The sequence below is a fragment of the Furipterus horrens genome, unplaced genomic scaffold (genome assembly GCF_987537825.1).
Source record: "Furipterus horrens unplaced genomic scaffold, mFurHor1.1.pri manual_scaffold_2, whole genome shotgun sequence".
Classification (NCBI taxonomy): Eukaryota; Metazoa; Chordata; class Mammalia; order Chiroptera; family Furipteridae; genus Furipterus; species Furipterus horrens.
The window spans coordinates 210,350,950-210,419,724 of record NW_028327172.1 but is presented as its reverse complement, the minus strand read 5'-3'; the positions used below and the strand labels follow the sequence as shown (position 1 = coordinate 210,419,724).

Sequence of the window (68,775 nt, the reverse complement as noted above, 5' to 3'; positions counted from 1 at the left end):
GAGCAGTGCCAGGCACGTAGTCAGTGAGCCCTGCGTAGGTGTTAGTCTTCGTATTGTTTTTACTACTAGAGCTGTTTGATAATTATCAAACACCATTTACAAATACAGAACTTTCTAATACAGGTCACGAGATCACTATGCCGTAGGCTCTGGGTGGAGGGCTTTACACAGGCCCTCTTTAGTCCTCAGCCATCTCCATGAGATCAGTTCTACTGTTATCCTGTTTTACAGGGGAGGAAACATTGCTGTACAGAGCTTTTGTTACTGGGCCAAGATCACGCAACGTGGGCATCCCCGAGAGTGTTCTGGTCTGGTCAGAGAGAGTGGCACCAGCCTTAGCAGAAGCAGTGACACACCAGCTGTTTCTTCATCAATTTATACATTCAGCGCCAGCATCAGGTCTGGCACACCGTGGGTACCAACTGCATATCTGCTGAGTGAGTGAATAAATGGCAGGCATTTGACCACCAGAGAGATGCTCACGGCAAGCCCAGAGCACAAGAGAGAGAACTGGGTGGGCCCGTTGGAGAACTGCGCTCCAGCCTTTGCCATTCTGGGTCTCTGCAGCAGCCAGCCAAGCAGTTGGTTATTTTCCCTCTAGCACGACAGGGGCTTTCAGACCCGAAGAGGAGGAGGACACCATGATGGTGCAGATGCCGACAGCACAGCAAGTCTGAAGACGCAAGTGCCTCTCACGCCCACGGAGAGGAGGCCGAGGTCTCCAGGGCTCTGACTCAACCACGGGCCCTCGTGGCTCCATTTCACCCTGTCGATGTCCCCACCAGCTTTGGTGGGAACAGGATAAAATAGAAGCCCAGTTTGAAAACGAATGGGAGACCCTTGAGAAACAGTGTAACGATGTCTATGAGCCCTTCATGGTGGAGATACCTATGTGTCTGGTGACTATACTGAGGAGCCAAGACAGGCACAAAGATCTGAGATTGAGGACATGTTCAAGGGGGAACTTAGATTCTGAGGCATCTGATGATGCTGGTGAATAAAAAAGAAAAAGAATGAGAAAAAAATCTTAAAAACATTCCTGAATATTGATCTAAAACACATGTTGATTTAAAATACATATTGATTTAAAATATATATTGGAAAGCCCAAGACTTTGATAAAAACATGGTGACTCTTCTGCTGGCCTTCGAAGACATGAATGGGAGATGATATTTGCAAACACCAGCTCTGACAAGGGTTTAATATCCAGAGTGTATAACGAGTTAATACAACTCCAAACAAACACAATCTAATTAAAAGTGGGCAGAGGACCTGAACAGACACCTCTCCCAAGAAGACATACAAATGGCCAACAGATAAATGAAAAGATGCTCAACCTCACTAGCTATTAGGGAGATGCAAATCAAAACTACAACAGGCTACCACCTCACACCTATTAGAATCCCTGTTATCAACAAGACAGGTAATACCAAGTGTTGGAGAGGTTGTAGAAGAAAGGGACCCCTCAGTCACTGCTGATGGGAATGCAGACTGGTGCAGCCACTATGGAAAACAGTATGGCGGTTCCTTAAAAAATTAAGAATAGAGGTACCATATGACCCAGTAATCTCTTTTCTGGAGATCTACCTGAAAAACTTGAAAATATTTACTGGCAAAGATATATGCACCCCTACGTTCATTGCAGTATTATTCATAGTGGCCAAGACATGGAAACAACCTAAATTACCTTTGATAGAGGACTGGATAAAGAAGGTATGGTACATCCCTGGCTGGGCGGCTCAGTTGGTTGGAACATCGTCCCATACACCAAAGGTTGTGGGTTTGATTCCCAGTCGGGGCTCATGTGAGAGGCAACCAATTGATGTTTGTCTCTCAGATCAATGTTTCTCTCTTTCTCTCTCTCCCTCTTCCCTCTTTCTCTAAAATCAATAAAAAACATTATATATATGAAGCTATGGTACATATATATTATAAATGCTACTCAGCCATAAGAAAAGATGAAACACTACCATTTGTGACAACCTGGATGGACCTTGAGAATATCATGCTGAACAAAATAAGTAAGTTAGAAAAAGTAAAGTACTCTATGATTTCATTCAGTGGGATATAAAACTGAAACTCATAGATACAGACAACAGTATGGTGGTTACCAGGCAAAAGTATGGGGCAGGGCAGTAAAGGGTAAAAAGAACCAAATATTTGGTGATGAAAGATGATTGGATTTTGAGTGGGGGGCACACCATGCAATATACAGATCGTGTATCATAGAAGTATACACTTGAAACCTATATGACCCTATTAACCAATGTCCCCCCAATAAACTTAATAAAATAAAAAATAGTAATGAATGAAACAGGTTGTAGAATCAGAACTATGCTAGTATCAATTCAGTTATTCCTTACTTACAGCCTTATGTTTTTGTATTATCTTGGTAGAGTCTATTTAAGACTTGGTCTCGAAAATAAGAAATGTGTAAGTATTAAGTCACTTTACTTAGCATTTTAGGAATTAGTTGCTTTTCCTCCCCAAACTGTGAATTGCAGTAGGTTCTCTGAAGCACAGTTATTCATTGTTATGCTGTTTTGGTCCTTTGCAAGTCCTATTGTTATGTGGTTATTAAGAATAGCTGACGAAATTACCCAAACTCTTTACTAAAGTGTCTTATTGGAGAAAAATGCATGTTGACAAGCCAGTGTAAGTGCGTGTGTTTCCATTCTGTGCAGAATTTGAAGGGGTTAATTTGGCTTGTACCAGCTGCACCTGCATGATTTTGTTATAGAATGTGGTGTAACTCTAAGGGGCAGCTTGTGAGATTTTACCATTTGGGAATAGCAAGCACATGGTTAAAAGCTCTCAGAAGAACACAAGGAACTTGTTTGGATTCTGTGCGACACAGAGATCTGTACAGAATTATAATTAGATTGAAGTTTTTTGTTTCCAATGGCGGCGGTTAATAGAATGTGGGGAAGTGGCAGGGAGCGAGGGAGAGAGAGACTCACTTCTGACCCTCACTGACTTGTAATTAGACCAGTAATTGTTCTCTGTTGGCATGTGTGTGATGGAGACACAGGGTGCTTGGGGACACTGAGGGGAGAGTCTAATCCAGTCTAGCCTCAGGGAACAAAAAAGTGGAGCCCCAAAATATAAGGACTATTTAGCCAGAAAGTGTGGAAATGTGTTGGAAGTATCCCCAGTCAGGGAGACTAGCGTGTACAAAAGTTTGAAGTTTATGTTCTCAGCTACTGGGCTTGTTGCAAATGTTTGCACTTGGTTTATTTAACCAATGTACATAGCCACGGGTTATCTTGCTCGGTCACTAGTCATTGATTATCTCGCCTAGTCGTCCTAGGAGATGCAGTGACTGTTGGACGTGTACAACTGTAAGGACAGAGAGTGATGGGTGGGCCCTGCGGCTGCCTCCTCCTCCTTCAAGCAAGCTGCCAAACGAGGCTGTGATAGGTAAGCCCCAGCACAGATTGGAAATCAGCTCTCGTTATTTAGCGATTAGGTTGGCAGGCTTCCCCCTAGAGGCCCACCCTGTCCAAGCTGAGGTGGATGGGCCCAAGAGGACATCTCATCCGAGTGTGGTAACCTTGCCCAGAAACAAAAGTGACCCAAGAAGTCCTTGCTCTTCACAATCATATCGGGAGCTCTTCCTTCCTGGAAGGGGTTGATGGCGCACTGGGAGATGGACAGACGCAAGTCAAGGCAGGTGGATAGGGGGTCCAAATTTCAGTGTTTCTAAACAAAGCTTTATTGAAACTCAGCCACGCTCATCCATTTATCCGAGGCTGCCTTCGAGCCACCATGGCACAGTTGAATAGTTGTGACACAGATTGTATGGCCAGCAAAACTGGAAGTATTTACTATCTGGCCCTTTACAGAAAACGTTTGCTGACCTATGAGTCCAAAGTCCACAGAAGTGAGTGGCTGCACTGGGAGAATAATGGACCATCTGCCTGGCGCATGCTGGTGCGATGTGCTTCACTGATGCACAATCCGAGCAAATAACACTGCATTTTCTTCTAACCTCCTCAGCTCTGTGGGCACCGCTGGGAAGAGCCAGTGGGAAGCAGTTTCTTAGAGAAAAGGAGGAGGAAGTCTTTTTTTTCCCCAGGTTTTTGCAGAGCTGTTTTTCCTTGAGAAGTTGAGAGTCAAGGAATCACATTTATTACTCACAAATTATTGATTGACGTAACAACTTAGACATTGTTCTATTTCCCAAGGCAGAGAATAGTGCAGGCAGTTGATTTAAGAGGTGATCCCAGGAAACTTTGGTGAGGAAGTGGGAAGCTGGAGCCAGAGAACAGGAAGGCAACCTGGGGTGATCAAATCAAGGCAACTGCAGCTTAATCCTGCAGAGTACAGAACATCCCTCAGAATTGTTGCACTTGAGGTGGGAGGAGGCTGACATATTTACCCACCCACCAGTCATGGGCTGAGAACTGATCCCGTGAGGACATCAGCCGTAGAGACGGGATGATGATGACAGTGATGGGACATCACTTGCCCTTTTGTCCCCAAGCCTGTGATTGTGGCATCTGCACAAATAGAAGCTCTGGCCTGAGACCTGTGCCCGAAACTGCCAGCACTCGGGCAATCAGTTTTATCAGTACATTTTTATGAAACAAACACACACGCACACATTGCAACAAAGCATGTCAGGGAGTTCTTGAAAATTTTCAAAGACTTTAGAATCTCTAGTTTTGAAAACTGCTGTAACATTGCAAAGCAAACATCCCCAGGCTTAGAACTGAAACTGAATTTAAAGATTGCCACAATGGACCGAAAAGAAATGACATTTTCTTTTAAAAAACTTTTTTATTTTTATTTTTCATTAACATTTAGTCTCCTTATAGCCCCTTCCCCTCAGCAGTCACCACACTGTTGCCTGTGTCCATGAGTCCTTTTTCCTTTTTTGCTCAGTCCCTCCACCCCCCTAACCCCCCGCCCAAAACTAGCTGTCCTCCTGCTCTCCATCGACGAGTCTGTTCCCTTTTCCTTGTTAGCCCAGTTTATTCATTAGATTCCACATATGAGTAAAATCATGGCGTTTGTCTTTCTCTGGCTTGTTTCACTGACCATGACATTCCCCAGACCATGCAAAGGGTAAACTTTTCTTCTTTTTATGGCCGAGTAGTATTCCATTGTGTAAATGTCCCAGGGTTGTTTTATCCGCTCATCTACTGAAGGGCACTTGGGCCGCTTCCATATCCTGGCGATTGTAAATAATGCTGCCATGAACATAGGGGTGCTTATGTTTTTTTGAATTAGTGTTTTGGGTTCCTTTGGGTATAGTCCCAGAAGTAGGATTACTGGGTCAAAAGGCAGGTTCTTTTCTAATTTTTTGAGGTATCTCCATACTGCTTCCAAGAGTGGTTATACTGGTCTGCATTCTCACCAACAGTGCACAAGGGTTTCCCCTTCTCCACATCCTTGCAGGCACTTGTTTGTTGATTTATTGATGATGGCCATTCTGGCAAGTGTGAGGTGAAAATCTTTTTAGAAAAATTGTTCTGCAGGTCATCAGCTCTAGATGTATTTTTAAGTTTATATTAAGAAATAATTTATTATTCATTTCATTGCTATCAAAGTCTAAAAGATGTATTTCACAGTTCTAGTAACAGCTATGTCAGTAGAAAATCTTTCTCACAACATAAATTACCAAAAATTACTTGGAATCTTGAATTTGCCAACTGTGACTGAAAATGAAGTTGCCATAAATATGAATTTTGATGACCTAACAAATGAATTTGCAGAAAAGTGAGAAATATTATAGTCAATCTAGCTATCACATTAATAAAGTATTATTTATTGTATTATATAAAATTATGTATTACATATTGTATCACATAAAATTATATACAATTGTTATACAAAACATATTCTTGCAGTCTGTAAGTTTTATGTTACTAGTCATTTTTTTAGTTATGATGTATTTTAAAGAAAAAAAGCTTTATATCTTAGTAACTTTAACTGCACTTTTTCCCCCACCGTTTGAACACTTGGCATTTGCGCAAATTACGCGACTGGTCCTTCTGCTAGAACCGTGGTTTCTTCTGGGTCACATGGCTGAAACGTCAGTGAGATCCGGAGCCTCTCTGCAGGCACCACTCCGGAGTACACCTCTTCGGTACTTGAGTTCTGGAGAAAGAATTCAGAGCCAAGACTCAAACCATAAGAGAAAGCGTCCTTAGAAAGTCACACAGCTATCGATAAAAGAAGTGAACTGTAGAAGAAATGCTGTCAGGAAACAAGCTACAGCAGGAAAAAAAAAGGCCCTTGGAGCTTAGGAGAGAGAGAGGGGCAAGGAAAATGCACCTGGGGAAGGGGTCAGCGAAAGTCTCAGGCATGCTCCGTGTTCCAGCTTTCGACAAAGCTGTGTCTGTCTCTGGGGTTCAGATAAGTCTGGGCTGATGCCACGGAGCTTGCAGAAGCCCATGTGTAGGAGAAATTGATAGGTAACAAAAAGAATTCTAGAAAGTGGGGAAGAATTTGATGGTCATTTGTATATCTGTAGTGGAGATTGGCCGTGTGAACATACCCGTGCATGTGTAGAGACCAAACATTTTTGGTTGGCCCATGACAGTGCCCTTATCAAAGCCACCTCAACCATAGAGCTCCCTGTCCCTCTAGCATGTCAGCCCACAGAAAGCCAGTGCTGGCTACAAACTAGGTCCAAACAGAAACATGACCACGCCGGTGCCTTGGTCTGGGACTTCTCAGCCCCCAGAACTATGAGAAAGACATTTCTGTTGTGTATAAGCCATCTAGTCTGTGGTATTTTGATATAGCAGCCCCAATGGTTATAACAGGAAATAAATAACCAGATGGAGCTCTCCTTCCTCCCTCTGGGAGAGCCTGCTGGGACAAGACTGGGGCAGGAAGCCAAATGGAGAAGAGTGGGACATCTGGACGGTCATCTAGAAGACGTATCACCTACAGCCTCTTCAGTGACATCAGCAGTGGGGGTTGAGCAAGAAAGGAGAATCCTGATGGAAGCCACAGGACCACGGGCAGCCTTTTCAGCCAGAGATGAAATACTCATTGTGATGACCCACAGAAACAAGGAAACATTTCAAAAGCCACTAAAAATGAGGTTGTTGGGGTTACTGTGACCCCATTGTGAGCTCCGGCCTAAAGGGACCCAGGGAAGTGGGTGTGTTTAGCTTGGAAAAATTTCTGCATTTCCAAATATCTTCTTTTAGTCACACACATGTCTACTGGTGCTCCTCTCTAGGGGTCGGAGGATAAATATTTGTGTTTCCTGTCTCTGGCTCCGTTCTCGGGAACCCTGGGGTAGCTGCAGAAAGACCAATGCGGAGAGGAAGGATGTTTTCATTACTCTCTGTGGTTTTAAATAATGTGAGAAACAATGTAGGATGCAGCTGAACACGTACTTAATTTTGCTATTTCTCAGCTGGAGGGTGATTTAGTAAGTGTCCCTGATTCGATGTGAAACATGTGTTGTCCTCAATGGTCCCTTTGTGTAATTAAGTACTTATTTTGGGTTTAGGTTATATTTGATGATTTTAATGTCATTTCTGAAAAGGCAATATACACATGGGCCAAAAATAAAAGCAATATGAAAAGCTGCCCTTCCATCCCTGTCCACCTTCCTGTCCCGTACCCTCCACTCTCTTCTTTGTGACAATACAAGCATTTATGAATAAATAGTATTACTCCCTGCTTTTTCTTACACAATAGGAAGCATTCAATATACAATACTGTGTATCTTGTCTTTTCCTGCTTACTAATATATCCTAGAGAGATTCCTCACTTTTTTTTTTTATAATTTCATAATATTCCATGGCAGAGATGTTTCACAAATTACTTAACCCATCCCTTGTTGGAAACATCATTTGGTTGGTCTGCAGTCATTTGCTCTTATCAATAATGTTACAATGAGTAATCTGATATACCCCTCATTTCTACATGGGCAGAGATAGGTAGGATCAATTCCTAGCGATGGGGCAAGTGGGTCAAAGAGTCAGTGCATTTGTAAGATTGATATATTGATAGATTGATTCTTTACTGGATCTCTACAGTCTAGCCGTGAGTTGAACAACCACATATCATTAACAAATAAAGAACTCCAAAGAGGGAAACAAAGACCGAGTCCAGATAGAATGTTCTGTCGATGAAGGGTGCTGGTTCGCACCAATGATCAATGTCCCTGAGTGTGTAGGGGCGCCTTGCACTGTACTCTGGGAAGCCATCTTGTTAACACTGCAGATACATACCCCACCCCGCTCCCAAAGAAACACGTTTCTTAGTTATTTCAAAGATTACAGCTTTTGATCCCGGTGGTTCAAAAGTTTGAGGGAACAAAGGTAAAGCAATCTGAGAGCTCTGAATTGCTCCGCCAGGGCAAGGACTGGGCTGTTGACAGATGAGTAAGGTTCCAAAAAAGTGGACAGTGTCTAAAAAAATCCTCTCACTCCTTGCAAAAGAAGCATAGGCTTCAAAATCACACCTAAAATATGTCTATTGTGAAAATTACCATGGACTTTGAAAACAAGCAAAACCAAACCAAACACACCATTTTCCACAACAACCAAACAGACATGAAAAAAACCACTTTCCAGTGTTTTTGCTCACACACATCAACGCGGGTTGGGGGAAGATTTGCTCATAAACTGCAACAACAACAACACGAGAGGACCTGGCCTTGTAAAGGGTTGTGAAAACAGACTGTGCAGTAAAACGTAGCTGTTAGAGACCCTCAGAAGCATGGGTCTTGCCCTCTGAATTCGCTGAAAGCGTTTCTTTCTTATCTCCAACATTTTGATTTTAGCCATTGTGGTTTGTGGCTCGCATTTTGCATCACAAGGTAGGGCTGGGGTCGGGAGACATTTGAAAAAACACATTGAACTTGTATTTTGCAGTACAAGCCACACCCAGGAAGTGGCACTTAACTATTGTTTTTAAGCTGAATGGAGACATGGTGGGAATGAGTCGGATGGGTTAAGGCAGACTGAGAAACATTTGGACTTAGGATGTATTCCATACACCTGACCTTGTGAAGATGGGGCCCTAAACAGAATGTGAACTCTTTCTGGATGGGTCGGGACATCACCGTGAACTTGAGCCATTGTAGCATTCCACTGGTGTGCGGGGCTGTGGAGAGCTTCTATGCTGTGATGCCTGCTGGTGGCCTTGGAGGGATTTTCCCAGTTTTCCTGTGTTCTGTATGATTGTGCAGTGGCTGGCCAGGGCTCTTTCCATGATGTTTAGTCTTCAGTGTCTCTTTCTGCGCCCAAGGTCAAGCACCTGTTCCACTATGCTTTTGTCTTGTGACCTTGGCTGAACAAAATGGCACTCCTTCTGTCTGTGAGAGGAGAAACAAATACCTCAGGACCGTTGTAAATAGCGCTCCTCCTGTTAGAGAACACGCCTCCTCCCCAATCTCACCTTCTTTTCACCACTCCTTCCCATTAATATTATAGAGAATCTCTGACTGGGAATTTATTAGTGAGTGGGTGTTAAAAGAGCTAATACCATCAGCATTTTGATTAACAAGAATTTAATATCATATAATGAAGTTATGTATAAACTATTTGGTGTCAATAGCTCTCTGTTCTCAAAATGAAACAGAAAAAAACATTTTCCACCTGAGCCATGTGCTCATCCCAACTTAAATGCTGGTGCCCTTTTCACCATGGGCGGCCTCATAGTTGAATGCCTTTTGTAGGGTGCTGTGGCTAAGAGTCTACTCCACCCTCCAGTTCAAGGAGCAGGAGACTGAGACCTAATCTAATTAGAGCAAGCCAGCCCCAGGCCACAGTGATCGGCTCCAAGCTAACGGAAGTGATTTCATAAGTAACTGAAATTCAGCAGAGTTATGTGTGTCTGCATTTACCCAGCTAAGAGGCAGCTTGGTTTGGAAGAGAATCTATTCTGCACCCCATTGCTTGGGTTTGAATCTTGGGTCCTCAGTTTCACCGCCTACTAACGAGGTGACATTGGGTGAGTCACATGTCCTTTCAGGCTCTCAATCTCCCCCTGTAAACTGGGACCAAGAATACGCTCTACCTCATGGGGCTGTCATGGAGATTGAAGGAGCCCATATTTGTAAACCCTGGCACAACGTCTGCCTTCTTGATGTTTTCTTGGATATGGAAAGTATCCCAGAGTTACTGCGCTTCAGATGAATTCTTTCCTGGTCTTCAACAGCTCTGTTAATGACATCTTCACTTTTCCGGTTGCTCAAGTCGAAATCCTTGGGTTTGTCTTGGACCTTTCTATTTGTCTCTCTACCCCGTGGACAAATTATATCAGTTCTGCCTTCAAACTATATCCAGAGTTCAACATCATCTGCTGAGCCTGACCTGGTTCAAGCCGCCTTGCTTGCTTGTGTGGATTACGGCCCCATGGTCTCTTAAATGGTTTCCTTGTTCTTGTCCTCAACCCACTTGAGGTTATTCTCATCTGGCGGCCAGAGTGAGCCTGGTAAAATGGAGCCAGAAAATGTCACTTTTCTGCAGTAAGAGTGCTCACCTAGCCCCCTGCCCCTAATAGATGCCATTATAGCTCCAGCCTCTCCTCCGATTTCCTTCTTCCTTGCTCCTTGGGCGCCAGGGACCTCTGATTCGGCCTCCGCTCGTCTTTCAACACATCAGATATTCAACACTCGCTCTTTTCTTCCCTCTCTGGAAGCTCTGTCTCCCCAGATGTTATGTGGTCACCTTGAGTTTCTCTCATTCCTCACATTCTTCACATTCTTCCTCAAATGTCACCTTCTTAGACCTTCCTTGACCTAGTTTCAACCTCAGCACAACCCTCTCCCCAGCCTTTATCCCATTTCCTGCTTGTTTTGTTTCTAAAACTTCAGCATCACCTCATATATGCTATGGTTCACTTATTTACTTTGTCTATGATAAATATGTCTACCTACCCCCTCCATCAGAATATAAGCTCCATAAGTACTGAATATTTTTTAGCTGCTGTCTATCCAGTACCTAAACAGATCATAGAGCAGAGTAGGTGCTCAGTCAATATTTAATGCGTGAGTGGATGAATAAATGAATGAAAGAAAAAGATTTGCATAAAAGTAGGGTATTTACCAACAAACAGTTTTTGGTGTCCATTTACAATCTAGTGTGGAGCACAGGGGAATAAAGAAACTGCCCCAGCCCTGAATCAGGAAGTAGAGTGCACATATGGGAACCTACGATAGGAGCTTGCAACCCAGACTTGCAGGCTCGTAAAAACGATACCAGTCTTAGGGTGGCTAGGATGTCATCTAAAAGTTGAGGAAGAGCTAGTAACTAGATGAAGGGGCCGAAGGGTGGGCATAACTGAGAAGTCATACATGTGTCTGGCTGAGGTTAGCCTGCGCCGAGGATGTGGTTGAGAAGCGGGGCACATGCAAACGCTCTCAGGACTCTCCCCAGACTGAATAAACAAGCCAGCAGCACACTAGGAGGACGAGCAGGCAGCCCAAGGGGATTAGAACACTTCAAGGCACTCTACCGGTCCTCTTAATCTTTATTTCATTGAAAAGAAAGAATAAAGAGTGAATACAAGGTTCAGCCCCGCCCAGTGTCAGGCTGTGGGAGGAGAAATCCTGCAGCTGTGATAAGCTGGACAGCAATGTGTACGCTTCCCTGTGGTTTTTTATATTCGACATCTGTTCACCCTTCTTCTGGGGATGGCACGCTGATGTGAGGACGCACAAAGCGTGCTGCGGAGACAAACATGTTCTTAAGAAAATAGGTCCACCTCCTACTTCCCAGTGATGCTCAGTGCCTCAAAGCTACCATGGCCTTGTGCCCAAGAACATGTTTCCAGAAGTTTCCACTTTGAACCATAAACCCTCTGCAAGAACAGTTTGAGCCTGTCAACTCTTGGCCAGCACATAGCGGGTGCTCACTCACTATCTGCTGCCTGCTGGCATGGAGGCAGGGTTAGTCGGACATGTTTGAAATAAGATTGTCCAGGTTGCAAACTCTCTTGATTAACTAACTTTGGCCAGTGTAAACCTCTGATTTCTCACCTGTAATACGAGAATAAGAAAGTGTTTAGATGATGGCAATGTGGTAGGGTGTTGTACATAAAGTATTTGACACTCAACAATGCTAGCAACAATTGTGAAAGGAGGGGAAAAAAAGAGTTACAGAATTAATTGTAACCTCTGTCCTCTTCTCTCTTCAACACTGCGGTTCACTGTGCAGCAAATGAATCACAGATGCTCGTTAATGGTTGGGTTTTAGCCGCTGAATCCGATGAAGACCCTGGACTTATTTGTTTCTCCATCCCTGGTGGACAGTCTGTCTGTAGTTGCTGGCTTTGAACTGTGGGAGAGGGAGTTGTTCCGTCTGCAGCCAGTGCCTGAGAGCTCGTTGCACACCGAGCACTGTCCCAGCGCTAGGGGCTCAGTGGCCAAAGATAGGCAGTGGCCCTATTCTTGTGGAGATCACCTTCTAATGGGAGGGGTGATGACAGGAGGAGCCCCCATTTCTAGGGCTTTACCAGGGAAGTTGGCAGCTCTTTGTTTTATACATACACTCACAGGTGCTCACAGCAAGCCTGAGACACAGGATAAGACGAGGTTGCAGGATAAGACGCTCAGGCTCAAAGGGCTACCAAGGGGCAGAGAGTTGGGATGTGGGCCTGGGTTCAGTGTTTCCGGAGAGGAGACATGGTCTGGCAGGGATCATGTATGCACAGAGAAGCGGAAAGAGCATAATTTATATGTTTACACACATATATGTAATAGGTATATATTATCAAATAGTATATGTTGCAACTACTGGTAAAGCTGTCAAAGATTAGCAAACAAAGACTACATATAAGCACCAAAATGTTAACGGTAGTTGGGTTTGGGTTTTGGAACCTGGAGGGGCATTTTTTCTTCTTTTCTCTGTTTCCCATTTTAAAAATGTGATTGTATTACTTGAATGACTTGAAAATGACTAATAACATTGACCAAAGAAAGGTCATTCTAGAACCAGCACTTCCAGTAACCAGCTGTGTGACTGGGAGGAAGTCTTCTCTGGGCCGCAGATGTCCCAGTATCCACCCTGCACTTCTCCCTACTGTTGTGTTTAAACGCCTTTTCCTACTTTTTGCAATCCTTGCTTGCTCGCTCGTCAAACCCCTGACCTGGTGTCAGCGTCTTCCACCGACAGCCACATTGACCTATTGGCCCTCTCCTGCCTGCACACAGCCGCCCCAATATCGGTGCTTATTTGCTGGATCCTCGTTAGCAGTCAGACACTCAGCTAAGTTCTCTGTGTACGTTACCTGAGTTAATCCTCAAAGTAATTCAGCGACTCCCGCAGAAAATCTTAAACCCACTCTACAGAAGAGAAGCTTGTTCATTAGAGAAGGTTCGTTCCTTGCCCAACGGGCAAAGCCCACTCAGGGCTACCTGACCAGAAAGCCTGTGTTCTAACTGCTCTACACAGGCTTCCTTGAGGCCAGTGTCTTTTGCTGTCCTCAGCAAGCTACCAGGGTGCCTGGCATGGATAGGTCTTAATATGTGTTGAATGCACATGAGAATGTGCCATTTTTCTGAGCCTCACTGTATGGTAGCTGTGTGCAAATAAATCCAGAATCACAATATTACCATGTGTCGCGTGCCTAGCCTGTCCTCGCTGTGCATACGATCCCAGTTAATCCCCAGTTGAACCTGTTGAGAAAGCATTGTACTGTATTCATCTGACAGATGAGAAAATTTAAAAAATGGATCTTTCCCCAAATCATGCCACAACCAGAAGGAGTATAGGGATGTGGTTACTTGTACATTTGCAATCTTCCTCACAAGGCGGACCAGGACTCTGGGCCTTTGTAGCTGATCTTATAGAGACACAGCACAGTGAGAGGGCTCACCAACCAAGTGACTCCAGCAGGGAAGAGTCACCGGTCCTTGGAGACTTTATCTTCTCGTGTCTTTGTTACACTGAATGGAAGGAGAGAGTGAAAGCTGAACCGCTTCCAAGTCACTGCTTAGTCATCACCAGAAATTAAGACAAAACATATTCAAAAATGTAGCTGTGTGGGTGTGCGTTGGTGCAACCTTTTTGGTTGGCCATATCTTACTAGATTTTAAATGTTTGTGCCCCTTGACCCAGCAAGTCTACTTTGAGGAGTATATGTACCTGGGCATGTGGAAAACTATGTGGACACAAGCATATTTATTCCAATATTTAATGTAGTAACAAAGGAGTGAAAAATCTAGATGCCCATAGATATGTGTCTAGTTAAATAAACCATGGTACAGACAATGGAGTACCAGGGGTCATTTAGAGGAATTAGGTAGAGCAATACGTACTGATAGGTAATGTCTTCTACATCTGTCACTCTGTGAAGAAAGCCAGGTGCCCAACTGGGTCTGCAATGTGCCATAATTTTTATGAAACAATGAAAGTTTATCTCTCCATTTATTTGTACACATATGTAGGCTGCCTGTATATTAATAAGGTAAGAGGGGAGTCCAGGTAGGAGAAAGAATAACATTGCACATATTCATTTTTGTTCTATTTGACTTTATATATATTTATTATATTTATTATCAAAAACAAATACCCTTTCTAAAGGGGATGTTTTTGCGGCAGGTCTTAAATGTTCCATTCTATAAGCCAGAAAACTATTCATATCAGGTATCTTAATTCATTAAGAAGTGGGTGACAAGTTTTGTTACACAGTAATTGATTTTGGCCCTTGCATATTATTTAATATAAAAGAAAGTCCAGGCCCAGGTGAGCTCTTCCTAGGTGAGAAAGACAGTGACTTTCTCTTGAAACAGCTGGTGGCAGTGGAGATGAGTCAAGTGGACAGTTAATGAATGTTCAATATCATTAATTATCGTTAATATTAAATATCATGAATAGCAGACAGAAGAACCAAATTCTGCGTGGATGTGTGGGATGACGGAGAAGAAAGGGTTCAAAGACTTGGAAGTTCATAGCTTGAGCAGCTGTGGGGATGGGGGTTCTTTTTACTGCAATTTGAAAGACCCAGAAAAGATCAGGTTTGGAGGAGGAAGATCAGCAGTTTGGGTTTGGATGGAGTGATTTGCAAGTGGGGATCTTCCCTCCTCTATCAATTCTTTGGCCCCCTCAGCACCTCCTCATCTCTCACGGTCTGTCACCTTTCTTTTGTCCTCACTTCAGTCTCTGTGGGACTTTGGTGCTGTGTTCCATTATTAAAATTCCATCTTTGTTTACATGTTCAAGCCCCTTGCCTTTCTCTTACTGTGTTGTTCTTACCCCGTGTTAGGGGCTAAATGCTGTCCCCACCCCCAAATTCCTGTGTTGAAGTTCTAACTCCCAGGACCTCAGAATGTGAGAGGATTTGGAGACAGAACCTTGGAAGAGGCAATTAAGTTCAAACGAGGTCTATCGGGTGGGCCCTGTGCAGTATAATTGGTGTCATTGTAAGAAAAGGACACTGGAACCCAGATGTGTGGACAAAGAAAAGACCACGTGAGGACACAGGGAGAAGGCAGCCACCTGTGAGCCAAGGAGAGAGCCTCAGAGGGAAGGAAACCAACCCTGATGACATCTTGACCTTGGGTTCCTAGCCTCCAAGACCGTTGGACAGTACGTTTCTGTTATTTAAGCCACAACGGACTTTGTGGCTTTGTTACGGCCGCCACGGTGAACTGATAAGCAGGCAAACCCCAACGCGGGAAAATCAACTCTCTGCCTACTTTGACCTTTTCTTCTTCTAAGCAGAGGTACGTGGCTGGGCAAAAACGGGCCCTCACTGTCCCGCCTCTGTTACACTTCCTGACCACTTCCCCACACCCGGAGAAGCTCTCTCGGTGCCCCCTCCGTCCCCTGCCCCAGTCTCCTGCAGTTTCCCCAGCACCCCCACACCCTCAGCAGGGCACCTTCTCATTTCACTGAGAAACAATCAAAAGAGAATGTCCACATGCCACTGTCAGCAAATCCATTAGCCTTCCAACCCCTAAAGCCATGTTCTCTGCCTTCCCTCTGTGTGGTGGCAGAGTTTTAACGCCCCCCCTCCCCGCCCCCACCGCCCCATGTCTGGGGTTGCCTGCACTAAGGAACCTTGAGAGTGGAGAGGCAGGGGATGTCTGGGAAAGCCACGGGTTATTTATGGAATCACTATTTAGAGTGCTCCCTGCTGTAAATATGAACCCCATCCCAACCCCATGAAGTAGGTAATGCTATTGGCCCCACTTTACATCTGAAGCACAGAGAGGTCAAGGAATATCCTACCTTGCCCAGCAACTGGGTAATGGAGCTAAGTTTGAACTCAGACCTTTACGAAGATGCCCCTTGAGGGAAGGGGTCAGGCTTAGGTGGAGCCTTTAAAGGGGCAGAGCAGGCGTTGTCCATGCTAAGAAGTAGAGGTAGAGCATGGCTTTGCAGGTGAAAGGTTCTGTTTGTGCACAGGTACATAGGCAGGCAGCCAGCCTTCACCTTTTCCCGGAAGCAATGCTGAAGTCCAAGTGTGACAAAGGGAGCTGGTCGCAGGGTGCAAGAATATATAGTGTGCCCTGCAGGCATCTGCAGGTAAGTTTAAGGAGGCTACCTCTCCCCTTTTGTGAGTCTTTGAAAGCCCTTGAAATGCTAATTGGTCCGGTCAGCTAGGGAAGTCTGAAGGAGGGGTGGGTGGGAAAGGAAGCCCAGAAAAGGCAAGTGAAAGATAAAAGGGGAGGTGCAGTTTCCCAAAGGGGCAGCTCCCTCCACCCTTCCCTCCCAGCCTCCGGTGGGCCTCTCCTCCGACTTAGCCCGGCCGACCCCGCAGTGGGCCCCATGTCCGACCACAGATTCAGCCCCGTGCCTGGGGAGGAACCCTCCTGCAACCTCTCCAAGAAAGCCAAGATCTGGCTCGGCATCATCCTGTGTGTGCTCGTTGTGGCGATCGTCGCGGTGCCGGTTGGAGTCCTGAAGTGGCGCAAGGCACCCAAGCACAAGGAGTGGAACGGGACGGGCACCACTGCGCATTTCCGCGAGATCGTTCTGGGGCGATGCTACATCTACACTCAGATCAGGCGGCCCCAGCTGAGGTGAGTCGGAGTCAGTGCGCACGGCCGGGCGCTGCGCTTGGCGAGGGGCTCGGCGGGGCGCGCGCGCCGGGCAGCGTCTCGGTCCCCGAACCAAAGCATCTCCAGTGTCGGGTCAGCTGAGAGACCGCTGCCTGTGCTGCTCGCCCAGAGCCTGGTTGCAATTCCGCGCCCCTTGCTGGGGTGGGCGGGTGGCCCCGAGCGCGCAGAGAAGAGCTGTGAACACCGGCAGAGATGACTGCCCTCGGGCAAGGCGCCCGGGCGCTCAGGGTCCCGCTGCGGGGATGGAAAACCACCGCAGACGCGCGGGGGGCTGTCGGGAGGGGTTTGGTGGCATTTTCTACTTTGCTGGGGTTTCCGTTCACTCTCTGACCAGAAAATGCCCGGATCAGACGCGTAAGGACGACACCTGCTTAAGTGGCTTCCGGAGCTTGCGGGGGCAGGATGTCCTCCGCAGGGCCAGACTCTGAAAAGAGTTTCCCTTGTGAAATAGAAAACAGCACCCGGATTCCTCTCGCGCCTCGTGCGATGAATGTCACTAGAGAACTCATTAACAAGACAAAACAAAGCAGTAACAACTCGAAAAACTGAGCTAAAACTTACATGATGAATCTGTCCAAACCCGGGGGACACCCCCCACATCAGGCTGTGCGGACCACCCCGCCTCCAGGCTCCTCGCGCCCCCTGCCCGCTAGCTACTAATCTCGCTCCAAAGTGAACCGCTTTCCTGACTGCCATTCCCACGCGCAGCGCACATTTTGGAAGTAAAGTAGGACACGCTGGGAAGAAAAAGCTACTTCTCAGCCGCGATTGAAGCTGTGAGTTCCGGGCTCCACCCTTCCGTCGCCAGGACCCCTGCCCTGCAGTCAGGGCCGCGCGCGGTGAGACCCACCCGGACCCTCCCCTCCAACCGCCCCCCCTCCCCGCTGGCGCTCAAGGGTTGGGTTCTAATGTGGATACCCGAGGTCTTCACCGCGAAATGTTCAAGTCCAAAGATGGCCAGGGTCCCTTAGGTTTTGTTTACAAATAATTAACTAGTTAATTGACAGAGAAACTAGAAGTTGAGGGGTTCCTTCAGCTTCTGACACTGTACCAATTAACTCAAGTGATAGATCCAATCTGAATCGCTAATGATGAAAGCCATCTTTTGAATTTTCGCCTTCATTTAACATTTTAAAATGTTTATTGTTGTTCAATCCTCTTTGGTTAGCACATCCACACGGCAGGCAGGATGCACCATGGAAACCACATGACTTTTTACTCTTCGTCAGGATGCTTGCTCACTATTAAACACACACGTGTGTATACATATGTGTACACACATATTTAGCATATACATATGTGCGCATGTACATATATTTAAAATATTAACGGGATATCTTCTGTTAGTATTTTTGAACGTCATGATATCTCACAATACATGTACATACGTTGTAAATGGGTTAGTGATTACATATGGTACTGTGTGCCAGGCACTTAGAAAAATCAAGTCATTTATCCTTAACAGCTAGTATACGAGGCAGTGGCTATTGCTATCCTTTTTTCCGTAGGAGCAGACTGAAGGAGGGAATTTGAGTACATTGCTAATAATTGGAACCAAAGAGTGAACTCAGTCACTGCCCTGGAAGAGTTACCATAAAATTCATTGTCCGTGTCTGGAGCCATTTTGAAAGGAAAGAGGATGCTATGCGTAATCATGCTGAGTCCGCATGCTTCACTCTGAGCATACGGCCACTTTCTCCTTGTGTGGCCAAGGGAACGAACTCTGGGGTCACATGGCTTGGCTCTGTCACATGCAACCTTGGGCAATGAGCTTACTCTCTCTGCGTTGCAGTGTTGTTAATTATAAAATGGAATGATGGTACTCACTGCACGGACAGACTGTGAGAATAAGGAGGAATAATCCTGATATGTACTAAGTGCTGAAGATGCTAAAATTTTTTGGAAAGGCAATATCACAGACATCTTTCAACAATAAGTGTAGATCAAGGCCAACATCAAAACGGTTGCCTTGTAATTAGATGTGTTTAAGTCACAATGCAGTAAATCAGTTCTCTGATGATGGAATTTATGTTATTTTTAACTTTTTACTATTATTCTTTTTTTAACTTAACACTTGTTCTTGGAGACATTCCAAAGCCGGTGCATATAGATTTAACAGCTCATAGTATTCCATAGGGTAGGTGTAAACATTTGCTAGTGACAGAAAATTAATTTCCAATTTTCAGTCCCATTCATTCATTCAACAAATATTTGCTGAGCATCTACTATGTTCCAGGAAGGATGTAGCTACTAACAATACAGGATCAAATGACCAAGTTCCCACTCTCATGAAGCTGCTATTCTAGTTGGGAGAGACAAGCCTCAATGAATGCCTTTGTACAGATATTTTTGTGTAGGATAGATGTCTAGAGGTGGAATTGTTGGATCAAAGGGAGCATTGTGCATATTTAAAATTTTGATAAGTATTTCTAAATTCCCTCCAGAATAACGATACTATTTTACACTCCCATTACCATCTATCAGAAGACATGTGTTTCCAAAGTCTCGTCATTGCTGAATAGTATCAACTGGTTTTTTGTTATGAAAAAAGCAACATCTAATTGTTTCCTGATTGTCAATGAGTCTTAGCAAGTTGTACACAGTTATTGATCACATATATATTTATATATATATATATATTTGTGTGTATGTGTGTGTGAATTTGTTGTTCAGATTCTTGCTAATTTCTGCTAAACTGCTTGTTTATTTCTTTTTATGCGGGTTCTTTAGATATTGTACATTATATAGATGGCGTTTTCTTCCTCTCTGTCTGTTGTCCTTGAATCGAATTTAATTTCTTTGTCTCACCAGAGACTTTAACCTCAGTCATGACTGATTAATAATTTCTTCCTTCTTTCCATGTTGTTGAAACTTTGGCACACTGACTGTTTCCCTTGTAGTCATACCCTCTTAATATCAGCAGTCTTTTCTCTGATAAATTATGAAGTCTGTACCTTGCCAGATTACTCTCTCCTGCCTAGTTTCTTTATATTGAGCTAAAGCAGCAATTTATGTCAAGTATTTAACCGGGTATTTCTACTTTGACCCAGTTCTTACAACCTCCGCAGGTCTTTATTTAAACTATGTACTAACATATAAAATGTAATACGTTATTTTATCACCAAGCAAAACAAAACTAGCATAAAAATTACACATACAATAATTATAACAGTGTGTAGTAAAACTGAATGTAAAGAAAAAAGAGAGCAAACTATGGCACTGCTGGGTTAATAATGGTATTATTGTAGGTTTCCTTCTTTATCATTCTTCAGTTTCCAATGGTCCATACTTGGTATTTTTCTTATCTATTACCACATAAAAATCCCCCCAAAAGTAAGTGGCTTCAAACATAAACCACGTTATGATGTTACATGAGTCTGTACATTGGTTGGGCTTAACCAGGTGGCTCTGCTGCTTTTTGTGACAGTGACCGGGCCTGAAGGCATCTGAGTAGTCAACTGAGCTGTAATATGTAGAAAGATTGGATGTCACTCATATGAATGGCACCTCGGAGGGACAGCTGAAAGGCTGCTGCCACCTGAGGTGCTCGACAGGCTGGGTCTCTCTCTCTCTCTCTCTGTGATGTCATAGTGTGAGCGTGTTTTACCCTCGGTGCCCTGGATGTGATCATTGCCTTGAGGCCATTTCTTATTTTGATGTTCTTTTACCCCGAACTGTGGGGGATGACAAGCAGTTTTATTTTCAAACTCCGCTGTACCAGACTTGGAAATATTATCTCTTGATTCTGCTAAAAAATGAATAGCTCTTTTTTTAGTTCATTTTTCTCTTTTTCTCTGTAACTTACCACACACAGCTGAAAAAAAAGAAATGAGTTGGCACTTTCAACATTCTGCTTGGAAATCTCCTTAGCCAAATTTGTAAATTCTTAGCTCCATTAGTGCAGGTGACAGCGTTACTAAACTTCCCACCACTACATAACACAAGTCTTTTTCCCAGCCTCCAGTAACATTTTCCTCTGGGTCTGTCCAGCCTCCGTAAACAGTGTCCTTGAGGCCTTGCTTATGCCTGCTACTCAGTCCCCAATGTTAATGCCACATTGTAGTAGTCAGTGTTCTCCAGAGTGACAGAGAGAGAGATAGAGAAATATTGATTGACTTTAAGGAATTGGCTCATGTGACGGGGGAGGCTGACAAGTCCAAAGTCTGCAGGGTAGGGGAGCAGGCTGGAGACCCAGGGAAGAGTTGACATTGCAGCTCAAGTCTGAAGGCCACTTGCTGGCAGAATTCCCTTGGTGTGTGTGTGTGTGTGTGTGTGTGTGTGTGGTGTCAGTCTTCTTTTAACGCCTTCAGCTGATCCATGAGGTCCATTCATATTGTGAAGAATAATCTGCTTTACTCAAAGTCTATTTATTTAAATGTTAATCTCATGCAAAAATACCCTCACAGGGACATCCAGATGTGTTTGACCAAATACCTAGATACGCTGGCCTAGCCAAGTTGACACGTAAAATGAGCCATCGTACGCATGTTTTAGGGTTTTGCTATGTAGCACTTCACCAGGGTACCGCTGCCTGTTTGGGTTGTCTGTTGCTGCATCATTAACTAACCCTAAAATGTAGGGACTTAAAACAACGAGCATTTATTTTCTTTCATGAGTCTGTGGGTTGATTGGGATCAGCAGGGCGGCCTGCCTCACACGATGTCAGCTGGGGCGGTGGTCGTCTGGGGGACTGACTTGGCTGGAACATTCAAAATATCACATTTACAGGACGGAGCCATGGCACTTGGGCCCAGCGGGATGGCTGCACCTCTCTTTCCCTTTGTGTCCTCTCAGGGCGGCTCCTCGGCTGTAACCTCGCCACACGGTCTCCCCATGGTGCATGCAGCTAGGTGCCCTCAGGGTTCCTAAACTCTTAAAAGTGGGGGCTGGCAGGTCTTCCTAAAGCTTTAGACCCATAACTGGTACTTATTTCCACCACGTTCTATTGGTTGAAACAGTCCCAAGTTCAGCCCAGATTCAAAGGGCGTGGAAGCGCCACCCCCGGATGGGGGAGGTAGCACAGATTTTGTGGGCAGCCTTAACCCGTCATATATCTTCATGTTTATTTTTCTCAATTGCATTGCCTTCTTGTCGTTTTTGTTTTCTCTGTTACATCTCTTGCTCTTTCTACTTGATTACCTTTCATTAACTGTATTTAAAAATGACAAATATCTACTACATGCCACCTGGAATGTAAGATCCTTAAGTCTAAGGACTTTTTGTTGAGTGATATGTTGGAAGACCTAAAATAGTGCCTGGAATATAATAAGCAGAAATATTGAATTCAATTAAGTGAACCGTATACAGGCTAGTATATTATAAATAATAGAAATAAAGAAAGCCATAATTAACATAGCTCCTCAATAAACCTTTCAATACCATCACTTCTGAAATCCATCCATTTCTGTTTGGGGCACTTGGATTTTTGCTTCTGCATTAATAGCATCTTGGTTTTATTTCTTGTTTGTTTGTTTGGTTGGTTTGGTGTGGTTTTCTTTGGTTGGTTGTAGGACTTGAACTCCTGTACTTATTTCTTTTCTTTGGTTTTCCTTTCCCAGTCTCTCTTACTCCCACAGAACTTTCTGCCAGCTTTTTTTAAAAAATAATTTACTTATTTATTTGTTTGTTGTTTTGTTTATTTATTTATCTTTTAGAGAGAGGAAAGGAGAAAGAGGGGGAGAGAAACATCACTGTGTGGTTGCCTCTCACTTGCGCCCCCAACTGGGGACCTGACCTGCCACCTAGTCATGTGCCCTGACTGGGAATCGAACCAGCGACACTTGGCTCCCAGACTGACGCTCAATCCACTGAGCCACAGCAGCCAGGGCTCTGCCAGCTTTTTAGTGTTGAAACTTTAGTGTTGTTATGAAGCTGAGCCTTTTTTGAATTAAACCAGGAGCATTAAACACAGAAAACTCCTGAGCAGATCACACCTGGCCATCCTGTCTGACGTGTCACACTCAGGAGCTACCTTCTGACCAAGATGGCCCTGGGCATACGCAGCCTGAGAGACTTGTGGCCCGAGGCTCACGGAAGTGTTGGAAAATTGATATGGTGGGGAGTGTCAGGTCTCCAAGCAATATCAGAACTCAGGGGATGTGGGGGAGCAGGGCAGAGCCTGCAGGAAGGAGCAGACAGCCAGCACCCAGAGTAACATGGGCTTCAAGGGAGGCGCCTAGATGATGCGGCTTCGTTTTCATGAATCTTCTCACCTGTGGGAAAGCCAGGCCTCCCCATGAACTGCAGTCATCCATCCTGATAGCGGCTGTCTGTTTGGGGATGGGGACAGGCCCTTCTGTGACAGCTCTCCTCATCCCTGCCCCGAGAGGTGCCAGGGTCCCGGAAGCAGGGACTGTTGCATTCACTCCTGTGTCCTTCATTGTCTGGCACTTTGCTCAGCACATTATATAGTCTCTTAATAGGTGCTGGCTCAATTGAACTCAAGTCCATTGAACTCAAGTCCACATCATTCTGGTTGGAACAAACGTATGAGACACTTAATCAGAGTAAATTCTTCACCCATCTTACCCTGTCTTGTAATGATCACTTCTGTGCCCACGTTGACTGTCTTTCTGACCCCTTTATCTTCATTTCACAATTTCTTCTTGTTTCTCTTTCTTCTTTAAAGTTTCTAGTCAGCTTTCTTGGGGCCAGTTCTTCCTTTTTACTTCCCCGTGCCTCTCGTTTTAATGAGCTTAGCATTTTATTAACTTCTACTCAGTGAAATGTAATAGTGTACAATGTATAAAAAGCAAACACTTAGTAAACAGTAAAGACTTACTGGGTGCCTGGGGCTGGGGCTGGGCATGAGGGTTTCAGAGAGAACGGAAGCATGGGTCCCACTCTCCAGGGTCCTGCAGGGGTGGTAGCGGGGGAGAGCTGTCCTGGAAACTGAATACCGCAGGGCAGCGTGATCTAGAACAGCGAATAGGCTTGTGCATGGACGAGAGGGGTCCCGGGGGGTGGAGTTGCTCTGTGCTCTTAGCTTTTTGCTAGGGGCGTCTCAGATATGCTCAAGTACCTATCAAACGAGAAAATATGCGAGCTTCTGTGAGCCAAGGGTCAGCACGATGCCACAGAGATTCAAAAACGAGCATCCCCAGTGGTGGGGCAGAGGCGATGAGGGCTTTGTGAGAGCAGCAGCATCTGCCATCTTCCTGTTACAACAGAGGTTCAGCTGTGGTGCGTTCTGAATAGTGTGTGTTGCCCCGTTGAACAGAGCCTGGGAGACGGGTAAGATGCTACTCCTGGGGGGGAAGATTGGGCCACCTGATGGACCAAAACTCTTCAGAAGTTGTGGGACCTTGGAAAGATTCCCCTGGTGGGAGAGTCTGGACCTCTTGCTGGGCCATGCACGACCTGGACTTTCTCAGCACCAAGGGACTAGGAGGGTTCTTGCACAGGATGGAATTCCAGCATGTTTTCTTTTGGGGGGTGATGGAACGGCTGCCTGCTCAATGTTTACTCCCGGTTAGACCCTGAACTTCATCAGAGCATCGCACGGCCTCACGTTCCCCTGTGTATCCTCGATGCTCAGTTCTGTGCTCGTCAGTGTTCCTTCAATCTCACCTTGCATTCTGGGGTTCGTAGACAGAGCCCCGTGGCCAGAGAGTCTTAGATGCACCTGACTGAGTGCGGAAGGTAAATAAAGAAAGCGAAGCAGGGCTCCAAGCAATGGGGCCCGGGTGTTGCTATGGTTACAAGAGGGAAGCCAACCCCAGAGCTGAGTTATCTGTGGAAGGAGAGTTGGAGTACAGACCATATGCCAATCAACTGGGTTTGGGGCCTATGGGGCTTGGGGTGCTACCCAGACATCTGGACAAATGTAGCCCGGGGGATAGAGTCTTCTAGAAAGAGGGGTTAGCGGGAAGCCCCAGGAGCGAGCACGTGCAATGGCTGAGTGAGCGACAGCAGAGATGAGAGGAGAGGCGGAAGGAGAAACGCCCTTTCTGTGCTCTTCGATCCCGCATGCTGCTTCCTACGTTCCTGCAAAGGTCCGGGGTGCTCCCTGCTGGAGTCCGGCCGCCAGCCTCGCTCCGGCATCACTGTTAACAGCTGGAGAGAGCGGCGGGGTTTTCCCCGGAGGAAACCGTTGTTCTTTGTCACGGTGAGCACTCATGCCTCCCCTGCTGCCTCCTTTCCTTTTTGGAGGCAATACCCTTGGAAAACAGCTGCCGACGTTCACTGAGAAAGTTTGAAGGAAGACAGGCTGGGACCAGTGTTTGTGGGTTGTGCACGATGTCTTTATATAGTTGGTTATTTTAAAATTTGATCTGAATCCTGTCAGGAAAGTCTGGACACAAATCACACGAATGGAGACCTGGAGCCTGAGAGAGGGTAGGAGATTTGACAATCTCCTACAGTGAGTCCGGGCTGGCGAGGGGCGTTGTGGGCCCTGGGTGCATGACATTCAGTGGGCAAGAACTACAAGCTGTCCCCTTAAGCTCGGGAACAAGACAGGGTGTCCGCTTTCACCTCTCATATTCAACATAGTGCCGGAAGTCCTAGCCACAGCAATCAGACATGAAGAAGAAATAAAAGGCATTCATATTGAAAAGGAAGACGTAAAACTGTCATTACTTGCAGATGACAGGATACTGTATATAAAGAATCCTACATATTCCAATTTTTTTTTTCTGAGAAACCTCCTTGGGCAAGGGAAACAAAAGAAAAAATCAACAAATGAGGGAATATATGCATAACCCACAGATAGAAACACCAATGTGGTGATGGCCAAAAGGAGGCGGGAGTGGAGGTTGAGTGGAGAGGGGCAGAGGGAGGAAAGATAGGATGAATGTAATAGTGTCAATTACAAAAATAGAGTTGATCGATTCCCAGTCAGGGCACATGACTAGGTTGCACACCAGGCCCCCAGTTGGGGGTGCATGAGAGGCAACCACACATTGATATTTTTCTCCCTCTCTTTCTCTGTTCCCCTCTCCCTAAAAATAGATAAATAAAATAAAATAAAATAAAGAAGCCTTTGTTTATTTTAAAAAAAGAATAATATAGGAAAGGGAAAAAAAGTTGAAAAGAAAAGCAAGAAAAATATGTTTACTATTAAAAATAAATAAAAACATATCTGCCTTATGATCCAGTGATTCCATTTTTGGAAATATCTCCAAAGAAAATTGAAGCACTGATTCAAAAGACTGTATGCACTCCTATGTTCATCGCAGCATTATTTACAATAGCCAACATTTGGAAGCAGCCCATTGCCCCCCAGTGCATGAGTGGGTAAAAAAGCTGTGTTACATTTAAGCAATGGAACACTAGTCAGCCATAAAAAGAAGGAAATCATACCTTTTGCAACAGCATGGATGCACCAGGAGAGCATTATGTTAAGTGAAAAATAAGTCAGTCAGAGAAAGACAAGGACCATATCATTTCTTTCATATGTGGAATCTGATGAACAGACTAAACTAACAAAATAGAAGCAGATTCATAGATACAGGGAACAAACTGACAGCTGTCAAAGGGGAGAAAGTAGGCGGGGGTGAGTGAAAAAGGTGAAGAGATTAAGCAAAAAAAAAACACCCCAAAACCCATAGACACAGACAACAGCACGGTGATTGCCAGAGGAAAAGCGGGTGAGGGCAGTAGATGAGGGTAAAGGGGGGATAAGTGCTGACAAAAGGAGACCTCACTTTGGGCGATGAACCCACAATACAATGTACAGATGATCTAATACAGAATGGTACACCTGAAACCTGTATAAACGTATTAACCTAATGTGTCTGAAAATATTAAAGGCATAAAAGAAGAACAAGAAAAAAAGAACGAAAAAGAAAGAATTTTGTGATAGCAAATGCAGAACATTAAACTCCAATCATGGCGCCTTTCTAGGCCCAGGGCCCTGTGTGACTGCATTGGTCATACGTCCATGAGGACAGTCTTGTAGCTGGGCACAGTGGGGACTGAAACTCAACTCTTTCTATCCTTGGGCTCAGCAGACCTATTGGGCTGATGAGAAAACTGAGGCATGGAGTGACTTTCCCAAGGTCCAGAGCTGGTAAGTGGTAGGGCAGGTTTTTGCACTGACAACATACGGCTTTCAAAAGGGTGTCCTCTAAGCAGCTCTTAGGGTCTGGGGACAAGCCATTTCAGCTCAGCCTTTCTGTGATCTCCGAAGTGAGGCAGTTGGTACTCTTTCCATCCGTCTCAAAAATGCTGTATTGTGGGATCACTTGGCTCTTCCTTTTAGGGAGGCAAGGGCCCCAGTTCGGTGCTTTGTCTTAGTACTTTCAGGACAATATTACAAGTCCCTGCAGGTAAAGCAGTAGAATGTCATGTCCTGCCCTGGTCACAGCAAGGACATGTTCTTTGTTGTTTCCCTCACCTCTTGAACGATCACATCTTAGAGCTGAGTCAGGAAGAATGGGGTGCACATGCTGTGAGGGAGGCTTGGTTGGTTAATCATAGCACGGTGGGTGAGCCAGGGTTCAGCCTCAAAATCCTCAACAGCACAGCACGTAGACGCTACTGATTGGTTGGAGCTGTTCCAAGGGATGACAGCTATTTGCGGTGCTGCTTCAGACCGCTAGTCGGGGTGGGTCAGGAAGTAGGGGGCCTCAGGATGAGAAGCTCCATGAAGAAGTTCCAGGGCCTGAGGTTGCTCGGCTTGGAGAAATCTGATGGCAGATAGTATAGGTGTTCAGGTGTCCCTCACTGATTCAAGAAGCGTCTTGTTGCAAGGGGATGAGATGCGTGTTTTGTAGCTGTACAGACAGAACCAGAGTCCCAAATAGAAGAGTCAAGAGGAATGGCCAAATTCACACAGCGCGTCGCAGTTCGAATTCATCTGCTGCTGAACTAGAAGTTTCAAAAAGTCAAGTGCACGACTTCATAACATACAGAATCAACACGTGTCAAAGATTTATGAATCAATAAGCGAGAATGTCGGTCCAAAGGACATTTTGAGGTACTGAGTATTTATCAGGGAATATTATAATTATATTTATCAGTTTGCTATAAAACTGGTTAATGTTTTACAAGGCTGTAAAAACCTTTGGGAATATTTTTCTGCTAGACAGAAATTATTTGCATCTCTAACATACATCTCCAAGTTACCAACTAACTTTGTAGGTTTGAGAGTAAATAGAAGACAAACAAAGATACTTTCTGCTAGATAATGAATTCCTGGATAAGCCAGTCAAATAATGCTCTAATATGTCATTGAAGAGACATGCTGCCCATCTTTTTGCCTTGTTTCCAAGTTTTAAATATTTTTGCAACATGTTTATTCAGTAAGTAGTGAGTTCATTATGTCCCACAAACTCTTCTGGCTCCTGGAGCCAGAGTACAAAACAAAGAATTCTTGCTCACATGGAGCTCCCATTCTAAGGGGAGGCAGTAAAGGAAGCCAGACAATATACAGTATGGCAGGTGGTGGGAAGTGCCGGGAGAGACTGGAGGCGGGGGAGCATTTAAAGTTTTAAATTTGGTAATAAAATAAAGAGGGCTTCACTGAAAGCTGACATTTTAGTACAAACCTGTAGACAGAGGGAGGGCAAAACCTAGAAATGTCTGAGGCAGAGCATTCTGGGCAAAAGGGGGAACTTGTGCACAGGTGATGAAGAACAGTGAAAATGCCAGCAGGGTCGGAGCTTTCTGTTATGGAAATTTGCAAACAGAAATACAACCAGAGAAAATAAGTCAAGCCCGGTTTTCCCGTTACCCAGCCTTAACCATGATCAACATTGTGCTCTCCTTACTTCATCTGTCTCCTCACTTTTTCCCCCCTGAAGGGCTTTAAAGTAAATTTCAGACTTCATATCATTTTGTCTTTAAATGTTTTGGTCTGTATCTCTAACAAAAAATAAAATTAAAAACATAACTAGAATGCCATTATCATACTTCACAGAATTAAGAGTAATTAATTCTTGAATATTATCCAATATCCATCCTGTGCTCAATTTTCCATGATTTTCTTTAAAATGGGGCAAGGAAAGAAGTATGAAAGGGATTTAGAGTTTTTTGTCTTAATTCCGATGGGAGCGGAAGTCATTTGGAGAGTGATGGTGGTGAGAAGTGACTGGATTCTGGATACATTTTGAAAGTAGATCTCTATGGACTCGTATGTAATATGTGAGTGAAGAGAAGAAACAATCATGACGCCAAGATTCTGGTGCTGACACACTTAAAAAGTGAATTGCCCGTTATGAAAAAGGGAAAGACTAGGGTGTAGTAAGTTGGGAAATGAATCAGGAGTTTAGTTTTGTGTCTGTTGATTTTGCAATGCAGATTGCCATCCAAGCAGAGATGTTGAATAAGAAGTTGGTTCGTATGAATCTAGAGTACTAGGGAGAGTTCGAGGCTGGAGCTATAAATGTGGAAATCAATAGTGTAGAAACTCAAGGCAAGATGTTTCAGAAGGAGGAAGTGTAGTAGGCTCATTCAAGTGATTTCAACTGGTCAAGCAAGGGGAAGATTGAACATTGACCAATGAATGGCTGACTTTGACAGCATCAGCTCTAGAGAAGTGGGGGTGATGAAAGTCTGTCCAAACTGCATTCCAGAAACAAAAATAGGAAGGCAGGAATGGGAGACTATGTGCATAGAAAATCTTGCAAAGGATTTTGCTGGAAAGGAGAACAGAAATGGGTTAGTGGCTGGATGGATAAGAAGTTCAAGATGGAAGAAATTGGGGCTTGTTTGAGGAGCAGCTTTTTAAAAGTAGGCTGAGGTCATATAAGTAAAGAATACATCTAGATTTGTAGCTCCTTGTTGTCTTCCACAATTGGTTTACCAAAATCAAATTCAGTAACACTTTTTTTTAAGTAACCCACCTGTGGTCATTTTTACAAGACATTCAGCTTAGTAAAAATAGTTTTCTTTTCCCACTTATTCCATTTGTTTATGTAAACTTAAATTAAATAATATAATTTAAAAAACAAGCATAACAAATAGGTCAATAACAACCAAGTCAGTAGAAACAAAAATTATTGGTTATACTAGAGAGTAGCTTGTTAATTATGTAAAAGACAGGCAAATAAACAGAAAGAGCAGAGTGTTGTTTATACAGTAACTCAGTTAAATAGAGGTTAGTTAAGAAGTTTTTTGTAATAAATTTAGAAGTGGTCAGTCATTTTTTTTTTCTTGCCATTAAAGGGATCCCTTAGAAATGTCAGAAAATTACCCAAATTTTTCTTTAAATAAAGGATGGTGGAAATAATAAATAGAAAGGATTTGAGAACGAAACAGGATTATAGATGAAACCAAGAATTGAGTGTGTGTGTGTTTCAAAGCCTTTGGAAGGAGGGGAGTGATAATATTCATGGAATTTTATAGTTGATATGAGGGGCAGAGTAGGGGATTATCTTTTCATCAAATTATCACTGGTAAATATTCACTCTGGAACAGGGGATAATGAGAATCTTGCTTTTGAAAACAATAAGGAAAGTGAAAACTGAGGTCATAAATTTGAAGAATACATGGAGCAAGACAAAAACATTATGTTCTCTTCCAATAACTCTTAGTTTTTTCTAATTATAAAAGTAAAACACGTCCTTCATAGAACACTGGGGAAAGTAAAAGTATAAAAGAATACAAAATCACTAATCCGCAGAGTGGAATTCTAAATAGTGGAGAAGGCCACCAGTTTTTTGAAAAAGTAAGGAGATTCACAAATGGAAGATATATATCCACTTAAAGTGATGACCTTACCATGAATTATTTTATAGACATAATTCAAACTTCCTCTATAATCTGACATTTGGAAAATTTCTAAACTCACTTCCCAGTAGTTTTCCTCATTCTTTCCATTCAAGAAACTCTTTTTCTTTTCCTAATCCATATTTCCTCTCATTTTTTTCATTTTTAAAATTTAAAAATGTTCAATTATGAAAATATTAAGCACACTAAAATGCCGTGAAAGGATATGGCAAATATCTATTTATTCATTATGCCATGTTAAGAGACAAACTTATTGCCATATTTGTTTTAGATCCTTTTTTCTAGCTTTTAAGGAAGTAATATGTTACAGAAAAAAATAAAAATACCTCTCCTCCAATTTCCATTTCTCCTTTCTCAGAGGCAAATAATGCTACTTGTTTTTCCTGTATCTTTCCAGAAATGTTCTCTGAACACATACATCTATAGTTATTTTTCCACACACACATTCTCTCTTCCGTGTCTCCTTTTCTGCCCCCACTTATCAATGTATCCTGATTATCAGGGAAGTCTAAGTTACAGGGTATCCGTTTGATGGATTTTTTTTTTTTTTTTTTTACCACACCTTGACTTGTACTGATGGACATTTAGGTTGTTTTATACCTTTTGCAGTATGTTACAAAAATGCTGAATCAAAATCCTGGTGTGTGTAAGATAGACTCCTGGAAGTGGCATCGCTCCATGAAAGAATATAATACCATTTTAATTTTGAAAACAGATTGACTAGGATATGGTTTCTAAGGCTGTGTGCAGTGATTTTAAAAACGATACAGACTGCGGCCACGTGGTGTTGATACGAACAATGTAAGAGCAAAGCAAAGACAGAATGACGGTAAGGGTTATTTTAATGAGTCCCCATTAAGCTCTTGTCGTTTCACCAGAGATAAACAAAACTTACAACTTTCTTTTGAAAGTTATGTTTCTGGGGCGGGGAGGACTGGATGAAATAAGGGGAAGTGATTAGCCAGAGAACAGATATACATGACACCCGAACATGGACAATGGTGTGGGGATTGCCTGGGGGAGGGGCGCTTGGGGGAGGGGCGCAGGGGGAAAGAGTGGGGACAATTGTAAGAGCATAAACAATAAAATGCAATTTTAAAAAGAGCCAAATATCTCCTTATGAGTTCATTCTCTTCTTGGAGCAATGAGAGTTTCTATTTCCCCATAACTTTACTACACAGGTTATTTTGAAATTTTAGGGGGTTTTCTGACTTCCTAATTTTTATCCATATGATAAGGAAAGATGTTGCTGTAGTTTTGTTTTAATTTGTCTTTATTTTGTACTTTTCCCTATAGAATAAACTTTGCTTTTGCTAGCTAAATACCTAATACTCTGCCTGGCAGTTAGCAACCACTCTGTATTTATTAAACAAAATAATGGAAATATAAACTAGATGAAGTTGTATTTTATTGATATAAATATACTTTATATATTCATGTTTATATTATAATAATTGGATATTATAATAATTATAAGTAGATTTTAATGAGTATAAGAAGTAGCTGTCACAGAATGATTCAGACCTGAGCATTAAATTTCTTTCACTAATTTGTTTTGCTTTACAGTTTTAGGGTAACTTTCATTCCAACAGGTAACTATTAAGGAATGGGCTTGCTTAATATTGTAGGGGAAGACATGCTTAGGCTTGAAATGGGGATGAAAGGTGAAGGCATGAAAGGAAAAGGTCCAGGATGTTCCTTTCTTTTTAGGTTTCCACACCCAGGTTTATTGAGGGAAGGGAGGGAAAGGGGTTGGAAGTGAGAGGGATACTCCCGGTCCACCTTGAGCGTCTGTAGGATTGAGCAACGGAGAAGAGGAGGAGGAGGAAGGAGGAAGGGGGAGGGAACAAAGAGAGGAGACCTCCCGATCCACCTCATGGGCCCGTAGGAGTCCCCTCCAGGATGTCCCTTTCTTAATGATACACATATAATATGTTTTCCCCCAGATCTTTCCCCAAATAAATCCACAAAATACATTATCTGACAAAAAGAGAAAACAGCAACCTAGGAATCAATAATGAAAAGGTTGGCATTGCATTTGGAAATTAAAACAGCTCGTGACACAGCTTCCTTGGAGATAATGCGGATGGTTGGTCCTCAGGCTTCATGTCCTTGACCAAACAAGAGCATGTGACTCTCCTAATCACTTCTCCCTGATTACTGTCCTCCCTTTACTTGGTTTCTAGCATAACCCAGCCTTCTGCTTTTTGTTCTCTACCTCTGGTGGTACCTTTCCAGTCTTTGCTGGTTTCTCCTCACAGCCTCTTATGTCGGGGTGTCTCAAGACTCAGTTCTTGGTCATCTTTTCCTTGCCTTTTTATGCTTTGGATAATTTCATGGCTTTATTTCTCTTGAACTTCAGACTCATACCCATCTGTTTATTCCAAAGCTTCACTTGCATGTTTAATAAACTTTTAAAAGTCAGTGTGGGGTGAGGCGAGGGAAGATAGGTTGACTTTGGGGGGTGGGCACCAGTGCAATATACAGCTTTTATTACAGAAATGTCCACCTGAAACCTATACAATTGTATTAACCAATGTCACCCCGATAGATTTCATAAAAGTTAAAAAAAACCTCCGTGTGTCATAAATTGAACTCCTGATCAATGTCCCCTCTATCTTCATCCCAGTTAAGAACAACTCTGTCCTTCCATTGTCTCAGGTCCCAAACCTTGGGTTATCATTGTTTCCTGATTTCTTTAACACCCCGCATCCAGTCCATTAGGAAATTCACAATGAATCCAGAATCTACTGCTTCTCACCATCTTTATTGCTACCAGGCTCATCAGAACCCTCAGCAACAGCTGTCCAGATTTCTGGTCTACCTGCCTCTGCCCTTTCCCTCTTTCAGACTATACTCCACAAAGCAGCCAGAGACATCCCCTGAAACTTAAGCAATTCTCTATGGCTCTGCAGTTCACCATGAATAGACGCCGAATTCCTCACAATGGCTCATGAAGCCCTGCGCAGCCTGGTATAATTATCCTTCTGACTCCATTTCCATCTCCTCTTCACCTTGCTCAACTTGCTGCAGCCACACTGGCTGCCTTGGCATTTCTTGAACTTACCAGGCATCAGGGCCTTTGATCTGGCTGTTCCTTCTGCCCTGAATGTTGCTCCCTTGGATGTCTCTATGACTAAGGCCCTTACTTCCCTCAATTCTTTGCTCAAATGTCATCTACTGTCCACCCTGTTTAATGCTGAGCCCCGCCAGCTCCTTCTGTATCACTCCTGACACACTTATCTGACTCTATTTTTAGTTTTTTCCATGGAACTTAAAAATGTCTAAGGTACTCCATAACTTATTTATTGTTTATTGTGAGTCTTGCTCTGATAGACTGTAAACTCCCACAAGGACAGGGACCTTTGTCTGTTTTATTTACTGCTGTATCCTACATGTTCATAAATGTGCCTAGCACATACTAGATTCTCAATAAAATTTAAGCTTTCTTTTTGCCTGAAGCGTCTTCTGATTTGAAGACTGCTGAGAAAATCAGAAGTTGCCTCAGTGAACCTCACCAATCCCTGTTCTCCACTGCAAGACCACAGGGTGGCAGTCTTTGCCTTCAGTACCCACCCCAGGAGCCTCGAAATTGAGAAATTGAGTTAAGGTGCTTGTTTTCTTTGGGCCAGGACAAGTCTTCAGGACTTGTCAGCAGGAAAATTCATTGAATGGATGTAATTACCGCTCTAGATCTAAATGCTTTTTGGAATGAGGATTTAAGGTGTGTGAGCTTTCTTTCCCTGGTGAGCAACACGTTATAAAGGTGATGCTGCTTTATTAATGGGGATTCGAAATATAATTATTTGTGGGAAGGGCGTAGGTTTAGAGAGAGATGACAGCATAGTGTTATGAACCCTGAAGGAGGCTGACAACACACCAAATGCATTTAACCACCAAATAGATCTGCTTTTTCACCTTAGCATAGAATTCACAGCATAAGACTAACCCTTTCTGCCCCATCCTCTCTTTCCCCATGCACTGTACCCATCACCTGGGAATAACTGTGCCCTATTCCAGTCTTCAACCTCTCAAGTGCTCTAGGGAAATGGCAACCCCTCTGGGGCCTGAGGTCCCCATTTCTGTCAGGAACAACCTTGTTACAAGAATGGGGCCATGAGCCTAAGTTTCCTTGGGGAGGCAGCATTGTTCAGGAGGAAGAGCAGAGTTTGGAATAGAAGGCAGTGCTGTACCCGCTGGGGAACCTCTGAGCTTCAGCAGCTCTGAAACAGGAGTGGTAGCGTGCTCCCCACAGGGCCAGTGTGAGGTGTAAACAGGAGGAGGGCCAGTTAAGCCCTTAGCCCCTGGGGAGCACACTCCCTCCTTCCGCTCCTATGTCCTGCCACTGGCACCTGGGGGCAACCTGCCCGGAAGGTCAGAGGGAGGGAGAAGGGGTGAGACGTGAACAGGAGGGCATGACTCATGGGGAATCAGGTAAGTGAGGAACTAGCTGGGGTCCGTGGGAAGGAGCAGAGTAGCAGGAAGGGGCAGACACGCCATTGACCTTGAGTCCTGATATCTGGGCCCAGCCTGCTCTACAAGCAGAAAACTGCTATTAGGCCAAGATTCCAGCTCAACAAGAAAACTTACGAATAAATCTAGACTTGCAGAAGCTGTTCCTGGAGCTCTTGCCAAGTGTGCTGATTTCCACAGGGCTTCGATTCTTTACCATCCCATCTGAGAATGCCGGTTACCACCAATGCCCCCAATCCAAGACCACCAGGAACACACTGTAGTTGAATAAGGGTAGGCTTTCTGGCTCTTTGAAAGAAGCATTCATTGTTGGGACCCATGGGGGCAGGGAAGGTTCAGTTCAAGGATGTTAGAAAGGGCTCACGGGATTTGGGCTTGCTTTATGAGATTTTGAGGAAGGTTCGAGGAGGCTGGCTTTGCATAGATGCTGCCAAGGAGGAGAATGGGATGCGAGTAGTTCTGTGATAGGGTGTCTTAGCCATTTGTACCCACCAGGCTGAAGGCATGAGGCAAAGCTGAAGCTGTCATTGGTAAAGAAGCAGCAGGCGCTAGATTTGCTACGATAAAAGGAAGTTTGGTCATTTTTTTGTCGTTTGGACATTGTTTTTATCTGTTGACATTGAAGTCCGTCATGGTCACACAGTGGCCCTTTCTAACGTTGGTGCCCTTGGATTATGTTCTGTAGAACACCAAGGCCTCCCAGTGAGTACCAGACCGGCTCTGCAGTGTCAGGGGCTGCATTTCCATCTCTTGTCCAGCATCTCTGTATACCACGTAACACACTCTAGGTCACAGGGAGGAAGGGGCCAGCAGCTGGCCTGCGATGGCTTTACTTCATTTGGGAAGACGGAGGATCCTGGGGAACGAAAGGAGGGCAAGTGAGCTGGTCTAGTCTTCTTGTTAGCTGGACTCCCATGTATTTCCACTCATGACACCTGCTAGAACAGAGACCTGTCTCTTGCGTACCTTAGCAGGAGGCCCTTGGTTCAAGGATTCTTTATAGAAAGTATAATAAATTCCGAATCTGTGAGATACGAGTGCTTGGGAAAGTGTGTAAACTGTAGAGCTCTCTGGGGAATGAAATGGAGGCATTTCCGCACTGCAGTCCCTGCAGCTGTGTGAGGAACCCTCCCCAGCCTCACTCAGGGGCCTGATCTGTTGTTCTGGGCCAGGCAGAGTGTGTCCCCTGCAGAAGGGCGGGCGGGACCCAAAGGGTAGGTAGGATATGCCATCTTTTCCTTGCTCTGTCTGTGCCTCTCAATGACCTGTCTCCTTGACAGTTTTCATAAAGATTGATCCTGGGTATGATCTGTGACTGGGGAGAGTGTGACTTGACGATGCAGTCTTGCTGAAGGACGCCTTTAAAACAGAGAGAATGCTCCACTGGAAGAAGTCTGTGGCCCTCCCCCAATTCCAACCCTTACTTCACATTATTAGACCTTGACAAGCGGGCCAGGGGCCAATGCTAAGTCTTGTCTGGTGATTGTCTTTAACTGGATGAGGGATGAGGAAAGGCACCTTGTACGCAGAAGACACGGGGGAGGGCACAGAAATAACAGGTGGCAACCAAGGGGGCTTGGGCTTGAGGTTCCCATGTTCTAAGACCTTCCAAGATTCTCAAACATCTGTGGTTTAACTGCTCAACCAACTTAAGAAAATAACAGTGTTGTTTTGAGCCCTGATTGTAATATATGCTTATTATAGAAAATATAAAGTGTCAGGTCACAAAGCAAATCCTAGCAGCTAATTATAACTATTTTTTAGAACACGGTTTGGTTACTGGGGGGGCGGGGGAGTTCCTTCAGTTTTTAAAAATTGGTTGTAATCACAGTATATCTTTAATTAAAAAAATTTAAGCGCTCTTTTTGGATAATACATTAATCCATTTTTGTTGTTAACCAACAATAAAGAGAAATATAGGGTGAAAGTGAGAGTTCCCCTTCATTCCTCTTCCCAGAGACAACCCTAGGTATCAGTGGGACACGTCTCCATTTTTCTATTGGCTGTTAAGTTGAAGTCCACTTTTTTCACTCCACAGAAAATAACCATTCCCCAAGCTATTCAAAGCTGCGCATAAGTGCATCATTCAAAGGGTGCTTTGTATTCCACTGGGCAGAGGCACCCTAAGGACGCCCCCACTCTTTCTTGGCTGCACGTCTCTAATTGTTCTGGATCCCGCCCAAGGAAGCGAAGCCAGAAGGTGCTCAGATAGAAACTCCCCGTGGTTACAAATACAGAGAGGTTTCACGAGTCTCAACATCTGGAGGAGCAGACAAAGGAAAACCATTTTCAAAACGGGGACACTGAATCGTGTAGTGGAGGTTTTCTGTTTTGTTGCGTTTAATCCTCTTCCTATCCTCTGCTATTTATTGTTTTTACACTTTAGTGCCTTGGGCAAGTCACCTGTACTCTAATTGTACTTAATTTTGTCCTTTCTCTGTCCTGGACCCTAGTAGGAGTGCCCTGAGGATAGAAATAGTACTTAGTTATCTTTACAGCCCTGTGCGTGTTGTGAGGGTCACAGGGGGCCCATGGTAAGAACTTGTGGAATGAAAGAATGGATGGAGGAAGCAACCAAGTGTCCATGATGGATGAACGGATACCCCAATGTAGTAGACACCTACGGTGGAATGTTATTCAACCGTAAAGAGGAAGGACACTCTGGCACATGCCAGAACATGGAAGAACCCTGAGTACACCGTACTCAGTGACATAAGCCAGACACAAAAAGAAAAACACTGTATGATTCCACTGATATGAGGTACCCACAACAGTCAGCTTCGTGAGGCAGAAAGTAGAAGGGCATTGTTGGGGGGCTGGGAGGGTGTGGGAATGAGAGCTTTGGAAAAATGGCAGGTTCTCCTCTTCCCACTGTCCCCATTCTAACTTAGGTGCTCTGGAGTCAAGGCATTGTATCTCTTCCAAAGCTCCGCAGGTTGTCCTCAGACATGGCCAGAACTGAGAACCCAGGACCAGAGGAACTTCAACAACCCCTCTGGTTCAGGTAGCCCCTGAGGATGGGCCATCAATCAGCACACACTGAGCTCTGTTAGTCCCTGGACTAACAACTGCCACCTCCCAGTCCCTGTCCTCAGCTCGGGGTCTCCCTAGAGGTGGCACAACTATGGCCTCTAAGTTTGGAATGAAAGATCCATTGGAGGAAAACAATATGTTGACTTCGCAGAAATAGGTCTGATTCTTCCCATGATGCATCTCCCGTCACAGAGATCTGCTTCCATCTCTGCTGGACACAGAATCCCGAAGGCCTCAGCCAACTTACTCAAAAGAGCCTTTGCTTGGCCACCATTTGATTTGCTGGAATTCTGCTCTGCTCGGGGGGACAAAATGAAGACTGTGGACTCTTGCAAATATCTAAATCAAAGCCTCTCTTTTTTTAGAGCCAAACTTGTGATCTTGAGGCCCATTTCTGTGATGACATGTATGAATGAGTACTGCAAACATCTCTGTACACTGCCATCCTAATTCCTTTCTCTTTCTATATCTATCTATCATCTATCATCTATCATCAATCTATCTATCTGTCTGTGCCAATAGAGATGCTGACTTGAACATCTAGGGTGAAATGTTTGCTCTTGGTTTTAAGGATGAAAAGTGGCTTTATAAAGTCTGCCCCGGATTCTCATTGCTTTTGTCCATTTTTTTTTTTTTTTTTTCTTATTTGTGGAGCACAGAGGAGCCTCTGATCCCTAAGACAGAGGAAGGGAAGACAGTTGAGTTATAAACTCTTCCAAGATGTGTTTCAACTCTCATGTTCTATCCCTTGGCTCCTTCTAAACAAAGAACTTGTTGACTTTTTCACCTGAGGTTTTATGAACACTGAAGGTAATGGTTTTGAACTGGAGTCTGTATATCAAAGAAGCATAAAAATAACATTGGGGTTTTGTGAGTTCTCTCTGAGAGTCCATCAAGTCTGGGGGAATCCAGTGAGAACAGGCTCGTGAAAGCCTCTGGTATATGGTAGGTCTTCAGTGCATGTTAATTTCTTTTCTGCCAGATATTTTTGTTATGGAAAATTTTCTCTTGTCCTTTCATCTCAGGGAGATGTCTCTCCTCTACACTTGGTCCAAACTCAAGTCCTGCAGAGGTGACTAAGGACACAGAGAGAAGGATTTTAGGAGGGAGTTGGAATCCTGAACGGGGGCTTGCTGAGAAGGCCACCGAATTCAATGAGAAGAGTTAAAACATGATCCCCTAAAGTGAAACAGCCCCAAGACACTTTTTCTCTTGATGTCCCTTGATAATGTACCATCCATTTTGACTGACACCGAGTACACAATGTGATAACTCTTTTCTTCAGGTACATAATGTTTGGAGAACACCAGGTGGATAATGGTGTCCTGGCACAGCTTTTGAAGTCAGGCAGGGATACAGTGGGGAGATGCCCGGTGCAGACTGGGGAGGTGGAGGGGGATCCATGAAGAGAACCCTCCTGGGAGCCAGGCGGTTGCAAACCCCCCACTAGGGAAGTGTTATGATCTCCCTTCTATAGATGAAGAAACTGAGGCTGAAGCAATCAAATAGCCTGCCTCATAGGGCGATGCCAGCAGTATCATTAAGATTGCATTTCTCATCTTCCCTTGCAGCTACGTGCAGCCATGTGACTACATTTTAACAAAGGAGATATGAGCAAATAGAACATCTTTTAGTTCCTATTATTAAAAGGCAGCTGGCATATGCCCTTTGCTGCTGCTGCTTTTTCTTCTTCTTCCTTCTTCTTTCTCTTCGTTTTTCTTTTTCCTAATCTTTCCTCTGGACTGAAATGTCATTGTGATGGCGGGAACTGGAGCATCCATTTTGGAGTGAGCAGATGGGTCTCTGACATGTGGAATGTCAGCCAGTCCCAGGTACTGGACTCCAGATTGATACATGAGCAAGAAATAAAATTCTATCCTGTTTAAATCCTTGCAGTGTTAGGTCTTATTAACTCCAATAAAATCCTGATGTCCTTGCTCATAGAAGCGGTATAAGATTTAATAATACATGCATGTAAAACATATATAAAACTCTCAATACATGCTACTTGTTACTGTTGTTATTATTATTACCCCACTGTACTCAACTAGTGGGTGACAGTCTGGGATTTTGTCCCGTGACTGTTGCACATCTAAGCAGTTACATTTTCTAGGCTGATTCTTACTAAGGGGAGGGTGTGTGTCATCGCAAGCTGAGAGCAAGGAGAAACTCACATTGCCTGTAGACAAGGGGATGAGCAGTGGGTGTCATCCTCTGGCTTGGGTTTGTGCCCTAGATCGGACCCCGAGCAGCTGTGGGTTCTCACCGCCCCAGGAAGGGTATGTACTGACGGCCCTCCAGGGCCCGGTGGGGATGAGCCACATTCCCAGGGTAGCATGAGGTTGTGGCATGGGCCACACCCACCCCTGCTGGCAGGGCATGCCTGCTCACAGCCAGGAGGGTCTGAGCTAGGCGCACAGAAAGAAAGGAAGGAAAAGGTAATGTTAATGTTGATTGAACCCCTGTTCTGTTCTGGACGCTGTTCTGAAAGGCTCTAACATGTGTTTTCCTCGATCCCAGAACATCTGTTTAGAGATACTTCACAGGTGAGGAAACAGAGACAGAGAGAAGTTGAGTGACTTTCCCAGGGACACACAGCATAACTGGCAGAGCCAGAGTTCAGATAGGTAGCCTAACTCAAAGGCATTCATCCTTGCCATCAACAAAAGGGCTTCTCCCCCCCCACCCCCCCTTTCCTGTCCCCAAAAGAGCAGGGTGGCTGCTGAGGAAGGGCCTGTGCTGCGCTAATACTCGCCTGTTCTTGGCTTAGGAGGCAGGCAATACGCCCTCTGCAGTGGTCTGCTTTGCTCATGCTCTGCAGTGGGGGGCAAGCTCAGAGGGAACAGAAAAGTGCGTCTTGTCTTTACGTCCTCGGGTCAAGCTGCCTGATGTGGTACTGCACCTAGGATCTCAGTCCAAAGGTTCGACTTTGTCCAGACATTGATAACTGAACTCTATCAGGGGAAACTTGCTTCTTTGCCCCAAGAAAATGATGGGCTTCTGGGCACTTATTTAGCACAAACACACAAGGAGAGATCCATCTGCTGTCTGCATCCCCCAATCTGTTCTTCCTGGCTCACTGCTTTCCCACTGCCAGGGCCTGTTTGGAGGGGACCCGGAGTTACAATGTCTATTTCAGACATATTCCTCCCTCTGTGGGGCCAGCTCAGAGTTTTCCTGAGTCATTTTTCAAAATAAAAAATCAGATGAGGCCACTTTGATGCTATAAACCATCCAACAGCTTCCCACTGTAATCAGAGTAAAATTTGAAATCTTTTCATTGGTCCAAAAGGCCTAAGTGATCTACCTCTTGATTATTTTCCTGACTTGAGGTCCATCACCCCCCCACCACCTTGTTTCTTTACACTGTGGTAATGCTGTTCATCTCTCAGTTCCTCGAAATCAGCAAGTTCTTTTCTGTCTCAGGGCCTTTGCACGTGCAATATTCTTAGTCTGGAATGCACTTTTGCTCATCACTTAGGTTCAGCTTAAATGATCTCTCAGGGACACCGCTCCTGACCAGCCTCCCTAAAGTGGTCATCACTTTGGTATTCTGCGTTCATGCGTCCCCACTGATTTCCTGCATACTAATAATTACCTGAGCTTGTTTTGTTAACTTACTTTCCCGTTTGGGTCCTTTTTGTCTCTCTAACCAGAAAGTGAGCTCCATGAGAGCAGGGACTTTGTAGGGCAGGAACGGCAGTGCTTACCCATAAAAATGCTGTACAGATTAGACGAGATCAGGCATGTGAACTGCCTGGCACCCAGTAAATGCTTCCTACATGAGTTTTTTTGTGGGGGAGGGCCATTATGTCCAAAAAATTTGTGTGAAATTTCATCATTCATGCCTTATTTTGTTTCCCATGTTTTATCTCACAGCCATAAGGACTGCCAAAAGATAGTGGAGGCGTTCCTGAATGCATTTCTCTCCAAGGACCCTTGTAGCTCTACGGAACAAGACTACCAACCTCTGTTGAAGCTGACCAATCAAACCGTACCCTGCAACACGGTAACCGGGTTGAGGTCTTGATTTTAAAACTGAGGCTGAAAGCCAGCGGGAAGAGGTCACAGTACCACATTTTGACCAGGATAAGGGAAGAGGAATAGTCTGGACAGAAGAATGTAGGGGTGGTTGGCCGGGGTGGAGTTTGTGGGGTTAGTGGGACACCGGGGTACGATAAGAGTTTAGGGCATCGGAGGAGGGGAGGTAGGAGAGAGAAACAGGGACTCAGACAGAGGAAAGGACCCTTGGTTAAAAATCAGCAAAACAAACCTAACAGGAAACCCAATCCAACCCAATAAAAATAATCCGACTTTATGTCATTACAAAACTCCCCCCTGACCTCTGGTGACAACAGCAGCAACAACAATTTGCAACCTTCCCCATGTCACCAATGAGAAAAGTGAACCACCGGCGAGTTTAGGTGACCGAGTTTGGTGACCTTGAAAGTGACCAGTTGAACTGGCATAAAATTTGGAGCCAGAGAGGTCCGAGTTTTCTATATTAATTGCACTGGAATAGGTCTGTAATGGAGTGAAACTTTTCTAACACCAGCATGCAAGGTGAAAATTCAATATGCCCAAGCCATCTGCGTGGACACCTTAAGTCATGCTACAGCCTCTCATCCCATCAGCGGGGAGCTGGGGTTACTCAGGGGTCCCTGCTGGATGCACTCAGCCCAGGCCCTGCACCCAAGAGATGCTGGGTACACAGACCCCTGCTGACACCTTTGCACGAGTGACTGTGGCCCAGTCATGGGACCGTGCACTTCACTTGCATTATCCCATTTAATCCCCTCGGCATCCCATGAGTTTCTTACAATTATCCTTGTTACCATTTTACAGATGGGGAAAGGGAGGCTTTGTGATGATGCTCTGGTTGTCCCCGGTCAGACAGCCAATAAGCAGTGATGCTGGGCTTCGTAAGGCAGCCTGAGTCCAGGGCCCGGGCTTCCGAGCACAACCTCCGCGACCTCCAAGTCAGAATGAATGGATCCGTGGATCCAGGGGGCTGGAGAGGGTTCTGAAATTTGACTTTTTGTGCTTCTACAAGGGACTCTGAAAAACTCCCTACATTTACTCCTTTTTGTGTGGGGGTAGGGAATATGGAGCCCTTTAAGAAACAATGAATGCTTCTCCCCCAACATAGCAAAGACAAAATTGTTTTGCAGATAACTTTGGAATTTTGTAGCTTCCTAATGCCTCCTCCAGATGTGTTCCCATCCTATGTTTAGTGTAAGATTTTGATCAGTGGCTTTCAGCCTTCTTTTTACTGCCACCCAGAATAATAAGCTCATTTTACATTGTGACCTAGAACACACACACACACACACACACGCACACACACACACACACGCACGCAGCAGTGAGGAACTGAACAACGCTTACCCTGACTGTTTGTGATTTTCTCTATTTCTTGTGTTTGCCTTTCACTTAAAAAAGATGTGGATTCGGGTGGGCTTTTTTAAGCTCATTAAATTGATCTCAAAACAGGTTGTGTTAACTCTTCCTCAGGCCGTCTTCTGGAGCAAGTCCAGTGAGCTGGCACATCAGTACACAGAGGTGCAGCGGGAGATGTTCACGCTGGAGGACACACTGCTGGGCTACATTGCTGACGGCCTCAGGTGGTGCGGGGATGCGATCTCTGCAGGTGAGGACCTGGGCCGTTGGGGATCGTCCAGGGATGTGCGGGGTGAAGGAGTCCCGGGCTCTGCTAGGGGCCCTGAAAGATCAGAGTGGAGGCCAGAGGCCCGGGTACCTACCCTGTTGCCATCTACGCCCCTGATGACAACTCAGCCTGGTGTAGAATCATGTTCTTTAGACCAGCTCATGTGTTCATCTTCCCACCTTATCCCCGTCGCCACGCCCTGTGACCGGCACACTAACACACCCTCATGCCTACTCAGACTGTCCTGTCTTCCTGTCCACTCTGTGCCCCTTCAGGTCAGCCTCCACTGGCCACCACAGTGCGATTGGCTCTGTCTCTAACCAAAAACCTAAGTAGCTGCCTTTCGCCTCTAGGATAGGGTGCAGATTCCTTAGCACAGCCTTGCCTCCGTCTTACAGATTCTCATCGTCCATCATTCCCTTCCTCATCCCTTCTGCTCGGCTGCCAGCGGTCTAAACCTGGGAGGCTATTTCACACCTCTGTGCCTGAGCATGCGCTCTCTTTGCATGGAGCACCTTCCTCCGTCCCATCTGTCTGAAGACTCCCGTTCCTTCTTCCAAATCAAGTTCAACATCAACCTTCCCTACTGGTGCTACACACCACTCCCAACCCTGACTGATCTTTCTCTGCTTATTCAATTCTGCTGGATCGTGTGTCCTCTGAAGGCAGGGCTCTAATTCCTCTCTCTCTCCCCAGGACTTAACACTAAAATGTTTGTGCAGTCAAGTGCAATTGGTAAAGAAAATGTGGCACATATAAGATGCTACATGTGGCATGGTATGGTTTCTCTTGTTGGTCACCTTTGTCAGAGAAAGACAGAGAAAGACAAATACCGCATAGTGTCGCTTATGTGTGGAATCTAAACCAAAAAAACCCCAAATGTATGGAAACAGAGTAGAAAAGTGGTTGCTAAATATGTGAGTTGAAGGATGTGTTAGTTAACTGCACACAAGGATATTTTTTCACGTGTATGTGTGTATCAAATCATCGCCTTGTACACTTCAACTGTCTTACAGTCTTACTTGTCAGTTATGTCAAAATAACCAAAAAATGCTTGTGCACTGGGCAGGTATCCTCAGGAGGAGTGACACAGACACTGTGTTCATGCTCCGTTTCTGTGCCAGCTCCCGGACCCCTGAGCCTGTCTCCCGGGGGGTGGGGGTGGGGGAGGTGTAGGAAGACTCAGAGCCCACGGGAGTCTGAGGTTAGGGGTCGAGGGAGGAGAGTCCGAGAGCTGTCTGCAGGGGATTGTTGGCAGGAAGCAGAGGAGTGGCGGGAGGGCTCAGTATTATCCCTGATTTCTCCAGCCCCCTGGCAGGCCATAGGGATAGTGTTGGGGGGTGTGTCTGTCAGATGAGCTTCCTGCAATTTCCCAGAATGATGACTCAAAGCTGGTCGCTATGTTCCTGTCTGGGATCTGGCGGGTAAGGTAAGGACTTGGAGAGGATTCAGGGGGCACTTAATGAAATTGGGTTGAGATGTGCCGACTCTCCACCTTGGCAGTGGGGCCGTTGGATGAGGGCTCCGCTATGCTTGAACAGCCAGGGAAGAATGGAGCTTAATTAAATCTTTGATTTTCCACTTTAATTATTTTCTATAAACTATTCCTTTTAGAAACGAATGAGCAGTCTTGTCCCCACTGGAGGGAAGACTGCCTCAGCAACCCCCTTTCTGTGTTCTGGGACACGATATCCAGACGGGTAAGTACCAAAAGGGAAATTCTAGAATTTAGGAGCCCAAAGAATGAAGAGGTCATCTAGCCAGTGGTTGATCTGATCCTTTCAGAAATAGAAGTTTGGGGTGCTTCCCTGAAGAAAATATTCCTGAGTATATTCTAGAAGGTTTTCACGCATAATTCTAGGGCACGTGTGGAGTGCCCATGGGCTCCAGTTCCAGAATCCCTGCCCTCACCCATGTTTTGGCTTCAGCTGCCAGGAACCCCCTGCTTGGTCTAATCCTCTGGTCCAGGTATTGACCAACCTTCGATACCTGGAACCATCCTACTATGCCACAGCTGCAGACCACTTCCTGGTTGGCAGGCACGTGGATTAAAGCCTTTAATTCTCACAAGAACACCCTGCGGTAGGGACCGTGGGTGTCACAGCATTGTACAGAGGACAAAATAGAGCTGCACGTGAGTTAGTGATCTACGAAGTGTACACAGCAAGCGGCAGGTCTGGGAGTGAATCCCAGATTGTCTGACTCCAGATCCAGAGTCCAGGCGGGACATAGTCACCATCTTCTCCGCCCCCGTCTCTCTGTTTCTGGCTTCACTCTAAGCTGCCTTGGTGCTTCTTTCTTTCTCTTATAAGTTGCTCCTTTGCGTGCAAGGGAGAGAAAAGAAGGAAGGAGGAAGTGAAGGAGAGAAGTGGGAGAAAGTAAAACTCCACTATTTATAATTCTCCGCCATTAAATGCAGACACCGAGGAGCTGGGGCAGGTGGAAGCTCACGTTTGTTAAGTGCACACGTATGACAAGTCCTGGGCCAGGTGCCTCACCTGGGTCACCCCATTTAGTCTTCACAGTTAGTGCTGAGGGAAGGTCACAGGTGAGGAAGTGAACACCCGGAGATTAAGGGACTCATCCAAGGTCAATGGAGAGAGACCCTAACGGAGAGAGACCCTAACCCACCTTAAAGGAGGGTCAGGTAAAGCCTGGTGGAGACAAAGAGACAGGCTGGGATTTGAAGGAAGGAGACCATTTCAACTGGGACAGATTCTTTAACCATCTGTCCGACCTTCCGATTCTTCATTTACCAAATGGGGATAAAACTAGTGCCTGTCCCATAGGGTTACTGCAATATTTGAAAAAGATACCACTATCCACTTAGCTAAGAATATACATTCCATTAACAAGTATTTGTTGACTACCTACTGTGTGCTGTGGAAATTCAGAGGCACTGTATAGTTTTGTGGGTTTTTTTTTTTTTTTTTTGAGAAAAGTTGTTTTTTTTTCTGAGAAAAATGTCTATTTTTTCACTCTATGATACATTTGGGGGCAGTGCTGTTGCTAAAAACTTGTAAAGCCAAGTCATGTTTTCTAGGTAGCCAACACCTGCTTGTGTTTCCCAGACTGCCCTTGGTGCTGGGAGCACAGTGGTGAAGGCCCCTTGTGAGCCACCCTGGAACTGCACCGTCACCTTGGCCAAATGCTCGCTCAGATGAATGTAGACAGCCTCCTCTCCTCAGCCTGGATCCTCTTCCTTTTTCTGACAACGGAGGCAGTGCCTCTTGGGGTTTGAATCTCATCCCACTTTTTCGCTTCCAAGTGACCTTGGGATAAATGGACCCAATACTTACTTCACAGGGGCTCTTGTGGATCACATAGCATTGTGGGGTCAGTGCGTGGCACCCTGTAAGCTCTCGATTGAGTTCGCAGTTGTGACTGATACTAATTGGGCCTCTGTCCTCTGCTCGTCACCCCCAGCAATTCCATTTCAAGTTGTTCAGTGGAGTTTGATCACGTGCAGACTAAAGGCCGTATTTCTTGGCCTGGCATTCATGGCGCGCCTTGAACTAACTTACCTATCCAACTTCAGACTCCAGGGCAGTTTGCCCCCAGATGCCACTGTCCTCCCAAGCCCTGAGGCCTTTCAGCTCACAGCGGCCTCAGCCTTTACCAGGGGAGGTCCCATTCGCCTCCAGCTTTTGTTGTTCCCTGTTACGTTTTTCCCTCCTTCCTTCCTAGGCTGCATCACAGGCTGCTTAGATTTCTTGCTTTCTCTCTTCCTCCCCTCCTCCTTTCCCTGATTTTCACGGGGCGCCCACTCTGGGCCAGGCATTCGCTTCAAAGCCCCAACGGCTGAGCGGCCAACAGGGCAGCCAGGCTCACAGCTCGCAAAAAGCTCTCAGCACTGGGGACCAAGCCCACCTGAAGCCCCCCCCCACCGTGGGGGAGAGTGGCATAAAGCCAGGAGGCCCGGGCTAGGCCCAGGGGAGGGCTTTCTGGACGAAATGTGTAGATGGCTTTGTTCTGTTTGTTATTTTGTTTTCTCCAGGGCCTAGCAGAGTCCGGCTGAATGTTGGCTGCATGAGGAAATAAAACTCTGCTTAAAAATACTCATTCATTCCCCATGTCCCTCTGTCCCTGGGCAAGCCTCAGTGTCGCCTTTTTTGAGGTCCTGTTCCCTTCCCGTGGAACCGTCTCTCCTTCTCCATTAAATGCAAGATGCAGTGTCTGCGGTTTATGGCGCCAGGAAAGTGCTTTTCTCTTCCTCCTCCGGTGCCCTTCCTCTTACTCATCTGAACTTCTGAGTTCAGATGTTGAACTTCATCGTGCAAACACAGATCTCTCATATAAAGCATGATCCCTCGGTGATTCGGGCTGAAGGTGTATAGACTGGGCAGTACTGAGCTACCACCATCCAGGCTCTTCCCCATAAACCAGCTACAACGCTAAGAGCCGTTTGGGGTGTAACTGCTGATGAAGTTTGCACGCCGAGGCGCTGTGGGCTCTGTTTCTTCTTCTTCTTCTTTTTTTCTTTTTTTAGTTTGCAGAAAATGCCTGTGGTGTGGTCCAGGTGGTGCTCAATGGGTCCATCAGTAACACCTTTGATAAAAACAGGTACTTATTTCTTTGCATTCTATTTGCAAGGGTTAGCTCAGCTACAGAAAAGCACATGTCTCACACTGAAGGTCAGTAATGAGGATTTGGGCTAGAGAAAGGTAAAATTTTTGTCTTCCTTCTAAGTGAATGTTTTTGTCCGTCGCATGCAGTCCTCTAAAGGTCCTGATTCCTAATGGTCCTTGTGCCTGTCCAGGTCTCCGTCTTGACTTTTTGAGGCCTGGTGCCACTTTCTCAGTGCTGTCTGTTATGACACTCCTGTCTTTGTTCACGCTGTCCCCCGATGACCTGCCCCCTCCCTCCTTCTGCCTAACTCCTCATCATCCTCAAATACCTCAAAGACCTGTCTCTCCTACATGAACACGTGAGCTCCAATTCAGCACTACAACTGCGGTTGGGAACATCAGGAGCTGGGCTGTGCTCTTGACCTTCATGATCTCTTTGCAGGCATTGTCAGCAACTTAGTTAAAGGTGGGGACTGCAGAGGCCACCACAGATTCTGCAGGTGACTTTGGGCAGGGCCCTTAACCCCTTTTCCCCTGTAGGATGTACCTGCAGAGGAGACGGGGACATGAAGATGAGCTGAGGTCACGCAGGAAAAATGCTGAGCTCTGCGCCTGACAAAGAGAAAGTGCTCAACGAGGGTCAGCTCTTATCCCCTCATTGAATCCACGCCATTGGCCAGCAGTGCCTTCCCCCTCTGCTTACGGTTTTCACCATGTGGATTACCTTTTCAGTCTTGGTTCTTCGGTCTCTCCCTGGACAGGGCCAGACTGAGAGGCAGGAACACTCTGGGTCCCCCAAATGAAGTTTCCTTCTCTCCCGTTTCAATATTTAATTCTACAAAGAAGCACTTGTCCTTTTGTCTTCTTCTTTTGACCCCGACCTTGTGTGTGGGCTTTTGCTAACATCCCAGCGTTTTGTGATCTGATAGGAGGGACCTAAGCACTTGTCATAGGAGGTTCCAGGTATCAGAGAGTGACGGGGAAGATTTGGGGAGCCTGGGTTAGAGCAGGGCATCGGGGGCTTTCAAGGCTGTGCTCCCACTTGTCTGAGTGGGCGGATCACCCAGATTGCCCAGCTTCAGGTGCTGGTTCAGCAGGGGGTGTGGGACTGAGATTCTGCCCTTCTAACTAGTGCCCAGGCATGTCCTCATGTTGGTCTAAGGCTTACTCTCAGAAGATCATGTACTTAAAGAATCAACATCAACGTACGGATTAAGCATCTTATTTTGAGGATCTTAATGCATTGAGGGTCACACTGAAGAATAAAGGTGGCATCAGCTGCAGAGGGTGGGTTCTAACCAATGGTGCCCGAGCTCCTGGCTTTTCACAGGGGCTACAGGCACCTGAATGATTTAGTTTGGGGTTAACAACGTTCCTTGTCTCTTCTGTCTTAGTACTTTCGGACGCGTGGAAATCAATAATTTGCGTCCGGAGAAGGTCCCTACACTACAAGCCTGGGTGATGCATGACCTTGGAGGCGTTCCCAGGTATATGTTACTACTTTGTACCCATATGTTCTCAGGGTTACTTTAGGAATCGGTCCATGAAATAATTCAGTCACAAGAATGCACTGAAGAAAGACTGGCTCAGGAAATGGATGGAGCCTTATGTTACATTCAGCCCATCCCAACAACCTCTCAGTTTTATCTGAATAACAGGTATCTACCCAGTTTGCCCCTTTGGCTCCCCCGCTGACCTATGAGCTCTTAGAGGCAACCTCTGCTTCACCTGCTCATCCCAAGGCTTTGTGCGAGGCCGGCTGCCTAGAAGAAACTGACTCAGGAAATGTTCACCAGATCTTGTTGTTTTAATACTTTCTCCCTTCTTTCCTAGTCACACATGCTCAAGTCCCTCCATAAATGATCTGAAATTGATTTTAAACAAGAGGAATATTGCATTTACCTGCCAGGATGACTACAGGTAATTGATTTGGTTTTGAGGAAGAAATAGCCTTCTTGCCGTCTGCAGGCATTTTCCCTCAGGCCCTGATGGTGATCTGTAGTAATCTCTGTTCCTTCCCATCCCCACTCCCAGCCTAACCCATGGGTGATCCCAGCTAGTGACCTTTCGAAGAAAACATGGGGGTCCCTCCTCAGGTTGCTGCTTCTGTTGTTTCTTGATTGCCAGCTGACACTCATAGTCCATACCTATGCCATGTCATAGCCACATAGTCATTTTTATCTCCACATATGATCACCAAACATCCCTTCTCAGTATTTATTTTTAGGGCTTTACAAGTGACATGAAACTAAACTGGGCCCCACTTTAAGTCATTCACTCCTAGACTTGACCTTGCTCCATGTTGTCACTGCAGAAGAGGCACTTATATGGATGCTAAGTGGTCCACGCATTCTTTTGTTGCTAATGAAGTGTCTCTTTTACTTTATGAATTAAACCATAGATGTATTGCCTGGCCTCTAGATCTTCTTTTTGGCTTTCTTGTCATAGGCCTATCAAGTTTCTCCAGTGTGTGAAAAATCCTGAGCATTCGTCTTGCAGTTCTGTAGTATGAGCCATGGGCACGGTGGTTTCAGATCTTTTAGCCTTTGCCGTGGACATGGCTGTGCATGATGCAGGAGACATGCTGGTGGAAAGCCGGGGTGTCTGGGAGGATCCTCTGTCATCATGTCAACACCGAAGATGGAAACCTCCCCTGCACCAAGTCTTAAAATAACTTGTGTTATTGACATAGTTTTTATTTTGATCTCTTAACATTCAAGAAAAGATTAATTATTATATAAAATTAAAATGAAATTTTTATATTATTTTATTTTAAAATGTTGAAGAGTTTATTTGAGGCAAACTGATGACATATCAAGGAGCACGATCTCAAATACTCTAAGGTATCTCATTGTAATTTTCACCTGGTGCTTTTATGTTGTTTGTATGTCAGTAACATCCTTTCTATTGAAGAATGACCACACCGGTCCCCTCTTATTGGAACAGGTGAGTAAAGAAAGGTATACGCCTAAGCTTTTCAGAAAACATTACATTTCCAAATGAATGACTTTGTCACGGGATATATTTTTGTACCCTTTTTACGGATAAACTACCATGCTAAGGTTATAGGTCATGTTGGGGAAAATATTCTGGAAGATATAAGCTACTCATATGCTTTGTTCTTTACCTCTGACCCTTCTAATAGCTCTATGAGGTTGATATTATTGTCTTCCATTTGTTAGAGGGAAAAGTGGAAGAGAGGTTATATAATTCGCCTAAAGTCATACATTGAGTTCAAGGTAGAGGCCGATTTGAACTTAGCTTTGTCTGACTCCAAACTACACATGCTTTCTCTTTCTAGGCCTATAATACCAAACTGGTAGTGCTTTATACTCTCTTTTAGTAAATGCATATTGGATTAAATCGAATACAATAGAATCTGGGATATAATTTTTTCTGGATGACTTCAAAACAGTTACATTTTTTTCCTCCTCTCCCTTTTCCTCCTGCACCTCATGCTCAGTGTCTTACATATGTAGTAGGCAGTTAAAATATATATTGTTGAAACATATACATCAGACTTCCAGCCAAGATGAAGGCCTAGACAGACACACTGCATCTTCCCCCACAACTAAGAAGGAATGCAACTACCTCAAAACTAGAGACAACCAGAAGTTTCAGAAAATCGAGCTGCATGGAAGTCCAACAAACAAAGAAAGAAAAAATACTCACCCAGACAGGTAGGAGGGGCGGAACCAGAGCGGAGAGGACACGGTGTGGTGGCAGCAGCAGCGGTAGCAGTGGCAGGTTGGCGGAAAGCACGGTCACACGTTTTAAAAAGAAGGGAGGGGCACCTGGGGAGCACTCCCTGCACCAGACCAGACCACATGGCTCACGGTTCCAGCGCTGAGGAGAATAAAGCCTTATTGCTTCTGACTGTGTAAACCAGTGGGGGTTGGGGTGGAGGAAAAAACTGCCGGTCTCTCAGCAGAGTCCGCTCATTTAAAGGGCCCTCAGGGTCCTAGAATGTCTGCAGACCCACCCACTCTGGGAACAACAGACAGGGTAACAGCTAGAGAAGCACCAGGTCCATATGGAAGTGGGAGAGTTGCCTGGAAAAGGGGTGAGTGCTGAGCAAGAGGTATTGTTCCCTCTCAGGCCCCTCCTCCACATAAAGTGCTACAACATGGTGAAACGGGTCACCCTGTACTGATGAAAAACTAAGGCTCTGCCCCTTACAACATAACAGGTGCAACAGCTCTACCTAAGACACAGAGGCAAACAAACACAGAAGCCTGTCAAGATGAGGAGACAGAGAAGTATGGCCCAAAAGAGGGAATGGATTAAGGTTCCAGTGGGAGAACTAAGTGACAAGGAGATAGCCAACCTAACAGGCATAGAGTTCAAAACACTGGTGACACATATGCTTAAGTACAGCAAACACATAAGGTAAGAAGTGAAGGCTATGCCAAATGAAACAAAGGAAAATCCACATGAAACCAATGGTGAAGGGAAGGAAACGGGTTCAAATCAATGATTTGGAACATAAGAAAAAAAGAAAGTCAACCAATGCAGAATGAGAAAGTAGAATTGAAAAAAATGAGGAGAGGCATAGGAACCTCTGGAACAACTTTAAACATACCAACATCCGAAACATAGGGATGCCAGAAGGAGAAAAGAAAGAGCAAGAAATTGAAAGCTTATGTGAAAAAATAATGAAGGAAAACTTTCCAAATTTGGTGAAGGAATTGGACATACAAGTCCAGGAGGCACTCAAAGTCTCAAACAAGCTAGACCCAAGGAGGACCACACAGAGACACTTCATAATTAAAATGCCAAAGGTTCAAGATAAAGAGAGAATCTTAAAAGCAACAAGAGAAAAGCAGAGAGTCACCTACAAAGGGATCCTATAAGACAATCAGCTGATTTCTCCAAAGAAACTTTACAGGCAAGAAGGGACTGGCAAGAAATATTCAAAGTGATGAAAAGCAAGGACCCACAACCGAGATTACTCTATCCAGCAAAGCTATCATTTAGAATGGAAGGGCAGATGAAGTGCTTCCCAAGCAATGTAAAACTAAAGGAGTTCATCATCACCAAGCCATTATTATATGAAGTGTCAAAGGGACTTCCTTAAGAAAAAGAAGATCAAAATTATGAACATTAAAATGACAACAAAGTCACACCTATCAACAACTGAATCTAAAAAATAAAAACAAAATCCAACTAAGCAAACCAGAATAGGAAAAGAATCATAGGTATGGAGATCATTTGAAGGGTTATCAGCTGGGACGGGGAAGTGGGAGAAATGGGGATATGGTGCAGGGATTAAGAAGCATAATTGGTTGGTACAGAATAGACCGGGGGGAGTTAAAATAATATAGGAAGGGTGAAGCCAAAGAACTTACATGCATGACCCATGGACATGAACTAGGGGGTATGGGATTGCTGGAGGGAAGGGGGGTACTGGGCAGAGAGAGCTAAAGGAAAAACAATGGGACTACTGTAACAACATAATCAATAAAATATACTTAAAAATATTTTAAATATATATATTTTTTCTGATACTGGAAGTTCACTTTGTTCCTTTCTCTTTTTCTCTTGGTCACTCTTGTGTCAGGATTATCACTTTTATTACTCTCTCAAATAACCCACCTTTAGCTTTGTTGATTTTCTCTTCTTATTTAATTGGTTTTTGTTCTTCTCTTAATTATTAGAGATATAGAAATTCCTTATAATTTCTTTGGATTTTTAAATTCAGCTTCTTGCAATGGAAATGTAGATCATTGATTTTTTTTTCTCAGTTTATTTTCCTTATTTGCTGTCATTTTAATGTTCATATATTCAGTACTATAAATGTACTGCTTTAGCTGCAGCTCTTAGGATTTGATTTGTCTCTTTTCATTATCATTTAGTTTTAAAATATTTTCTAATTTAATTGTTATTTAGAAATGTGTTGCTTAATTATCAGACATCTGGAGATTTTCTAGTTTTTTAAAAAACATAGATGCACTGAATAAAAATTATTAAACTAATTTGAGTCTCCTTGAGGGACCCCACTAGGTTTGTTGCAAACAGCATGAATTTTGGAGTCAGGCATTTCTGGGTTCATATTTTGGCATCGCTCTCTGATCTTGAATGAAATACTTAACCTTTCTGAACTTAAGAATCCTGGCCACTCAAATGAGGGTTATAAATTTAGCCCCCTTAAAGTGTGGTAAGAACTAAAGAAGATAACAAAAACTGACAAGCCACTGTGCCTCATATATAAGCAAATAATCATCCAAGGTTGACTCCTTTCTACCTGCCACTGGTTGGCAATCCTGTTTCCTTCAGGAGCCCTTGTAGCTACAGCCACTGTGGTCAGTCCACAAATTCATCAGTAGCTTCTTCTCCACGTAGACACATTGTCGTGGGATTCAGTGTTGACTGAGCATGAGGCTGGGTGCTTAGGACCGGTTCTGGTTAAGATTCAGACTTGCCCTACGTTTCAATGAACTCCACCTGCAGAATGTCTTCAGCAACAGGTCTCTGCTAACCCATTGAGTGACCAGACTGTTTTCCTCTCTGGACAATGTTCACCTTATTCTTGGGCTTGCTTGCTAATTTCTAGACTCTCTAAATGTATGTTTCTTGTTCACCAGGATCCCCTGGGAAATGGTTACCTATGTCAGAACAATTTGTTTCTGTATGTCCTCTTCCAAAGATGAAATGGGTAGGGTAGAAATCAATTTGCAAGAGGCTTCTTCCAAGAAGACTCATTTGAGTGTTCAAGTCAAAGTTGGTGGACACTAAGGGTCACTGGTCCCATGGTCTTCACAGTGTGCTGCAGAGGGCCCTGGGAGCACTGGGTGTGGCTGAGGGATGGGGTGCTCTTCCCTCATTGTAATACCCCTGTATCTCTATTATTATGATGCTCCATCTCTGTCTCCTCTCTCTCTGTGTACTTCCAACTTGTGTATCTTTGCCTTTGACCATGCAACCATCTCTAGTCCTATGTATGGCCTTTCTGGCTTACATATATAAATAAAACCTTCCTTCTTTTTATATCCTTCTTTTTATAAGTGACATCTTTACTGAGTTACTGATTGCTCAAAAACCTCATAGTTTACTCATAAACTTTTTACCCCTGTCTCTACACTGTATTCTTATTTGCTCTAGAAAATCTTATTATCCCAATGCACACCCACAATCATACTTACCCAGAGGCGGTGGGAATAATTTCCCGTCTCTAACTCCCAAAGCCTCACTATTTTCCTTCTGTAATGGGTCTTGACCTTATTTCTGAAGCACATTTTCAAATATAGCTCTGAAATTTTAGGCCGAATACCTGAAAAGGTATATACACATGTGTGTGCATATCGTATATATATACACACTTTCATGACACAAAAACCATGCCTCTCAATCCACAGTGATTCCGCATTCAATGGGTCTTTCTTGTCACTTGCCCTGTGTTACTTGTGGTGTGGACCTGTTTAGTGTCATATCCACATCTCTTGTATACTTGGCAGACAAAGCTGGGTATATATAAAATATTTAGGCAAAACACATTTTTTTTTTGGCTTGACAGTTTTCTGTGCCCTTAACTTTGGTTGGAAAAAAGCTCAGCCCATGTCTTCACACCCCTCGATACAAGGGACCAGCAGGGGAGGGATCCACTTACTTCCTGGCATCCCATTCTCCTTAAAACAATTCTTAAGACTGTGCTTTGAGTATCTCAGGTAGAATTTGTCCTGTTTTTGTGGGTTTTTAAAAGGCTAGAAGTTATATGTGCTGGATAAATGTTATGCATGGCAAATTAAAATTGTGTAAGTAAAATCTTAAAGTAAACTTAGAGTATAACTATAAAAGGTATTTTATGAATTAACAGATATTTTCTACAGTTTTTAAATAATAAAACAATTACTTATTTATATGACTAAGAGTCATCATTTCAATGTATATATTTTCTAGTGATCCATCAAGTAGTCAGTTCTGGGTGTCTCCCTGAGATACAAAAGTTAGCTGGCCCCCAGTTTATGCTTACAAAGCACAGAAGGTTTTGAACTGGTCCCTAACAAAGAATTTATTCTTGAACTTGATTCACATAGTTGCACATTGCCCTTCTCATCCTCTGATCAAAGTGCAGGCAGCACAAGGTGGTGAAAATCATGGAGTTAAGAGACAGGTGACCCATTAGGCAAGTTCATTAACATCTGCGAATCTACAGTTTGGAATATGCTTATAATAGACATCAATGAATTATATAAACAATAAAAGAATAAAAAGACTTTGTGGAGTCACTTTTAAAAAAAACAGTTGCCTCTGCAAATACTTCATGATCTCACTTATAAGCATTGGGAGAAGTGGGGGAGATGCTGGCCAAAGGGCATAAACTTTTAACTATAACATTATTATGTTCTGGAGACCTAACGTGCAGCATGGTGACACTCTATTACATACTTGACATTGGTTAAGAGGGTAGATCTCAGTGTTGACACCATACCCACAGCAGGGAACCATGTGAAGTGATGAATATGCTAATCAGCTTAATTTCTGGTAATTATTTCACAGTGTATACATATACTAAAATATCACACTATACCCCTTAAATAGATATTTATTTGTCAATCATACCTCAATAAAGCTGGGAAAAATATACAGTTATCTCTGGAGTTCAAGGAAGAATTAAATAAGTTGGTGATGAAGTGCCAAAGGCAACAGGTCCTCTCACCTACCCCACCCCAAGGTCAAGTGAGTTGGGCAGCTGGAGAGACAACAGGTCATTGTCCTGAGCACATCTTATGGGTCGGGGAGGTGGCCCAAACTTACAGTCTATTGAAGACCCCCAAATTCTCACTAACTCCTCTTTATCTTTTGAGACATCAAAGGAAGGTGAGAGATGTTTGCTTTTTATTAAGATTCTCAACCCTGGCTGGTGTGGCTCAGTTGGTTGGGCATCGTCCCACACAGCTAAAGGTTGCTGATTCGATTCCTGGTCAGGGCATATGCCTAGGTTGCAGGTTTGGTTCCTGGTCAGGGCTTGTGTGGGAGGCAATCAATCTATATTTCTCTCTCACATTGATGTTTCTCTCCCTTTCTTTCTCCCTCCATTCTCCTCTCTCTAAAAACAAATAAATAAAAATATTTTTTTAAAAAGAGCCTCTGCTTTGGGAGTCATATAATACACCTCTGTTATCTACTGAGAAAGCTCACTTTGAGACCCCCCACTCCCACCCCAGGAGTCCGTGATGACACAGTAAAATGTGTGAGTCTTATTGGTACATAAATGTGAAACATTTGAGGTCTTAATGCAAAATGCAGACCTGCAAACAAGAGATACTGACACACACCATCCCAGGCACTTCACACGTGTGGCAGCCAGTGATGTCAGCCGCAGTGACAGAATACAGCTCTGGCTGGAAATACATTTTCCAGAGAATATCAGGGGCCTGCAGTTTCTCCAGGAGGGCAATCCAAGTTTGGAAGCCTTTCGGAGAAGTCATTCTTGTCCCGAGGACACTGGGCTGTCACTTTTTCACGGCAAGGTGTAGCCACTGCTGTTTCCGGTACCAGGAGTAAGCAAAGTGGACGGTGTGCAGTCCGTGGTGGATGGCACATGAAGCTTCAGGTTCATGGGTGCACAGATCCACCTGCACAGGACCTGATGCATGGAAAGTCTTAGAATGGAGCTCAATTCTTCTACCTGTGAAATGGGGTGATGAGAGGGCCCACCTCTGGGTTGCCTTGGGCATTAAGCAAGGTAGTAGAAGTGTTAATCTCAAGACGGTGCTTGATACTTAGGGAAAGCTCTAGTGAGGTTAATTTTTTGAATTAAAAAAATGTTAGAGTGTGTTTTCTAAAGGAAATTCCCTGACAAGCTCACTTGGTTTAGAAGCTGAGACCCTGGGAGTAATGGAGAAGAGGGTAAGGCTGGCAACTCTTGACAATCAGTGGGGTCGGCCACAGTTGCTCACAAGGTTTGAATGGCCTTGGATGGTGAGGACTTGTCCACCTGGGAGGATCGGGCCAGGTATTCTGAGACCTTTCACTAAGAACTGGCTTCCAGCCCACGCTGGATGTTGACAAATGGTATCAAGAGAGGATGCCCACCCCCCCACCTCACCACCGAATCTAGGAATTTAACATTTGTGATTGTCATTCTTCAGCCCGTCATGAGTTCAACCCGCCCTTGCCATTGCCATGGTGACAGTAACGCTGTGCAGCTCTCCTTAGGAGAGTGAAATCAGAAGACACAATGTGATGGAAGTACCGCTGAAGAACATTGGAGAAGGGTAAGACCAAAAAGGAACAAGGTTGCTAACCCAAGCCTTTGGTGCGAGAACAAATCTCCCTCTGTGAAAGCTACTTTACCCTCAGTTCCGTTTCTACAGAGTTGCCTTCCAGGGCATTTCCCTGAATGGTGGCGTAATCCGATCCAAAGTGACTGGGGTGGGGGTGGCCCCTTGGGGAGCCGCTTAGTCTCAGATCACTCTGGGTTGCTCAGAGTTCATGGCTGTCTGGCCCTGGGCCTCAGGTCTCAGAGCTTCCCCAGCACGGCTTGCTTGGACTGGTGACATGGGAGGAAGTGGTCGCAGGTAGGTGACGTCCCTGCTGTCAGCTTCTAGAACACGGCAGGATTGATGCAGTGTGTGCTGTCTGATGGATTATTATAAGGATGTGTTGTTTTTTAAGTGCCACCCACAACCATTAACATGTCAAGTACTTTCACATTAAGTTTACAGAGGAGACACTTCTGTAATCATTTATTACTGAATCATGAAAGAATCACAGACCATTATGGCTGCAGAGCAGTAACTCAGTTTCTTCACCTGACGGGTGAGGACATGGGATGCTTCTCCTGGGAAACATGGAGGGAGGGCATTGAGTTCTTGGCAGTAGCTTAGGAGTCAAAGTTTTCCTCGCTCCGTGTCTCTCTTTCACATCACAAAGCCTAAGACTCCGCAGACGGGAGTGGTGGAGATTACTGACTGTAGCTTAGTATCTATTATTTTCTTGTTCTTTGTAAATAAATAGTATTCACCAACTCCCCATTTTTAACTGGAAACCTGGTTTCCAGGCCACAGAATGCATTCTCAGTTCTACCGCAGGGTCTGGCCACTGGAATGTGAAGGAGCATGATTAATGCAATTGCCTTGTTAGTTTAAAGATGAAGACACTGCCCTGATTTTGTTTGTCCCCTTCCCTTTGTTGAACAATAATGAACAATCATGAAACTCCAGGAGCAGCCTGAGTCCCAGAGATGAAGCCACAGCCAGGGGATGGCAAATGAGACATGTCATAGAGGAGACTTCTCCCTCCCTCCCCCCATCCCTAGTCACTGTCACCCAGAGTCTCCTCCATCCCACGCCGGCGAGACTTGGTGTGTTCTGTTCATTGCTTTATCCTTAACCCCAGGCACACAGTAGAAACTCAAAATGTATTTGTCCTCAGAACTCCTGTTGCCATGACACTCTTTTATTCTTGCTTCTGTATCTCCGTTTCCTCTTCTGGACTTGGTTTTGCTGGTTGCTTCGGCCTCACTGTGAAATATCTGACTTACTGATTATTCATTTCATCACCCATAGTAATTAATCCTTTTCCTAAGTAGAGTCTAGTCTTTGAATTGAAGAGAAAGAAAGGTTAATGTGTAGTTTTAAAAATATGAGATAGAAATATATTTTATCTGAATAAGTTATGTCTGGAAGGAAAAAAAATGATAGAATTGGATGGAAAGCTGCATACATGATAATAAAGTGTTTGAAAACATAGGTTAACACAGCGTCTTCCTCTTGAGTTAATGGAACCCGAGGAAGGCATTAAGTTCATCAGAGGTCACCTCATTGGGCACACGCATGTGTGTTTTGAATCAGAAACTTGAAAGCCAATTTGAAATTTGAGAGCCAGGTGAAGTGTATTTTTCCATGTCTGTTCCATTCAGCAGAGTCAGGACTTGGGTGTGTTAAAAGAGTCACTGAGGGCATGCATTTAAGGAGACATGAGTCTTCCGGCGCTCAATCAAGGGAAATTTGCCTGCCAGAAGTGATGCGAGCTTCACATTCCTCACCTGTACAGAGAAGACAGTACCTACCCACATACCTGCCAACCTTCTGTCCCAAAACTCACTGTAGGCGCTAAAAACAGGAAGTCATCTGGGTCAATGCAAGCTTCCAAAAGGTCACACTCAAGGGGCCTTTGAAGTTGTTAAAGTAGAAGATTTATGGAAGGAGTTGGTGCAACACTTTGCTGAAGGGCAGAAAAAGAAAGTGAGTCATGTTCTGAACGGTCATGGTGGATGTGAGCCCCCAAGTCCAGACAAAGAGAAAGCAATGTGGGTGCTGGGGAGCAAATGGACCCTGGAACTAGGCTCCAGTCCCAGCTCTGGCATTTACTGAAGCTCTGAGACCATGGGCAAGTCGTTCCTGTCTAGTTCTCAGAGAACACGCAAGTAAAAAGGGGTGAGTAGTGACAGGCGCCGAGGGGCCTGCTGTACTTACTGCTCCCAGTGCGGTGCCCAGTGTGGGGTCAGGAGGCGATAGATGGTCCCTACTACTGGGGGCGATTAGAAAACCATTACATAGGATGTAAAGCGTACGGTGGTCTCTAGCTCGGTTTTCATATTATCCAAGGTTCTTAGCCACATGGGGCATATTTCTCAGTGACAGAAAGATAGGACTCATGGCAAAACAGTCTACCTGAATCCTACAACACGCAAGTCACATCGTCTTTCTGAGCCTCAGTTTTCTTTGCATATAAGCGGAATGACCTTTTACTTACCTCCCAGAGAGGATATGTGATTGCATGAGGTTGTGCAGAAAATGTTAGGAAAAGCATGGGACAAAAAGGTGAATGGTTGGAGTGGTGATGATGATGGTATGCTTCTTGTAAAAATTATCATCTTGTAATTTGGGGCAAAAATAGAATTTTTATAAACCTGGCTCTGTTTCAAATGCCCTTATAAAAACGATGTAAAGGAAAGCTACAGCAAATATTCAAGGTCAGTGAAAGACCAGCATACCTAGCAAGCATTGTGATAGCCTGTGTGTGTAAGCTGAAATCCAAGACTGGCCGGCAGGGGGAGGCAGACACCGACGGGGCTGGTGGCCTGTCTTCCTACCTCCCCGGAGTGGATCTCACAATATCACCGGTACAGACACTGCAGCATCTGTAGGCTGCATCTTCTCCATGCTCTTGGAATTCAGTGGGTCAAGTACAACATCTGTCTAGGAGGTATGTTGCCATGTAATATGAAAACTAGAGCCATGTACTGAAGAAGATAGAAGATACAAGAAGCATTGTACACAGGGCAATGATGCCTCCGTCCCCTGCAAAGTAGGCACCGTGGGACCTCACCCAGTTCTCCCAGTTGCCATCAGCTGCCCCGTCGTATTTTCCTGAATCTCATCGATGGTCTGAAATCTCTTCCCTTCCAAAGGTGATTTTAGTTCTGGGAAGAGCCAGAAGTCACAGGACACCAAGTGTGGGCTGTAGAGGGGTTGAGTCACCTGCGTGATTTGATGTTTCGCCAGAAAACTGCATGGAGCAGGCAATGTTGTCATGATGAAGCTGCCAATCACCAGCTGCCCATGGCTGCAGACTCCGAATCATCCCAGTAGTTTCTGTGGAGGAATGTTCTAGCTTAACATAAAATTTGATGCTGATTCGTTGCTCACTCAGTCTTTTGAATGTGACAGCCACACAGTACACATGCTCACTCAACGGTGTCTACCACCCTTACTGACTTGTAAGTGAACTTGTCATTGTTCATGTGTATGCATTCCAGTGCATGCTCCTTGGCTGCCAGGTTACATCAATGTCACACGAACCGTTCTTGTTATATTAACAATGGCTGGACTTTCTCTGGACAGACCTCACATATAAACACCAACTCTGATTTGAGGGGCCATTGTTTAAATGGGAAGTCATCTATGTTAGATGTCGTATTTCACCTCCTTTTCCTCACTAATTCCTGCCCTGGGGGGTCTCCCCCACTGTCTGCTTTCTCCAGAGCTCCCTCATAGTACCCAGCACATGCCCTTTATTACAATCCTGGATCTCTCTCTCAACCCCACACCCAAACCAACAAAACTCCCATTGGCTCAAGCTCCAAAATATATCCAGAATCTGACCACATCTCGCCACCATGGTCATGCCCCTAATTTCCTCATATCCTTGCAAAGGCCTCCTGACCGGTCTCCTGCTCCCTCCCCTGTTGTGGTATATTCTCCCAAGAGCAGCCAGAATGGCATTTTGAAACACAAAACAGACCGCATCATACCCCAAGGTCAGGGTCTCCCAGTGGCTCCTCAGGGCCCTCGGAGCCAAAGCTGAAATGGACACGCCCAGTGAGGGACTCCTCCTTCCCATCCACGCCTCCCTGCCTGCATCCTCCCTTTCCTTCCTTCCTTCCTCTGCTCTGGCCACACTGGCCTCCCCGCCGCTGGACATCCTGCATTTGGGGCCTTGCTCTGCCTTCTCCCTGAGCCTGGAGCACTTCCCCAGATATCTACCTCCATGGCAGGTCTCTTCCCTCCTCACGTCTTGGCTTCAGTGTGTCCTCTCCTCTGATGTCTTCCTTGACCACCCATATACATCATACCCTTCCATGCTTCCTGCTGCCTTCTGCCCCGTCCCTGCACTATTCGTCTTCATGTTTACTAATTTAAAGCTTTCACGGTGCTCTCTGTATGCCGAATGTGATCCGGAGTAGTTTCAAAGGATCTTGCTTCATTCTCACAAAAATCTGTATGAGGAGGAACTTAGTGTTATTTGAGTTTCATGGATGAGGAAACTCAGGGACAGAAAAGTAGGTAGCGTGACCAAGTTCCAGAGCTAGTGTCGGGTGGAGCCCCCCCCCTAACCCCACCTGGCTGCTTCTCATTGCACTCAGCACGTGGGACACAGTAGTTCAATATTTACTTATCTGTTTTCTGTCTCCCTCACTAGAATGCAAGGCCTGGTCCCCACCTCTAAGACACAGTTTATAACAATGGTCTGTGTACATGTCTCTTTGACCATCTCTAAGCTTTTAGAAGACAGGCACTCTGTTATTTTCATTACTTTAATTGCAATAACACCGTGCTTATTGGTTAAAACTGAAGTATAACATATGAAAAAACAAAATTATGTCATTCAGGATAAGATAAAACAGATCCCCAAATCAATACAAACAGCAGCAAATTAATCCAACCATTTCTGATGTTGATAGCTCAACCACAGAGACACAACGACGCAATTCAGGACTTGTTGGAACACAATACCCAGACTGTGCACTATGATATGACTGTGGTGTGAGGGCAAAAATAACCACGAATAAATCTTGAACTTTACGTAATAGCTTGTATGGACATATTTCATGTCTTGTAGGTTAGACCAAAAGCATACAGAGGACACAGATATAAAATGGGAGCTGATGAGAAAAACACCGTGGCATTGGATTTGAATTGGGGGGATCGCTGGGAACTCATCCATGTTTGCAGCTGCAAAATTATTTCGCTACGCTGGTCTTTTGCTATATCTAGTCTAACTCTTCTGATATCTAATTGAACAGCATTTGTTCAATATTTGGCATGTTCCAGGCTCTGTACTGAGCACTTCACGTGAGCTATTTCATTTAATCCTCACCGTTACACTGTGTGACATGTACAGTTGTCATTAAAACAGTGACACACTTGCCCGAGGTAACGGCAGAGCTAGGTTTGGTCTGACCCTGGGTTTGTACTTAGGATCATAACGAGATGAGTTAATACAAAACCTTTGAGCCCCGTCTGAAACCATTGTACTCACCGGTCACACTGAACCTGATCTGACTACTGAAACAAGCCTGTTGAAGAACAAAAGGATCATTGGAATCACTTCATTTGTCAATAGAAGTATTTGTGTCATTTGGCATAGAGAGTATTCTACATTGCCTGGGAGGCAGGAAACCCCGGTTTTAGACCCTCCTGTGCCAATCCCAGCTGCACAGCCTTGTGCAAGCACACTAGGCCTCTCTGCATCTCTGTTCCCTTTTTTTTAAACTGAAGGAGCTGGAGGACAGAGACTCACGTCTACAGGAGTTGATGGGTAACACAAAAGAGTGAACTGGCCCGGTGACTGTGTCCTGTCTGTGATGTCAGGGACCCTTCACCTCCAGCCCCGTATTGCCAGGCTGGTGCACAGGCGTGGAGTTGTCTGATCTTTCAGCTCCTCAGGAGAGGCCAGGAGTACAGACGTACGGGACTTTTTTAAATCTTAAATTAAATTTCAGAAACCACAACATATCAGAATGTGGCCCTGAGGCCAACACCTTGTGATTTTGGATCAAATGAATTTGAAGTCCCTTTAAGGAGTATTTGTAGAAAACAAAATGGTCCCTTAAATTGTGAGGCTCAAAGCCAATTATCTGGTTTATCTTCTCAGAACTTTTCAAGGTTTTGTTGGGAGAGTGGACAAGTCCTGGGTCAACACTTTTTTGAGCCAATGCCTACTTACATGTAGAAAGAAGCGACCTTTGGGGGGTGGGGGGACATGAAGCTAATATACATTGAGCCTATTATATGTCAAGGCCTTGTCATGTATCATGCCAATTTATGTCATATTAGGATTCTCCAGAGAAACAGATGTATATATACATCCTTTCAGTTGTATTCTGATCTCTCTCTTTCTCTTTATGTGTGTGTGTGCGCGTGCGTGCATGTATGATATATATTTTAAGAAATTACTGCATACTGCACATACTGGTTTTTTTTTTTTTAATTTAAGGAATTGGCTTATGTGATTGTGTAGGCTGGCAAGCCTAAAATCTGCAGGGTCGGTCAGCAGGAACGGAGCCCACCCACATTACGAAGGGCAATCCATTTTAATCTAAGTCCACCAATTTAAATATTAATCTTATTTACAAAAACGACTCTCTCAGAAACACTCACAATTGATGTATGGCCAGATACCGTCCCACCGTTGCCCAGTCAAGTTGACATGTAAAAATTAGCTACCACGCCATTCAATCCTCACAATTGGACAGAGTAGACTGCTCTCCCCCCTTGCAGTGAGGGAACTGGCGTGCCAGGAAGTTAACTGGCTTATACAAAACAGTAGTTAAGGGCAGAGCCGGTGTTCGAACCCAAGTCTGTTTGACTCCAAAATTCAGCCATTCCTGATACTTCATGATTCTTGATATTAATGCTACTGTTTGATAAAGATAAGGCCCAAGTTCGGGATAGATTCCAGGATCAAGGGGGCCAATTGTAGAACCCAGAGCTCCAATGCAGTCACCCAGAGGGCACCCCACAGGGCGATATTGTTGTCTAAGTTGCCCTTACATGGACTACATTGTGCACTCTTCTTCCTTGAGTCAGGCAAGACAGCAGCCCAATGAACCAGGGAATCATTTTCCTGCACCTTGGCCTTTTTCAAGCTCTGCTACTGTCTAGTGACCAAATACTTACCAGGAATTTTCTGCGTGCCAGGCATGGGGCTTGGGGGCTGTGGATACAGAGGTATGTGAGGCACACCCTTGGCACCAAGCAGCTAGATGTGAGTCTAGTCAGGGAGAAAGGCAAATGCAGTGTTGTGAATGGAGCCCTTTGGGAAACCAGGGAAGACTCCCCTGGCCTCTGGACCCTATAACTCTGGGGTCCTGGTCACTCCCTGGATTTTGTATCTGTGGAGCCTAGCACACTGCCTAACACATAGTAGGTGTTCAATAAATGCCCATTGAGAGTATATATGGGTGAGGGAATAAATAAAATTATTTATTTACATATCTATACCCTCAAGGGCAGAGACAATAGCTAAAAATGTGGGCACTCAACTTAAGCAATTGTCTAATAAATACTATATGATTTCCTTGAAAATGATGAACATTGTTATTTCCCAGAAGTCCTTGCTACACTTTTGTTTTTCCAAGACCAGAGCGAGTTTGGAACACTGTTTGAAGGTATCAACTCTTCTGGCTTCTCATGACCCATCTTCTTAGGTCAATGACAATAGACAGGGCCACCCTAAATGTGACTTGGCATGGAATCACCCCAATGGGCAGACTCAGAATCTAGATAGTGTCAACTTTTCCTTTCCTTACATCTCACCTTTTATCTTGGCTGGGCAGAAATTCGTTAGCACCTGGAAAAGCTTACATAAAAATGTCCACATTTCAGTGAACTTTCAGGTACCTTTGTTTGAATTCAGTCAAAAGGTTTTGCCAGACAGGGGTGGTAAAATATATTTATTTGAGCCAAGAAAGTAAAAAGCCAAACAAATATGTTTTGGGGAAAGGAATTATATTGTAAGATCTTCTCTCTATATTTTGTCCTTTTAGCCTGAGAGTGATGATCTATTGATTTTCCTCTCTACACTGAAGACCAAATATTGTCAGTTAAGAATGAATTCTAAATAAACATATGGCAAAAAAAAAAAAAAAAAAAGTAATGGATATAATCTTTGGATGACAGATTCTAGATTGGAGAAATAAAAACATCAGGATTTGGTCGCTAACTCTCTGATCCAGGCTCTGCCTTTCCTGATGTCTATGGTGATTTTGCCAAAGACCCGATACTGGGAAAACTTTAAGTTTCTTTTGTTACATAATTATCTGAGGTCAGTGGGAAGTAGAGTATCTAAGAGTTCCTTTTTCTCGGTTTCGAAATGAAAATGATGTAGAAAATACTCGAGCTATTTTTTTTCAGTACTAAAGTATCAATGACAGCTCTGTATATTCCAAGTCTTGAAATTCGAAACTTGCTTTTCAACTTCTGTTGAACTGACGCATTTTACTTTTGCCTGTCTCGGACTTTTCAGAGTGGAGAGAAGAATTCAAGGTTCCAAGTAATATCCATGCAATATAAATATTACAGCAAATGTCTATTGAAATATTTGATATAATGAACATTTACTTATGTACAGCTTATTTCTAAAATGCTTTTTATAACTTTGTTTATGGAATCACAAAACAAAATTTGGGAAACATGCGAAAAAGAAGAAAATAAAAGTCACTTCTAATTCCATCACCCAGAGTTAATTACCATTTTCATAGTTTTGGCATAATGCTGAACTTAATGCCTGATAAATAGTAGGTACATACAAAGTATTAGTTCACTATGTCCTCAAGTCATTATTATTATGAAATGTATGTACTTATAAGTATTTTAAATTGCAGTCACAGCATGGGAACTGTTTTGTAACCAGCTAGTTAATATATACCTTAAAATCACCAGCCAAAATGAGTTTTCTGTTTCAAAACAGTGCCCTTGGAAATACTTTCATGACTTAAAACAAGTTGGTAGATGTATTCCTTTGAACCAGCCTAAGGCATATGTGTGTTGTAGGTCAGGTTCCCTGGGAAATAGACTTTGAGAAGGAGATTTGAGAGCAGAAGGTTTACCGGGTGCTCTTGAGGTCAATACTTCAGGAGAGAGGCAAAAGAATCAGGATGGGGCAAAAGAATATGTGCAGCTGAGAAGTATTCCTCAGCCAAACAAGGATGAAATCTGGTTTTCAGGCAAGTCCTTCAACCTAGCATTTACCAATTATAAGGATGATATATGAACCTTTATCTACCTTAAATCTTTGAATATTTCTCAATTAGGGTGCTATTTCTTGGGCTCTTACAGCTTCAGACATGTTTATTAGGGGAAGTTTGGAAACTTCAGAGAAACACAAAGGAGAAATAATGTCCATAGTTCACCAAGCAAGGGCTACAGTTGGTATATTTCCTTCTGCTCATTTTTCTTTTTAGGATAAAGAACAAAAAAAGTAAACCATTTCTTTAAGAAACTAGCTATTCATCTCAAACAATTTTGAAAAATCCCAAAATAAATAAAAATAAAATTCACCCATAAACTTACCTTGTTGAACCTTAGTATTTTTTCTATGAATTTTTAAATTGATTTTAAATAATTGATGTGACATTGTAGACATAATTTGGGGGGGTGTTCCATTTTTTCCTCTGTTTGTATTTTTATTATATTTCATATATACACATATTTATAGGCAAAATGTTTTAAAAGACTTGTAAAAAGCCAGTTTCTTGACTTCACCAACCCACCCCTTTCTTCTTCTCCATAAACAAATGTGTTCAACTCTTTTGCTGTATCTTACAAATACAGTGTCTTAGATCTGATGAACTGAGGTATATATTAAGAAAGCCTTAAAGAGATAATACTCTCATCCCAGATTTTTACCGCACCGTTATTTCTATCAAAAACTGGTAAACACATCTGTAGATGAAATAAATAAATAGAGCATAATAGCCTCTTGTTGTAATATTTGGTTATGCAGCCATAAAAATTAGCTTTAAGAAGATTTCCCAATCATGTGGAAAAACCTTATGTTGTCATATTAAGAGATATAAAAAGAGTTAGTAACATCTGATGAAAGACGATGGATGGAATGCAAGCATTAACGTTTGCTGACTTCCCAACCACGCCAAATGGGAATGAGTGACATATAAAGACAGGCATAAACCTTTCAGGACA

The 68,775-nt window shown here is 44.3% G+C and overlaps 1 protein-coding gene across 1 annotated transcript; it reads left to right on the top strand.

Moving 5' to 3' along the window:
- Positions 1 to 16,626: 16,626 nt before the first annotated feature.
- CD38 (CD38 molecule) lies at positions 16,627 to 51,173 on the top strand. Its single transcript, XM_090267055.1, has 8 exons — positions 16,627 to 16,948; positions 42,047 to 42,176; positions 43,682 to 43,817; positions 45,450 to 45,535; positions 48,325 to 48,398; positions 49,798 to 49,890; positions 50,237 to 50,323; positions 50,852 to 51,173. Exons 1-8 carry the CDS (start codon positions 16,695 to 16,697, stop codon positions 50,913 to 50,915), a joined length of 924 nt encoding a protein of 307 aa, XP_090123181.1. The 5' UTR covers positions 16,627 to 16,694; the 3' UTR covers positions 50,916 to 51,173.
- The last annotated feature ends 17,602 nt before the right edge of the window (positions 51,174 to 68,775 follow it).

Coding starts and splice junctions, on each gene's coding strand:
- CD38 (XM_090267055.1), top strand. CDS start 16,695: ATGTCCGACCACAGATTCAGCCCCGTGCCTGGGGAGGAACCCTCCTGC. Junction 16,949..42,046: donor ATCAGGCGGCCCCAGCTGAG/GTGAGTCGGAGT, acceptor TTTATCTCACAG/CCATAAGGACTGCCAAAAGA. Junction 42,177..43,681: donor AAACCGTACCCTGCAACACG/GTAACCGGGTTG, acceptor ACTCTTCCTCAG/GCCGTCTTCTGGAGCAAGTC.